At 36.8% G+C, this 72,089-nt stretch overlaps 1 protein-coding gene across 1 annotated transcript; it reads left to right on the plus strand.

The window, feature by feature from the left end:
• Window positions 1-30,170: 30,170 nt before the first annotated feature.
• On the plus strand, window positions 30,171-32,257 carry LOC143547391 (NAC domain-containing protein 43-like). The gene is made up of 3 exons (XM_077038830.1): window positions 30,171-30,618; window positions 30,710-30,987; window positions 31,306-32,257. Exons 1-3 carry the CDS (start codon window positions 30,372-30,374, stop codon window positions 31,972-31,974), a joined length of 1,194 nt encoding a protein of 397 aa, XP_076894945.1. The 5' UTR covers window positions 30,171-30,371; the 3' UTR covers window positions 31,975-32,257.
• Window positions 32,258-72,089: the final 39,832 nt, after the last annotated feature.

A 72,089-nucleotide genomic window follows, 5' to 3' on the forward strand; every position in this document is an offset into this window, starting at 1 on the left:
CGGAGTCCTCAATCTCCAAATTCACCAACTACACGTCGATTCGAAAACCTAACTGTTGCCGATTCATATTCAGGCGAACTTACAGGTTAGGCGAAATTATTCTTAAATTCGCCTGAGGTTTAACTTCGCCTGATAATTAATTATGTAACAGTATATGAGGCGATGTTGTGGTTAGGCGAAGTTGTCATTAACTTCGCCTAGCCCTTTTTACTTAACAGTTAACAGATGAAGTTCAAGTCATAGCGAAGTTGTTCTCAACTTCGCCCCACCTCTAACTTCGTCTATACAGAATAAATCACAACTTCGCTCATGGTAACAGGCGAACTTGTGATTTGCCTCGACGTTTATCTAACTTAGCCTGTTTGTTGCAGATATGGCTGCTGCAGGTGGTGCAGGTGGTGATGACGGTGGAGACAACCAACGACAGTTTTTCCCGGGGCACAACATGTACATCACACTGGACCCGGATGCAAGCGGTGTGGATGATTTCCGCGAGATTATCACATTTCTACTGCGCTCGCGTATATTCCACGCGATTACCACAACGCTGCCGAATCCTTGTCGAACATTGAGGATTTCTGGCAGACCGTGGAATATGACTGTCGAGTCGAGCCCCCGGTGATGCGTGCAACAGTTAATAATCAGATTGTTCCGTTCTCATCTGAACAGATCCGGGTGGCTTTGCAGTTCGGAGAAGAAACAAGAGACGATCCAACAGATTTTGTAGCTCCATTCCGAGATGGTGCGTTTTTGAGGATGGGATATTCTGGTCCCTTGGGGGATATGCAGAGACGCAAGGGGTTCTTGCTTGACTAGTGGTGCTTTCTCATGCATGTGATGATTGTGTGCATGTCAGAGAGAAAGGCTGGTACTGATGGGATGGGCGCGACCATGCAGTCGGCGATGACTGCTCTGACTTACAATAAGCGTTACAGCTTTAGTCAGATGGTTTTTTACGAGATAGATCGACAGAGAAGAGCGATGGCGCGTGAGAGATTTCTCATGTATCCAAGATTTCTCCAAATGATCTTGAATCATGTTGCTCCAACGCTACCTCAGCGCCGTCCAATCAGATACGTTGAAAGTGTAAGTAAAAGGATCTTCGCTCAATGCAGATCTTCCAGTGCGAGGAGCAAACCTGAGCTCCGTCCTTGACATACTCCACTTTTTGGGTACTTGATCAACCCAGAGTATGTTCCTGCTCGTGGGGACGAGTTTCGGGATCCTCAACCACAACAGGCTGGAGCTTCTCAAGCTATACCTGCTGCACCTGTTGTGTCACCGGAAGAACATGTAGACCTTGATGCAGAGTTTGGTGGTCAAGGCTTCTTTGATATGGAGCGGGTGGATCCTGTAGAAAATGTACAGGTCTCGGTTGCCCAGGTTACAAGTGTGAATGTTACTAGGACAGCTACAACGGTGGCTGATTCTGATTCTGATGATGAAGTGGCTGAAGCCAGACGAATTTTGATAACACAATAGAGGCTTCAAGGGAAAAGAAAGAGAACTGATGATGACAGCGAGTCAGATTTTGAAGAAGAAGTACATCAACTGGTTCATAGATCAAGAAGGGAACGGATAGGTGCATGTTCGGGAGCTGGTGAGAGCTCAAGGGTGGTACGTTTCACTCCACCCGCACTGTCCAGTATGAGTATAGTTCTTTCATCGTTGCCGGTTACAAGGCCAAGCGCTACGGATGTTCCCGTGGTGGCTACCTCATCTGCATTTGGCCTCCCACCCATTTCATTCCAACTATCGGCTCCGGAGATTGTATCTTTGCCACCTCCAACTCTTACTCCAACGGAGGTCGTGGCAAGATTTATTGAGTCGACGGTTGTAGCGGCTGCAGGGTTGTCAGTTACGTTGCCACCTGCGGTTACGTTTACGCCTACTTCAGAGGTCCTGGTTACATTGGAAATCCCTCCTCAGTACACTCAAGATATATCACATGTGAGGTTTGATTTCGATGCAACCTTATCAGACTCAGAACGAATAGCAGCACTTGAACGGGTCGTGGCAGAACAATCAAGGGTGAATCTTATCCAGACCCATGCTATTCAACGCCTAGTTGCAGAGAATCAGATACAGTCATCCCTGCTGATCGAACATGGCAAAATCATTGATGCTTTGAAGGAGTTCTTGGCATCTCAGGGGGAGACTAGCTGTAAAGGCGATGAGCTGAGGACTAAGAGACGAAATGATCGAGACGATGATCCCAATGCATCGAAAGGTGCAGGTGGAGAGTTGCCAAGAACTGAACAAGCTCTTGGGACTTCCACAACTCAAGGGGAGTCTACAAGTGTTGGCGGTGATGATGTGGTGGTAGTGGATGTTGAGGAGATGGATGATGAGTTTGTAGGTGATGATGATGTATTACCAGTTGAAGAGATAGAGAAGATTGGTGATGAGATCGTTATTGATAATGATATTGAAGAGGGAGAGATAGTAGAAGAGAATATTAAGCATGAAATTCCGGAAGTGGATAAGGCAGATATGAGTAGAGATATGGGAAGTGATGAGACGGAATGGGAAGAGCAGCCTAGATGGAAAGAAGGCTATGCTCAGTGGTTCGTCAAAACGAAGAAACCGGCGATCCCTACTATGTTTAAGAAGAGTTACAACATTAAAGGTTATGCTGAAGCGAAGAAAGGGATTATTTGCTGGATATATGATGAGCAGTTGAGGCTCTTCGTGATTAAAAGATATGATGGTGTTCAGTACTTCAAAAGGATGTTAAGATCGTTGAATACATTGCCAGAGTGTGAAGTGAAAGACTTAGCCAGATTGGGATTGATAAACCGAAGTGATGATAATATGGCTAGAGTTATTGGTAAGATTGTTTTGAAGGAAAGTATAAAAGAGAAGAAGTTTGAGCTGTTGAAACCACAAAAGGGAAAACTTATTGAAGACAAAGATAGAGGATTGAGAGCAGATGGCAAGCCTTGGATGATTATGAAGTATAAGCCGATCCGGTGTTTGAAAGAAGTGCCGATGAAACTAATGCCCAAGGATGTGCTTAAAGACCTGAAGTGGTGGTATGTAGATTGTGAAACAGCTGAGGCAGTAATGGAAGACGAAGATGAACAAGAGCTGCTTAGAGTGTATGATCCGATGCATCTAGTGAACTTATCTCAAGCTGATCTGCAGGTGCTGAATGAGAAGAAAATATTTTATATTCCTGCTTGGAAAGACGAAGCGAGGAAATATCAAAGAGTTGTTTCGGTTTGTGTTCGAGAAGGAGTGCATGCTTAAAGATGAAGATAAAAGATTGAAGATTACAAGACATGTGTTTGAAGATTAAGATATGAAGCTACTGCCAAGGGGGAGTCTGTTGGTGCATGATGTCAGTAGTTCAGTGTCACCTGTCTGTAATCGAGTTTAATAGTTTTGTATTTGATGTAAGCGAAGTTCTCACAGCAGTAATGGAAGACGAAGATGAACAAGAGCTGCTTAGAGTGTATGATCCGATGCATCTAGTGAACTTATCTCAAGCTGATCTGCAGGTGCTGAATGAGAAGAAAATATTTTATATTCCTGCTTGGAAAGACGAAGCGAGGAAATATCAAAGAGTTGTTTCGGTTTGTGTTCGAGAAGGAGTGCATGCTTAAAGATGAAGATAAAAGATTGAAGATTACAAGACATGTGTTTGAAGATTAAGATATGAAGCTACTGCCAAGGGGGAGTCTGTTGGTGCATGATGTCAGTAGTTCAGTGTCAAGTGTCTGTAATCGAGTTTAATAGTTTTGTATTTGATGTAAGCGAAGTTCTCACAAGTTCGCTTGTTATAGGCGAACTTGTGGAACAAGCGAAGTTAGGAACAACTTCGCCTGAACATAACAGGCGAAGTTGTCGCCTATATAATCAGCTAGGTTACGGCTGTGTTGATGATTCTGCAAGTTATTATTGTACGAGTTTGAGAGAGTTTGTGTATTCAGTGATCATCGTATCACGTGTTTTCGGTTGCAATATAACGTGTGTTTGTTTATTGTAACGTGTGATTAATCGTATCGTCTTCTACGCTCGTAACGTCTTACGTAGGGATTCCGCACCTACGTAGAACGAGATATTCCGTGTAGATCCGGCTGGGAACCTACAATTATAAAGACGTTTTAACAACGATAAACATCAATATTGGTGTCGGTTTTTTAATGAAATGATTTATTATCATTAATAAGGTGTGTGTATGTATATATATATATATATATATTCATGAAAAATTGTAACGAAACTAATTGACACGAAACTTTAACTTTATGACATCGGTTTAAATAAAATATTGTTTATTTAATATCTAATATTAATTATACTATATTATAATCATTAAAATAAGTTAAAAACAATAGAAATAAAAATAACCAAAAAGATTGGGCTGGTCGGGACTCGAACTCCCGACCACCAGCCACCCAAGTCTTAACGCATACGCCACTAGCCACTGGGCTAGTGGGTTTTGTTGATTATTAGCTTGAACAGATTCATTATAAACAAGAACTCGGATAATACACAAGAACCCTAGATCATCAATTGACCAACCCATTGATCATTTGATAAATTAATGTTAGGGTTATTGTGTATCACATCATGACGAATTCATACATTTAAATGATTACCTACTTTGATGATTAAATGTGGGCTTAATTATATCAACAACGCCGGCTAGCGGATGACTACGGACAAGGTATAAACAACCAATGATAATCCAATTAACTAAGAGGGTTCGTTTTGCGCTAGTCTTGAGGGTGTGGAGACGGAATTAATTGGATTTTAATCAACCCTAGAGTATAAATTTGGTTCTAGGTTAAGTCGGTTCATGATATATCAATTATACGTAATGCTTGATCTTGTTTCCTAATCTACTAAGACTGTTAGGCCGAAAATATTACAGGAAATCATATACGCGATTAAATTCCTAGTTTAGATTGCAAATTGTGGTTCAAGCAATTAAACGAGTCATGGATTTCGGGTTAACGGGTCTGGGTCATGGGTTAACGAGTTCAGGTTAATGGGTTATAAAAATATTATGCATAAATTGCAATTCAGTCCCTGAAGAGTTGAGGTGGAAACATTATAGGTTTAAAGTTTGTATTTTGGGTTAAAAGTGCATATTTTTCAAAGTTACATATATATTAAATAAATAACAAATAAATACAAATTGTATAGAATTTCCTATACTTTTTATTGTTAAAAATTTTCCGAATATAAAACGGGTCGAGTAATGGGTTTGAATCAGTATGTGGAATCGCAAGCTTCGGTGGCAACCTCCAGCCAGTCTCCCATTCAAATTCCTACTATCTCCAAAGAGTCTCAAGAAAGCATTGCTCTAATGGCAGGTTTTATGAACTGCTATAATTTGTTTCTTGCTGGAGACCTGGTACCACCTGTTGTGGCTGCTGAGCTAGATCAAATACATCCTAATGATGTGGAGGAGATGGACATTTCTTGGCAAATTGCCATGGCTGTTTCAGAGCCAAAAAGTTCACCAACAGGACAGGCAGGAACAACTGGAATGTGCCTGCTAATTAGAAAGTATGGTTCAACAAAAGTTCTCTAAGGTGCAACAACTGTCATGAGCCAGGTCATTTTGCTCGTGAATGTACCAATCCGGCCAAGGAAGGAAATCGAGAGAGAACCATGGTTCCAATACATAGTGGAAGAGAAGAGAATGCGTCTGGTTCAAGCACGTGTGAGAGAGGTTTGGTGGTTAAGAATTTCTCTTGGGAGGATCAAATGGCAGCACTAAATTTAAGCAATGAAGTTGCAAATTTTGCTGAGGTTGATGTTGATGAAGAGGAGAATGAGACTGAGGAGCAAGTCAGGGATCTTCAGCATGCTTTCATGGCCTTCACCTCCACCAAACAAGCTAAGGTAAATACTGTACTTTGTTCTCGATCATGCATCGATAAAGTAGGATTGTTTAAAATACATAACAGTAACTTGATGAGGGAAATGGAGGGTGTAAAATATGAGAACTCAACACTTAAAAAACTTGAACAAGCATTAAAAGATAAAATAGAGGCACAAAAACAATATTTTTCAAAACTGCAATCTGATTTTAGCATAAAATGCTGTCACCATATCTATGCTAGAAAGAAAATCGATGAACTAACTACCGAGTTAGAAGCATCGAGATTGGAGATAGTGAAACTAACAAATAAATTTGATAATGCTGAATTCAACTTTAAAAAATTTGATGTCTCTAGTGCTGTGGTTGGGTCAATGATAGAAAATCAATTGAAATGGAAAGAAAGCAAGGGTGTGGGTATTGGATATAATATGGTTCCCCCTCCATACAACAATAATTATACGGGTCTTCCTATTACCAAGGAAGAGGAAGAAAAGGAAAAATGTTTGAAGTATGGTAAGTCAACTGCAACTAGCAAAGGTATGGTTGATACAGACTCCGCAACTGAATTAACCTCAGGGGTGAACGATTCTAACATGTCTAGCTCGTGTGCAGATGAAGTAATAGTTAAGGACTAGACTGAGGAAGATGATGGACCACCTATTAACTCTTCTGTTTCTTTGAATTTGCCTGTTTTGTCTGTTTTAAACAATACTTCTGATGTGTGTGTGGGCTCTGTTTTTAAGAGCAAAGACAATCGTTTGGTTACTTTTTCTAGAACTTCTAAAGGCAGTGATCTGTCCTTTAATAAAACTGATGAACAAATTAAACTTTTGTCACCTAAGTTCGTGAAAGAAAGAAATTCTTGTAAAATTAAATGTGAAGTTTCAAATGAAAAGTTCAAAGATGGAAAAGCAAGCTCACACAACAGAGCAAGACCGGGAATCAGCCAAAACGATTTTTATGTTAAAAAGCAAATTTTTTTCAACTGTGACATTTCTGGTCACATTGCTAGAAATTGCTCTCGTCTCCCATACGTTCCGTATTATAGACGCTATCAGAGGACCATGTCTCATCATGCCTACAAAAATTTTCATTCAAATAATTCAAGGCATTATGAAACAAGGCACTCTGAAGGAAATTGGAGAGGAGTCAAGGCTGACAGGTCAAGCTTTCATCAGACCAAGCCCATTGTAGCTCTAAGGCGGAATGGAAACACGATTTCGGTTCCAAGACCGAAGTGGGTCTCTGAACCGAAAACGTCTAAAAGGACAAAGCCGACCGATTTTTCTGTCCGCAAACCAGAGACTAAGACAACCACTTGTGTAAATCACAAAGTTTTCAAACCGAAATACAAATGGTTGCCCAAGTCTCCGGTAACAAAGTCCTCTACGTCTTTAAATTTAAATTTTTACAATGATGAGGATATGTGATTGCAACCCGCAACACGGTTATCTAAGTCAGGCTTACCTAGAACTACTATGGACTAGGTACCCAAAACTATCTAATCTCGCATATTATGCAGGAACAGCTATGGAGGAATATTATCAGGCCATGGTTTGTTGATAGTGGCTGTTCTAGGCACATGACGGGGGACATATCTCAGCTGAGTGACATTCAAATATTTAACGGCGGATATGTTTCCTTTGCGGGAGGAGAAAAAGGGAAGATTTCTCAAAAGGGTACCGTGAGTAATGGAGTTTTAAAGTTTGAAAACATTAACTATGTTCCTAAACTAAAGCATTGTATGCTCAATGTATCACAAATTTGTGATAAGGGATTTTCTACATACTTCACCAACAAAGATTGTTTGATTCTGAAACCTGGTTTTGTCATACCAGAGGAGTGGGTCCTGGTCAGATCTCAGAGAATAGATAATGCCTACCTAATTGGCATGAACAAGAACGTTCCCGACGAAATTACTTGTTTGTTCTCTAAAGTATCGGAGCATACGCCATGCTGTGGCATCGTCGTCTTGGACATGCAAATGTCAAAACCCTAAATCGTCTTGCAAAGAACAATATTATACGCGGCTTGTCGGTTAAAGAGTTCATGACTATCGAGAAGTGTGTGGCTTGTGCGTTAGGAAAGCATCATCGAAAATCACACAAGCCAAATCTGATAAATACCATCTCTTGTGTCTTTCATTTGCTTCACATGGACTTGTTTGGTCCAGTTCATGTCTTGAGTCTATCTCGGAGTAATCACTGTCTGGTCATCACCGACGACTACTCCCATTTCACTTGGGTGTTTTTCTTATCATATAAAGGGTGAAACAGCTGACTTGATCAAGAGGTTCTTGGTGCTCATGGAAAATGAATTGAACTTGAAGCTCAAGGAAATTCGTTGTGACAATGGCACAGAGGTCAGGAACTAATCATTTTTGTGTCAAAAGGGAATTTCTCATCAGTACAGCTCAGCTCGTACCCCACAGCAGAACGGTGTTGCTGAAAGAAGAAACCGTACTTTGATTGAAGCTGCAAGAACGATGTTATGTGATTCAAAGTTAACATTATTCTTCTGGGCTGAAGCGATCAACACAGCTTGTTACATTCAAAATAGGGTGTTGATCAAAAAATTTCAGATGAAGACTCCGTACGAGATTGTTTATGGTCACAAGCCCACAGTCGCACACTTTCGAGCCTTCAGGTGCCCATGCACCTTGTTGAATCTTGAGTTGACTCCAAAATTTGAAGCTAAGGCATATGATTGTTACTTCGTAGGTTACGCTGGTAGAACTGCCTACAAAGTCTACAACAAGGCATCGAAACAAATTGTAGAGTTATATGGTGTGCGCTGGTTGGAAGAAAATGAGACTGATGCTCGTGTGGGGCCTAACTGGTTGTTTGACTACGACACTCTGTTCAAGCCATTCAATCTATCTACTGTGATTGATTCCAATATTTCAGGGGGAGGAACTACTGCTGTTGTCGATGATGAAGAAGATCTTTCGACTAATACTAAAGAATTTTCTATGCTTAGTGTGGACCCGTCTGAACCCTTAGACACAACTCAGCCGTTATCTTAAGATCTAGAAGAGACTGTCACTAACACTGTGTCAACACAAGAATCTACTCTAGCAGAGTTGTCACCAGTTGAGGGGGAGAGCGTTATTCGTCAGATATTCGGTAGTACTTTCCCTGATGCCATTCCAAACGAATATGTTTCCAGTACCTCGTACTCGCATAGTACTGCAGCATCGGGATGGAGGAACCCTCTTACTAAAGCTCTCGAAGATCCCATTAATTTACCAGCAAACTGTTCAGTTCCTGATCACTCCATTCCATCAAGAATTCAACGAGATCATCCCATTGACAGTATTATTGGTCCCCTTGAGGCTAGCGTCTCAACCAGAAGTCAGACTGGAACAATAAACAACTGCTTGTATTCATGCTTCATTTCACAAATTGAGCCTAAAACGGTTAACATGGCTCTGCAAGAACCGAGCTGGATGATGCCATGCATGAGGAACTCAATCAGTTTGAGAAACTCAAGGTCTAGAGGTTGGTCGAACTACCCGCAGGAAAGAAGTCACTAGATACGAGATGGGTTTTTCGTAATAAGCAAGATGACTCGGGTGTTATCGTTAGAAACAAGGCAAGGCTTGTGGTTTGTGGTTTTCTTCAAGTTGAAGTTTTGGACTATACTGAGGTGTATGCTCCAGTGGCTCGTCTTGAGGCCATTCGGATTTTCATGGCATATGCATCGTATATGGGTTTCATAGTCTATCAAATGGATGTCAAGACAACATATTTATATGGTGAGGTAAAGGAAGAAATTTATGTGGATCAGCCACCGGGTTTTATGGACTCCAAGCATCCATCATATGTCTATAAGTTGGATAAGGCTCTCTACGGCCTTCATCAAGCTCCTCGAGCATGGTATGCGACGTTGACTGCTCATCTATTGGAGCATGGATATAAGCGTGGAACCATTGATCAGACACTGTTTATAAAGACTGTCAGAAAGGATCTGATCCTGGTTCAGATTTATGTGGATGACATCATCTTCGGTTCTACTAGTGCTACACTCTGTTCTGAGTTTGAAGAAGTGATGAAGAAAAGGTTTGAGATGAGCTCGTTGGGCGAGATGACAATGTTTCTGGGTTTGCAAGTTCGTCAAAGCTCAACAGGCATTCTACTGCATCAAGGGAAATACGTCGAGGATATGTTGGCAAAGTTCAAGTTTCAAGACTCCAAAAGTGAGAGACCTCTTCTTTCTTCAGATCCCGATGGGAAACCCATAGATCAAACGTACTATCGATCGATGATCGGGTTTCTGATGTATCTTACTGCCAGTCGTCCTGACATCATGTTAGCAGTCTGTCAGTGTGCTCGTTTCCAGGCTAATCCTAAACTCTCTCATTTATTTGCTGTTAAACGAATTCTTAGATATCTGAAAGGGCAACCGAAGCTTGGTCTTTGGTAACCCAAGAACTCAGAATTTGATTTGTTTGCTTTTGCTGACAGCAATTATGAAGGTGATGATATTGACAGGAAATCGACGTCTGCTGGATGTCAATTTTCAGGGGATTGGCTCATTTCGTGGCAATGCATGAAACAACAAACAGTGTCCACAAGCACTGCTGAGGCTGAATATGTTGCTGCTTCTACTTGCTGTTCTCAGGTCATATGGATGCAACATCAATTGCTAGACTACGGTTTGGAATTTTTTGACACTCCTATTTTTTATGATAATGATGTTGCGATTGCCATTGTGAAAAACCCAGTACAACATTCTAAACCCAAGCACATTGATATCAAAATTAATTTAACCGTGACTGTTACGACCGGAAGCTAATCCATCTTGAACAGGTCCACACTGATAATAATGTGGCGGACCTATTTACGAAACCGGTCGGAACAGCGAGATTCAATGTTCTTGTAGGTTTTCTTAAGATGTTACGTTTTGAAGACTGAGTATTTTTGAAGTTTAAATTGTGTACATAAATTTTTTTCTTGTCATAATTTTTGTACAAATTTAGGGGAGAAAAATAAAAATTAAAAAAAAAAACGTTTTTTTCTGTTGCTTAAAATCATGCCAGTTACTCAAGTTCAACGGACATATTACATATGTTTGGTCCTGTTATCAATTTTTGACTCATGGGATAGCCATTAACCTTCGAACTGAAAGCGACTGGGGCGTCTGAACATACATAAAAATTATTATGATTTTTGTTTAACTATCAGTTTGAGTTCTCTCACTGAAAATTATGTCCGCCGCCTAAGTTTGAGGGACACATTTTATTACGTGATTGGTCCTAACGTCTACCTGTAGACACATAGGATAGCCATTCACTTGAAAACTGAAGGTAACCGGGTTGATTGAACTTAAGATTGTCTTTAGGGTTACCATTTGGGAAGTGATACTACTATTCAGCTAAAGCTTATTAGAAGCTTAAAATAATTTCAAACAAAAATTGATCCAGCCTTTGAGGGATGATAGATAAATTAATTTTGTGTGCCTAACGTGTGAAGTTATTAAGCTAAAGAGGCTTTTGATAAGTCATTGATGTGTATGGTAGCTTTCTATGATAAGTAAAAGTTTGAAATGATATAATCTAAATCTGCTAAACTTTTGTGGAGGGTCATTGTGAAGATATGTGCATGTCTCTATATACATCTCTCTAAATGATAGGCAGAAAAGTGATTACCCAGTCATAAATGAGCACGCTAGTGTCTTAATCGCCAAAAGCATTATATATATATATATATATATATATATATATATATATATATATATATAATTTTTAATACATATGTATCATTTATTTATTTATTTAAGAGGCTTAAATGGGATCCAGGGAACTATAGGGGTAGGGCATACAAAAACACCCTAAATGTAAGGCTTGTAAGTCCGGATAGCATGTAAGTCCAACGTTCAACCTTAAAGCTAAAAAGGAAAATTTATTTTGTATATACAAAATTCTTTGATCAAGTACTAAGGGGTTGGAGTCAAATTGGGGTGATCTGGGGAAAGCCAAATACGCTTTGAGAAGAGATAGGGGCATTATGGGTCCATGAGTGATGTCCATATTAGTTTTATGCCTAATTGAAACTAATCATATCACTGGCACAATAAAAATCATACTAAGTTTCTAAATACCTGCTATCAACCTTTTCACTATGTTAAAATAATGCAGAAAATGGATCATTGTGAAAGTATCTTAATCAATATGATCTCATGTTCAGATCTTTTCTCAAAAGTAGTGTTTGTTTTCAAACAGCTGAAATTTGATCCCAATATGTTAATTTTCTAAAGACTGGATAGGTAAATTGTTTTTGTTTTTGCTTAGTTTTTATTCTATTTTAGTTTTAATTTTATTTTATCTACATCACATTTACTCGTATCGAAACAGATGTCTTTAAGAAATCACTTTTTTATCAGGTTTATTTCTCAAAATTGAATGGGACGGCCTTTTAGCCCAACGGGTGTCCTGGTTCTCGGCCTGGTTAGACTAGCCCAGTGTGTTCTCTTATGGCCCATCAGGACACCCGGCCCAGACGATTATGTATCAGAAGATTAAAAGGCGGTTTTTGGTCATTATTAAGATAATTTTAAAACCTGCAACTCTCTTAACTCTCTCGCTTTCAAATATCGAAATTTAACTTGCTTAATCATCTTTCAAACATCGTTTCCGTCAAACATCAAAGGTAATTAACACTAACTGAGTCGATTTTCTTAATTAAAGTTGCGAAGACATTAAGAAATCTCGAATCGGTTGAAGTGGGTGTTAATGATCGTTTAGACGTTCGCATTGAACGATTAGGAATGATTAATGGTGCTGTGTGTTTTTTCTGAAGTTGCAGGCTGTTCTTCAACAGTGATTGATATGTCTATGAAGATGGTGAATTCAAGGGTTTTCGGTGATGGTTGACCGAATTCCATTGGTCAAACCAGAAATCTTTTGCTCAATTATGTTCTCGGTCAAACCCTAATAGAGAACCTGTTCAGTCGCCCGAGAAGTTATTGTTCTCGGTGGTTCTAGAAGTTGTGGATCGAAAACACAACACAACGCCGAAAACTCATTCTTTGGACTGAAAACGTCTACTAATGTGCTTTACCCACAAGCATCACTTATTTTACTCTATGATTCACACCTTCTTTTCGATGAGATAAGCCTTACTCAGATGTCAGCCGTCACTGCTCTGATCATGGATTGGGATTACAATTATTCCAAGTTTGTTTTCAATGAAATGATGAGCAATTTGCTAGGAAAGAAGAAAGAGATGTTCCTGATGTACCCGAGGTTTCTGCAAATGATATTTGACTCCTATTATCCTGATCTGATTAAATCAGTGTAAACAATTGATATGAAGGCGTTGGGACCAACAACCTTCAGGTTAATGAAACAGTCAAGGAAAGGAACAATGGTAGTTTATCAAGTAATTCATCCGTTGGTAAAATTTGGAAAATTTGCTGAGATTGAGGAGAATCTGAGAAACGTTGGTGTTGCTATTGCTGAGGAACATTTGGTTCCTGTTCAAAGGCATGTCACGGTCTTTGAGGTATTATCCGATGATGTTGATGATGTTGATATCTCTCTGTCACAACAGTCTGTGCCTACTACTGAACAAACTCGAAGAGTTTGAAGCATTCAAGAAACAGCTTCAGTCGGCTGCATGGAAACCTCCTCGGTCAGTCATGGTAACACAAGAAGAAGATGAGGGTGAAAAAGAACCGGCCACCGATCTCATTCCACGAAAAAGGAGAAAGAAAGATCCGAGACCTAGCGTGTTGGTTGCTGAAATAACATCAACTGTACCTCCAACCACCACTGAGCCTAAAAATGTTGAAGCTCACGTTGCTCAAGATCCAACTGCTTAAGAACCAATCATGGAAGACGTTACTGGTACGTTTGATTTTGAAACTGATGTCTATCCCCACACTAAACCATCGGGATCATCCAATCCGATTGGTGAAGGAAGCTCAAGTGCAGCCGATAAAGTGACACATATTTTGGCGATGCAAGACAAGTTTCTTTAAGATAGGGGCAAGGGTATTGCTCTAGAAGCTGATCCGGTTGACATTCATGCCCTACAACAAAGAGTTTTCGAACTTGAACAAGACTCGGCTGTAAAAGTTGTTCGCATTAAAGAACTTGAAGAGCGCCACATTGATAAAGATTCAAAGATTCTAGAACTTCAAGCTAACATGGGTGGTCTTACTGCGATGTATCTAGATCTCCAGCAAAAGCTCATTAAGAAATTTGGAGATGAATTTAGAAGCTCGGCAGATATTGAACATGATAAGCGCCCGACTTCAACATTAACTCTTCTGCTGGTATGGAGAAATACTTGTCTGATCCACCAAAGACAGATGAACAAAAGGAAAGACTAATGAAGAAGAAGATGCTTATTAGGAAGAATTCAAATCAGCATGTGGTGTCATCCGATCATCCTGAAAAGTTTGTTGTGAACCTGCAAAAGGACTTCTCAGACAAATACGGTGACCAATATGGAGTTCTCTCATGGGGTTATGATGTGGATAAAAGAATTTGGTGGGTTAAACGGAAGTCCGACAGCACCGAGTACTATGATAAAATGAAAAGGTTTGTATCTTGGACAAAGGTAGTTTTGATTGACTAATCTCATGCTGAGTTTCATAATCCAAACAATGATTCATAGACGAACAACTTTCATACCTTCTTTATTTCTCAAGTGAAACGTGGCTTTCCAGATATGACTACAGCCAGATCTTTCCTTAAGAAGGCTAAGGGTGTTCTTGACCCTCATACTAATAAGACCATGGTAAATGTTATGTGGCCACCGACAGACAAAGTAAAATCAATTCCGATTACCAAGAGGTTTCCTGAGGGAGCTCTTGATGACATGACGTTTTGGACATATGATGGTGTGACAGCTACAGTTATTATCAGATTGAACAAGAGTCAATATCATCTTGTTGATCCTAAAGATTTATTGAAGTTAGGAGATAAGGATCTCAAGACTCTTAGCAAGTTTCAGATAACTGCTGAGCCACTATACGAAGCAGCTGCTAAGGAATACACTGGCATGATAGGAGCGATTATTCGTGAAGGTTTGTGGGCAGGTGATCTTGACGCGGCAGATGCAGATATCCTTGAGCATGAATAAAGCAATAAACCAAGGGGGAGATTGTTGGATCATATTTTATGGTTATGCTTTGTTAGTTTGGGCTTTTGTATGTAAGCCGAGATATGTTGATCTCGGTGGGCTTTAGTTATGTTTAGGCCTAGTTGGTAGGATATATTTAGAACCTACGTTATCGATATTAGGTTCATTCACTGTCATTCAACCATGTAAGTTAAGGGCTTAAGCACCTGACGTATAATATACATGTGTTTTGAAGCTTCTTTGTGTGTTTTGTTTGTGTTCTTGGTTGCCTCATTGAATCGGCTAGGTGATTAGTTTCCGCCTAATCATCGAGCATGTTGATATCACATTGAAAGATCCGTCACAGGACTTACAACACCAACTCAAACATACAAACCACCCTCTCCTGAAACATCATCAAATCTACCAGAATCAGACATTGATTTCAATCCTGCTCAAGACACACCCTCATCCTCTCCATCATACATAAATGAAGATTTACTTGTAGAAAATGCTGAATTGGAATTTGAGAACATCATGTTGAAAGAAAGAAATATGTTCTTAGATGCAAAGAAGAAGGCATTAGCAGTAGCTCTGAATCAAGCTCTACTGAGAATTCAAGCCTTGGAGCAGGCTGAGGTTGAGAAGACCTCAGATGCACCAAAACAGGGGGAGAATGTTGATGATGAAGAAGATGGGTTAGAGCTGATTGGGAAAGTTTATGAAGATGAAAGTTTTGAAGAGAATGCATCAAATGCACTAAATCTGATTAATCTAGAGTATGATGAAGACAATGAGGAAGAGAAAACTAACAGGAGACAAGCATTTGGTGAGGGGGAGTTTGAGATGGAAGAGGAGACCCTAAAGCAAGTACAAAATAGAAAATTGAAGTGTAAGAGGATAGCTCATCTGAAAAAGACTTACACCCAAAAGCTGCTCCTAAAGTAGTGTCTGGTGATGAGATTCTCTACAAGAACGTGGTGGTTGATCCTGATGTGGCTGAGGTGGAGTCGGTTAAGAAGGTTATGGAGATCAGAAATCCTGAATTGGCAGTAGAAGAAGAAGATGAAATACCTCCGGAAGTGTTGGAAACATTGATTAATTTGAAGAAGAAAGAAGAAGAGGAATAGAAGATGAGAAAACCTACTGATGAAAGTATCGGAGCGGTCATGGAGGAAATCAAGAAGAATCAACCTGAACAGCCTGAAACCATATCTAGTCCAAGAACACAAAAAGAACAAGAGAAAAGTGAAAGACTAAGTTTCGGATTTCTTGCACATCTGGCAGTACTAAGAATCTACTACAACATTCTGCAAAACCCAGAAAGACATGCACCAGAAGTTGTAGCTGCTACTAAAAAGGCTCAAGCACTTCATAGAGAATAGGAAAGGAAGAGCAGTCAATTACGATTAAAATATGACTCGGAGCCAAGAATAGAAGAAGTATTTAATGAAGTGCATGATGAAAACATGACTGACCCTAGTGTCGTTGAACCAATTGATACTGAAGAGAAGAATGCAAAAGAATCAGCTGATAAGAGAAAACAAACATCAGATATAGAGAATCCTGAATCCAAGAAGAAAAGGACCGATAAACCATCTGTGAAGAAGGTGTTTACAAGGAAACAAAAGGAGAAAGTGATTTAAATGGATGAACCTGTTATTGATGCTCTACAAGAAATTGATGATGAGATAGAAGTAGAGGAGGATGAAGAAAGAATGAAAATTGATCCAAGAATCATCTTCCTGTTTTGCATTGATGCTCTACAAGGAATATCACCAGTTTTGCATGTTCATATAAATAAGCATAACGTAGTAAATGCGGTAAAAGTAATCAAACCATAAACAAACCAAGACGCGCTAGTGTGCCAATGAATCGTTGCAAAGCGAATCGGGCATTGATTACGATGACTAAAATTTGTCGGTTTACCTTCGCCAAGCGAATCGGGCTCCGGTTACTAAGAAGGTCGTATGATCATACTAATGAGCACCTTCTAAATGGGAATACGGTGGACCTCTCCGACAATGATATAATATACACATAAGCAAATAGCAATTAGCATATAACACGTATATTTGATTAAGTCGCTCACAATTACACTTATGCATTTGTTTAATATATGGTAAGAAATACGGATAGGTACGCATATGTCCCCAAATCGTTTAGAAAAGTTCGTAAAATAGGGGAATGATAAACTTATCTTAGATTAATGAATAATGAATATAAATATGAATAAGCGAGCTAATGAATAAGCGAATCGTGCACTACATGTTAAACGATATAAGCAATTCAGAATCTAGGACATTAAGATGTGATAATATAAATAAAAACGAACTCGTTGCCGCTGGAATCAATCCAAACAGACATTTAGAATTTAAGTTATGTTTGTTTTAATTGAATAATGTGTGTATGCTTTGAATAAAATAACTAATTAGATATTGTAAGTTTGTAACTTATATTCATGATAGTATCTTCGATCTATGAGCAATCGGATCACACCCCGGCATTTCCGCCTTAGGTTGGGGTGTGACATTCCTCATGCAATATGGCTTTGTTTTTGAAATGTTGAAGAAAATGACTGAGAATGAGATTGAACAGCTGGCTGAGCTTAAGGCCAAGGAGAAGAAAGAAAGAAGAGAGAAGAGTGAAAAGAAGGAAAAGGAAGATAAGGCATATCTCTTGAGTCTGGGGTACGAGCAAAGACATATCAATTATATAACTAGAGAAGGGAGATCTGAATCTGCAGATGGATGGAGGAGCAGAGAGTCTCAAAGAGCCTTCCTTCTCAAGGCAGGGCATTCAATCTCTTATCTCAACTGACAGCCGTTCATTGAATTTGACAGATTATACAGACAAGCTGTAGTTGATGATACAGCGAGGTATGTGTTGGAAGAAGAAGAAGAAGAAGAAAGAAGGAAGAGGAAGCCAAACAGGAATATCAAGAAATGAAGAGAAAGCACAAAGAGATCAAATTCCTGGTAGAAATGGATATGATTATGATATTATTGAAAACTTATCCAAAAAGGCTTTGCTTGAAAAGGTAAAAATGGTGAAAGAAGCACACGAGCTGAAAAGAATTAAATTGCAGATTGAGAGAGAGAAAAAGGAGAAGGAAAAGGAGAGACTAGAGGCTGAGAAAAAGAAAACTGAAGCCTTAGAGTGGTTTAATGACCTAGAAAGGGTAAAAACATTGAAATATATTTTATTGGAGAAAGGAATAAAGGAATCTGAGTTTGAAAGTTTGCCTCATGAAGAATTACTGGAAATATACAAGAGAGAACAGAAAATGTTTCTAGAAGAGGAAAGAAAATTTCTAGAGGTCCAAAGAATAAGAGAGAGGATGGATGTAGAACAGAGAACTAATCAGCCAGAAGAAACATTCATTGAACAACAAATAGCTGACATGATAAGTACATTATGCAAAAGAGGGGCTAGATATCTAGAACTGATGTTCAAGAAGGAAGAAGAAATTAAAAGACTATTTGATGAATCAGAAAGGAAGCATGGAAAGAAACCCTCTACATTAAGGTCTGGTGGACTTGTTGTTAGATCTGAAGTGGAAAGACAGCCAGCACAACAGAGAAATTTGAATTTGCTTACCCATTTGTATTTTGATGCCACATCTCGAACTTTAAGGGTGATAATTGAAGATGGATCAGAGACTCATATTGTATTCAGAAGTGATTTTAGGAGTTTCTCAAGGGAACAATTGGAAAAGATGGCACAGCTTGAACTATATGATAATCAGTAAAGAAGTAGACCAGCTGGCTAACAGAAAAATGACCTATCTAAGTATTTGAAAGAGAAAGCTGAGAAAGGATTCCCACTGCTAGAGCAAAAGAGAAGGAAACTTATACAAAAGCAGAAAGGGAAGGAAGGAAGGAAGAGAAGATTGAGTGATGTAAGATTGTCTAAACTATCACTCTAGGAATCAAGGAAAAGAAAAACACAAAGAACCAGTGGCTCAAGCTCAACCACAAGAACTTTGAGAGAGAGCCTGGCAATGAGAAGGGAATGCAGTTGCCTAATTCATAAGTACAACAGGATGGGAAAATTTCTCATCTTACATACAATAGGCAAAGTGATTCAATGTCCTTAAAAAACTCTAAAGGAAGGACAATCACAATTGTTGAGCATGATGGAGAATTAAAATATATACACATCCAGGATCTCCAAGACATAATTGACATAATTGTACCTTTGGATTTTGTGGATGCTGTGGAACTTGACATGTTTCAACAACGAGCTGCTGCAATAAGACATGAAAAGATAATCGAAGCTCAGAGGAGACATGGAACTGGAAATCCAGGATGGGAACTTAAAGAAGATCTAATGAATTTTCGTTTATCTTTTGTGTATTTTATTTTTGATATGTAATTTGATATAACATGTAATTTTGATGTGTAATGCCCAAGAGGCAGAATTTGATTATGTAATGTGATGACTATTTCTTGAATTGACTATGTTTAGATATTGATACATTTGTAACTTAATGCAGGTATGCTTTGGTGCATCAGAGCTTGTTCCAATCTAGGGGAGATTGTTGAGTCGGAATTTTGCAAGGAAGATTGGAATCTTCTCAACCTCCTCAAAGAAATGACTAAGTATGGACTTCGAGCAAGCTTGGACGTTCGAGCATGGTTTTACTACCTCGAGCATGATGTCTTATGCTTATTTGACTATCTTCTGGAATTTCTTCTCAGTGTTGAAGGCTTCGAGCAAGCTACACTTCGTCGGGCAAGGATGTTCTTCATCGAGTATGGATTGCCAATCGAGCAAAAAACTTGATCTACCCAGCTTAAACCAAGTGCTTAGAGCACATTGGTGGGTCGAGCATGGATACAATAAAGGAAGATCTCAAATGTTCTAACTATAACCTTCGAGCATGGCTCAATCCCGAGCAATCTTCACACCTGAGTATGATGAAGGTTGTTCACAATAAGTCACAAGGCAGGATTGAAGAGATTAATAAGAACATGCTTTCTCATGGGACTTATTCGAGCAAAGCAAGGATATGTTATGAAGATTGAAGTCTGATGGAGGAGAATGTTTTATACTGAAAACATTGTGAGTAAAGTATGCTCGAAGATTTGTTTCGAGCATGCTGTGCATTACAAGTCTACTCGGTAAAGGTATATCATACTCAAAGCCTTGTTTACACTTGTATTTATTTCTATCATTAATTATGTAATCATTAGTGTTTCTTGAAGGAATGTGTGGGCCTATAAATAGAGTCCTAGGTTTCCCATGTAAAACAACGAGCCTTTACTGAATACGAGAGCACAAACGCCAGAGAGAATATTCCTCTTGAGTAACCTCGTACCGCCGCCGTCACGAAACCCCAGACATTTCATGCATTAAATCACTGTTCCTTAAACGATTAATCAATATAGTGAATCTTCGTTTTCGCACCCCGCCACGGTGGAATCGCCGAGGGGCCACGAACATGGTTGTCAAAGCATATGATTATCGCAAACACAAACACACAAATTGGATACATGGTCAACGACATCCATGTTCATCGAAACGGAGAACACATGTTTCGAGCGGAGAACGACATCCTTGTGACAACAATATCCATACAAAATAATGAAGGTAAGACGCATGAAATATGCATCGAATCGGAGAACACATGTTTCGAGAGGAGAACGACATCCTTGTGACAACAATATCTATACAAAATAATGAAGGTAAGACGCATGCAAATATGCATAAGTATGAACAAGTAGATGTTAAAATGTTTCATAGTAATCTACATGCAGCACGTATCTCAAAACAAAGCACATGTAATAGAATACATTTTTGAAAGGACACTTGAGTTTTGAAAATGCTTTAACAAGCCACTCATTTACGAAATCATTTTATTAAGAGTCATTTAGTTATAGACCAGGTTCATTTAGACTCCTAGTTCGCTATAACCAATGGCTCTGATACCATTCTGTCGCACCCCGCCACGGTGGAATCACGAGGGGCAACGAACATGGTTGTCAAAGCATATGATTATTGCAAACACAAATACACAAATTGGATACATGGTTAAAATTCAAAGTTTACATCCCAAAATCAATGTTTAAGTCTCAAAACATTTATTTGAAAGACATTGTTTCTAAGATTTAGCCCCTATGACCCATGAGTTGGGTTATACAAGTAAAATCCTCCAAAATGTGTATCCGACACTTGTGTGCATGTTATCCTAGGACGCTTTCCTCTTGTGCGTTTGTGCTTTAAGTGTCTGAAAAACATACTTTAAAATGTCAACGTAATGTTGGTAAGTTCACAGGTTTTAGAATTTAAAAGTTTGTAACACCTTTTCGTTCGAAAGCGTTTCATGTATACGTTAAATATAAACAAGTAATCGTTTGACCCATCGTAAGCTAGCAAAGAATACGATAATTATGAACTACATGAGGCATAACCAAACCAAGACACAGGTGTTTCGCCCCTCACTCGTACCTCACAAGCAAGCGTGTAGACACTATGCAGTCATTCGACCATGTGGATCGGCAGTTAGCAAGACTAACCATGAATGGGGGTGTCAATCCCAATAGTACTATTCACAGAATCTTAGGTTAATACAAGCTAATGGTTACTAATAAGCGATAAAGGGGACTTTCGTATCCAAGAGATAACTCATGCAAACATAAAGGTCGGGTCTTGTTTCTCATTAACGTATAAAACCAGTATTTGTATGTTTCTCCCCCATTTTGAAAATTATTTGAAAGTAAAGGGGCCGTGAAACTCGCCTTTGAGTTTTCGCGCAAAATAGTTAGTGAATATCGAAACAAGCGTGAGACTTCTCCTAACTGCGACCAACAAGTAAGGAGAAGGAAGCTAGAACGAAGTTCCAAAGCTTGCTTTCTTGCTCCAACTCCTTAAATGGAACTTGAATGCCCTTGAATCTTATAAATTATGTTGAAATGAATGGAGTGTGTGGAGTGTGTGTTTATGTTTGGTTGAAAGAGTGCCGAGAGGGAGAGAGTTTGTGAGAGAGAAAATGGTTTGACTTCTTTTGTGATAAGTGTTTATTAAATAAACAATATAGGACCATTTGCAATTGAGTTAATGTTTTGATCCATCATATACCTAATATAAATGGAGTGAAGTAGATAAAAAGAAAGTAAGAAAGGTTTAGTTAGTAGTGGAGTTTCGGCCAAAAGGGTGCAAGTAACAACAAAAGAGTGTGTTGATGGATGGTGATTGTGCAAGGAGTATATGATGTCAAGCATGCTTATCAAACTCCCTGGAAATATAAGTTAGCAAAATGAAAAGGGGGTCCCCTTTGTTATTTACACATGGGAAAGGGAGGGGGTTTGGGACCTAGTTTGGTTTGGTAACTAGTTAGTATTCTAGTTAATTAGGTTTTGTTGGTTAAGTTGAAAAGAAAGGATAAGGCTTTTGGTTCACTGATTCTTTTTTTTATCTTGTTTAGGATAAAATACTAACTAGGTGTAGTAATATGTATTTAGTTAACTAGTAATGTGGTGAATGTATGTTATATTTGGTTCATACACATAAAGGAAGGGGTCCCTCCTTGTGGTTCAGTTGTGCGAGCTACAACAATTGTAAACAACAAATTTTGTTTTATCAAGTGTTAAAAACTGGGGTACTTTTGGCATACGTAGCCATATTGAGATACAAAAGAATTAGATGGTAAAAGATATGATAGTATCTTATTTTTGTAGGGCTGTTAAAGGTATTTTTGTTTTTTTTAATAATAGTATATGGCTAAATTTAAACTACATGTTAAACTTTGGAAGTATGGAGATATAGATTGATTTAAGTATCACATAATAAACTTTAAGGCAACTTGTATGATATAGACTTCAAGCGTTATTTGATCACTAAACGTTGTTCTTGGATATTTTAGTTTAATCATCATGTTCGGGTTTGTCGAGCTATTCGTCTATGTGTAACGGAAGTTCTTAAAACTACAAATGCATGATAACAATATGAATGACTTTGGTCGACTTTATATGACCTAATTAATGCAACTTAAGCCAAATAATAACTTATAAAATGGAAGTTTGTTTAATATATGTACGGATATTGACATGAAAATTGACGGTTGTCACATTTGTCTACTGTCTTTATTACTGTTTATTTATTGTCATTCAAACCTTTATTCCCAATCCTTGAATATACTGATTCCGTCGGAATATTCAACAGGCCTTTGGGTTGTTAGATCTAGTGTGCTCTTGTCAACCTATATAAGTTTTGCACTAGGTCCGGTCCTAACACAAGAGATTTTAGAGTCTCTATTGAAATTAAAGAAAGGAGAAGATACTGGAGCTGCAAAAGAAATATGGAAGAAATTCTTGGAAATATAGTCAAAGCTTTTGAGAATGTATATGATGCTAAAATGGCTGCAAATGAGACCATAAATGAAATACATGAAGAAGTGATTAGTAATGTATGTGATGAGAACAGAGATCCGAGAAGGATGATCAAAAAACTGAAGATGATGGTAATCAACTTGTCTCTGAACTGAATGCTGAAGAAATTACAAGACAATTCATAATTGGAGTAATTAAAAGGGCATAGCCTAATAAAGTTACGAAGTATGAAAGAAAAAGGAGAAGGTCTACCACTTCTTAGCCTATTCATACTGAAACTAAAGATAAAGATCCAATAGGTGAAGAATCAGTTGATGAACCATTGAACCCTACACCAATTAGGCACTTTAGGCCTGGTGATGAATTCATGTGTGTGCACATGTGCTTGATTATCTTGACGAAAAAGATTTACCATGCTAAGATAGAAAATTAAGATGTACAGAATGATGAACCACAGATTGGTGCACTTGATGATTTGTCTGATGATACAAATGATGTTGACCTTGAAAACGAACCAGGGTTGAAACTAAGCATGTTTCTCCTTAAATCCGTTTGGCTCATCAACATTTTGAAAATTTTATAGACAGAATTGAAGAGATCAAGAGAGATGATCCAAGGATGAAAGCCTTGATGAAATTTGGAATGACATTTGATGAAGTCAAGGATATTGCTGATAACGATCTTGACTATCTTGTTAACAAAATGAGTGAAGAAGAAAAGAAAAGAAAAGTTAAAAGGATCAAACTGCTTGAGCAGTAGATAGCTTTCTTGAAAAGTTATAATTATGATCCAAAATATGTTGAGAAGATGTCTCCAAAGCATAATGAAAAACTTTGTAAAGCCTTGAAAGTAATAGAAGGAAAAAAGAAAAGCTGTAATTGTGACTCAGATCACTTGAACAGAATGACCATTGAAGAATTTGATAGAGTTTTTGAATATGTGTCCAAAAATGAGGAAGAAGAAGTTAAATTGAAAAATATTAGAAAAGCACAACAAGAGGAGGAGGAGGGAAAGAAGAGAGAAAAGTTATTGAAGAGGTATGGAGGAAACACAAAGTTTCTTTTTGACCATGGATATCCATTTAATATTGTAGAGATTATGTAAAAAAAGGAGGTTGAAACCAAGTTTCAATTAGTCACAAAATGAACACTTGCTAAAGACAAAGGAGGTGGAAGAGCCTTTGTTTACAGATGAGAAAGATTATTTGATAAGAAGATTGTTGAGAACAAGAGGAGTGGAGGATACTGAATTTGATAAACTCTTAAGAACACAGATGAACAGCATATATGAGAGTGAATTGAAGAAATAAAAGGAAGCAATGAGAAAGATTGAAGTATCTCCTACTGAAAAAAAAAACAAAACCTGCATCCTCCAAACCAAGCTCTGACAAGAAAAGAAAAAGGGAGGATGTGAAGGAACATCATGCAGTCAAGCCCGAAGAACAGAATACTTTCCTAAAGATCATGTCTTTGATAATGAAACCTTGAAGATAATCACCTACCTAGTGAGTAAAGCAAGTCATTACAATGATCTAATTAAAATGTCAAAAGAAGAAATCAAGGTGAGATATAAGAGTACACTTGAAATAGAGAAAGAAAAAGAGAGGTTGAGGGGAGATGTATACATAACCCCTGAGGAAGTCAAAGATTATGTCAAAAGGGCTAACCAAAAATCCGGTTATGTTCCTGAATTAAGGTAAGACTCAACTTCATCAAAACCATCATCCTCAAGACCCTCTTCATCTAGACCTTCAAGTTCTAGAGCATCAATACCTACTACAAATCTACACTGAGTAGAGAACATCGTCCAGCAACTGATGTGGACTTGCAAAAGGATCTTTACTATGATCCTAAGACTGATACATTGAGGGTGTTTATGACATGTAGTGATACAAGAACCATAATCTTTCATGATGATTTCAAAGACTTTAATGTGGAGTAGCTGATTGAAATGGAAAATCTGAAGCTACTCGACTATCAACAGGGGGGAAATATGCAGCGGCTTAACAAAACAAGCTGTCCACATACCTCAAAGATCAATTCCGAACAAGGTTCCCTGTGTTCAATAAAAGGGGAAAGCTAGGGCTATCTGTAGCAGAAAGGAAAAGGAGACCACATAAGACTATCAAGATTTCATGTCAACAAACCTAGAAAACCCAAGATAACAATGGAAGAGCATCAATATGAGAAGGGTTATGCAAGTTCTAAATGCTGAAGTTCAAAGGAATGGTAGAATCTCTCATACTGTTTATGAGAAACAGACAAAGAGATTGCTTCTCATAAATTCTTAATGGATTGCTATTGGGTACTATTGAATATGACTCTGAGCTAGAATACTTGCACATTGAAGATTTAAGGGACATTTTCTTTGTTCTTGTATTTAAACACTATCTTTGTTCTTGTATTTTCATTTGCTTTGTATTTTCTTTGTTTTAATTTGATGTGTGATTACCGTGAGGCAGAATTTGAATTGTAATCATTTCCTTAATGCAATGTAATTTTCTGTTTTCTAAGGATTTGATGTGTATTTTGAAACAAGTGTAATTAATCCAGGTGTTTTGGTGCATCCGAATTTGTTCCAATCTAGGGGGTATTGTTGTGTCTAAAGGATAGATAAAGAAAGATTGGAATCTTCTCAACCTCCCTGGATAACGCTAAGTATGGAACTCGAGCAAACTCAAGCACTCTGAGGAAGGTATTTACTATTTCGAACAAGATATCTTATCCGAGTAAGGTTATCTTCAAGAATTCTTCTAAGTGTAAGCTTCGAGCAAGCTACATTTCTTCAGGCAAAGTTGTTCTTCTATCAAGCAAGGTTTCTACAGACAAACCCTAGATCAATCTAATCCTAAACCAAGTTTACTCGTGGGCCGAGCAAGGATAAAATAAAAGTGGATCTCAAGTATGCTGAAAAGGAGTTAATGAAAATTTATCAAAGTGTTACTCCAAGCATAGTTCAATCTCAAGCAAGCTACAGTACCCGAGTATACTTTGCATTATTCAAATAAGAATAAGTCAAAGATTGAAGAGATTTGAGCAAGAACTTGCTTGCTTGTGGGATATTTAAGAGAAAAGTTTGGATTTATCAAGAAGATTGAAGTTTGCTTTAGAAGAATACTTTCTATGAAAATATTCAAAGTAAAGCCTACTCGAAGTGATGTTATGAGCATAGTCTGGATTACAAGGTCTGCTCGACAAAGAACATGTTTACTTGAAGACCTAATTTACACTTATATTTATTTTGAAAATGATATATAACAATTAGGGTTTCTAGAAGAGATGTCAAGTGCCTATAAATGGAATAATTAGGTCATAATGAAAAAACTTTTGAATAGATCTCTGAATGCATTCTGATTATTATTGATTGACGCACCTGACAGCTTTTCACTTGAAACGCTAAGTTTTTCATTGTATCTTTATGATTATCTTTATAATGGAAATATTTTGAGTTATCTTGTGTGCTTTTTCTTAGAGACTTTCTATATTAAGCAACTTTCTGTTTGTGGTTGATTCCGCCGGCTACATTTAGAGGTCTTCACATATTTTAGTGTTTCATGGGTATTCTTTTTTGATTACTTGTAGTTGTGTCATCAAATCCGACCCTGACACGCTTGGTCAAGCTTATGCATCTCCAGTTGAAGATAAACGGAGGTACTTTACAAAGAAACAAGAATCAGCACAAAAATATATTGAAAGTGCGTTTAGAGTTCATAAGAAACAATTTCATTTGATATTGAGGCCACTACGGATTTGATCCAGGGAGAAAAAAAAGCAGGTCGTCTAAACTTGTATAATTCTTCATAACATGGTTCTTAAGGATCAATGTATGACTATTTGTCAAAAGTACCAAGGTGACGTCCCACGGCCCGAATCGACATTCACCATTGATGAAAAATTCAAAAATGTCATATATATCAAGAATCGCAAGGTCCACGGAAACTTTTGTCATGAGTCCATATGATCTTGTACTAGACTAATGTTATTTGTTACTTTTAATATTTTTATTTTAATGTAATATTGGTTTGTTTTCAAATTTGGAAGAAAAGGTTAAATAAGTAAATAAAATAGAAAAGTCGCTAAAGCCACCATTCTCATGAACCACAACAGGCTCAGACGGCTTTAGTAGTGACTTTAGAGAATGCCTAGTCAACATACAGCTAACACTACATGACACAATATTATTAGATGAATTCAGAAGATGAATTTAACAACACATAGTCTTACTATAAGCATGTAGCAGGTCAAGAGATTTTGAATTCGTGTCCGTGTAGTTAATGCATGATATAATAGAAAACTAGTCACATGACATATACGTGACATCTTATGTGAAAACTCTTAAATGATGCCGTGAGAAAATTATTGCATCTTTTAATAGTTTAGGTTAGATAGATGGAGTTGGTTTTGGGTGTTTTTATAGAATGATATTTTTTATATTAATACTACAGTTAACTAGACGTGTTTTTTTTTTACCTTCTTGTTGTGATGCTTTTAAAAACGTACTTCATTTCTAGTATTTTGTTACTTATTCTTTTGCAACCGCATGACATTCACATTTTTAGTTCTAAATTAACAAGTTCATTAGCAGACTATGAGAATGCCATTCAACTATTTTGTACTATTTTGTGCTATATGTAATGTAGATGTGCAAATGAATATGAAAGAGAGATGAACATATATGATGAAATAGATGTTAAAAACAAACAAATAAGAAAAAAAAATCAATTCCATACTGTTTTACAGTTTTATCATTTTATTTGTTCAAATTTAATAAGGAAATGGACTTTAAAGCACCAAAATTTATGAACGAATTTTTACACGGAAAAATAGAAAATGAATTTGTTTTCAATTGTACAAATAGTAGTAAAGTCATAAAAGAAAAATCAATTCAAAAATAAATAACCTAACACAAATACACTAATACCATTATAATATTCTATAGTCTGTTTTAGAAAATGGCACACGTCATCTTGATAGCTTATCCTAGCCGTTCTAGGGGTTTCGAGTCTTTTTAACCGAACTACACCTAGATTAATACAAGTTCTTGAGAGTTCCATATTTTCATGAAATGTGGGGATCTTTATGAGGGCTTTGATGATCAACTATACAATAAATACTATAGTTCGGAAATGGAAAAACATTTAAAACTAGACTGTACCACAAAAGTCTGGATTCATGTCAATGGATGAAGGCATAAATTGTGTATGATTGATTCGATCTATATGTAATACGATGAATTCCTGGTTTAAACACTGAAAGAAATGAAAGCAAATCTGAAACCATTCTATAACGGTGCATATATACTATATATAACTCATACGTGTGCTACGTGTATAGAAAACGACCATTCATGTAGCTCCAATGAGTAGTTCTACTCATACGCTAAAGAGGCTTTTTAAGTTGATCTGTCAATGTGTTACTGTAAAGCAATGGCTATAATCGACAATAGAATATAATATGCAACCTCTATATATCGCTTCTATTTAATAGAATATAATAGAAGTGGCAAATGGAAAATAATGCAAATCTCGTAAACCATCGATTTTATAGTTATCCAAGTATTATTTTATTATTAATAGTATACAGAATAAATTCTTTACTTTCGGCCGACTCGACAAATTATAATTCAAATCCTTTGTCAATGTGAATGATCATTGAATAATGTACACAGTATTATGATAATCAAATCATTCAGATTTTACATTTAATTTATTTTTACAAATCAGTTAATGGCCCTACGTTTTGAAAACCAAACACCATATCTTACTATGAATTATAAAAAATATTGTAAGATACACTTTAATTATAATTTTTCTCCTATTAAACCACGTACTTACTGGTTTGTGGCTCACTAGCCCAGTACATTTTAGTATGATAAATCGGATGAATGGTTTATAGTATAAACTGTGGAAGTTATAGGTAATACCAATTTGTATTGTTGTATCGCTTTAAGCTTAAGGTATAACTTTGGATTTAAACTTTAAACTTAAGACATCTTTAGTAGCCTATCTATGAACAATTTACCTCCTAATTTTAAGTTTTAACCTCGCGGCTTTTGTTGAAATTATCACCAACCTCCAATCAATTTGCCATCAAATGTAATTGCTCTCTATTGTCATCAAGCAACTCTTGGAATATTTATTATTATGAGTCAACTTGTATATTTATGGATTTATTGTGTTAATCGGTAAACCAGGTTGAACTGTACGGTATAAAACAATTGTACCATTCTAAGCCCAACCTAGTACGGTTAGAAAAAACCGGTTTTTAAACTACATATTCGTAAAAGTGTTACGAAAAGGTGTCTTGTCTACTTAATATTGACGTGATATTGGTGTAATTGCCGTCGTTAGTGTAAACCAATGGTTGTCATGGCATAGGTTTGACTAGGGTGGTTGCACGAGGAAAATGAGAGAGAAAGATATTTGAAGATAGCGGTGGTTTCAGATGTGGTTTTCAAAGAGATTTTAAGGTCAAGGGTCATAGTTAAGATGGAGGCATACCTCCCGCTGCATTAGCCCATGGACCCACCGTTTGGGACCCTCCTTTCAGGGGCGGATCCAGCATACAAACGGGTGGTTCCCCGGAACCACCCGAGTTTCGAAATAATAGTGTACGGATATATAGAAGACGCGTAGGAACCACCTTATAAATTAAGAGGGAACCACCTAAAAAAAATTCCTGGATCCGCCACTGCCTCCTTTATCTCTCTTTGGTCATTAGGTGGTTAGTTGTTTTCCAACTTCAAGACCCTACACTAAAAGTAGCAAACAGTATGCCCTCAAGTCCAATTCTGGTACCTCATTATATTCTGGTTAATATATTTCTGTTTGTTATATTTATGTTGTGGTTAATGTCTAAACTCTAAACGCTAACCAGAATGTGAAATATTAGAGATAATTATCAGTGAACCAACGTGGCTATATATCACTGGTATTTAATTGTCTATACATTGATATATATACACGTACATTTATTTATAGTTCTATACATTAATATATGCGTTTGTTAGAGGCCCCTTGGGTTGGTCACAACATCATATACACAAAAAGGCTAAATGAGTTGAGTTTGTTTGGACCCATCTCACTCAATTTCCCATATAAATAATCATGTCCTTGCAACTATTTTTATGCACACCTTGCCAATATTTTCCTTTAATCATTCTCTTCTTTTCACTTTCTTAATGTCTGAAGAGGAAATGAGTTTGTCTGTAAATGTTAATGGCCAGTCTAAAGTGCCACCGGGGTTTCGGTTTCACCCCACCGAGGAAGAGCTTCTTCACTATTACTTGAGGAAAAAAGTTGCGTACGAAAAGATCGATCTTGATGTTATTCGTGATGTTGATCTTAACAAGCTAGAACCTTGGGATATACAAGGTTTGTAGATGCACTTTTTATTCTAGTTTTGTGTGTTTTAATAAAAGATTTGCATAAGATTATTACATGATAAGCATATGGGTATTCGCAGAGAAGTGCAAGATAGGATCAACACCTCAAAATGATTGGTATTTCTATAGTCATAAAGATAAGAAGTACCCGACGGGTACTAGAACGAACCGTGCAACGGCTGTGGGTTTCTGGAAAGCCACCGGACGTGATAAGGTCATCTATAGTAGTGTAACACGAATCGGTATGAGGAAAACACTTGTGTTCTACAAAGGGAGAGCTCCTCATGGCCAGAAATCTGATTGGATAATGCATGAATATAGGCTTGATGATAATATGATTGCCAACCAAGAGGCATGTGTAATTAAGTCTCTTTAATTTTCAAACAGAACATAATTAAAAGGGGACCAAATGTGTCCCCTGATTAGAAACGGTGTTAGTGAGTTATTTTCCTCATTAAATTTGCTTTAACTTGAAGCTTTGTGTTTGATGGAAACATTTTTATTGATATCTTTGTGAAATATAACTCAATTACATCTAATCAAACACTAGTATATATGATATTGATTTCTTGGTAAAAAGTAACTCAATTACATTTAATCAAACAAAGTATTACACACTCATTTTTATGTGCGATTTACGTGTAAGGTTACTAATTACTGGTATTCGTTTCCTCAGGGTTCTAACCTTTGTGATTCAACTCAAGAAGACGGGTGGGTGGTATGTCGTGTTTTCAAGAAGAAAAACTACCATAAAGCGCTCGAGAGCCCTCACAGGTCGCTATCCACCTCGATAGATTCAAGAACACCGTTGCAATCCTTAAGTAAAGATGGTGTTCTTGACCAATTACTTGTCTACATGAGTAGCAGTCGGTCTTGCAAACAAGAATTGGAGTCTTTCAACTCAACCCACAACACCATTCAGCAATCCATAAACCCAAATACTAACAGCAGATTCTACCACCAACCAAGGCTCGAAAATCCCATGATCACCAACTTTGATCAAGGATTAACTTTCAAACCACATGTGAACGACTTCCAGACTGAATCAGATCAACCAAACGACACGGACCATGATTCACGCGAGCGACTTGATAATTGGGCGGATCTTGAACGTCTTGTGGCCACTCAACTCAACGGTCAAGTCGAGTCTTGCTATGGTGAGCCAAATGAAGACTTTTGTTTCCCACTTGACCATGAAGAAATAGAGCCATCTCAATATTGTGACGCAACCACAATTTCAAGACCGAACCAAGGAGTCTACACGAGTGAGATTGATCTGTGGAACTTTGCTCGATCATCTACATCTTCGGCATCGGTGGACCCGCTATGTCACTTGTCAGTGTAACGCTAAAATATAATCACATTACATAAACTAGAAGAATTAATACGTACTAAATAGGGGTTAAGTTTAGGGTGGTGCATGAATTGAATTGACAAAATGTTAAGGTGATTGATGGCTTGGTAGCATGTTGTCGGAAAAAGAAAAGGGAAAAGACATTCTATACACATATTATATAGAACAGGAATGAATAAGAATCAATGAATAAAGGTATATGTTTGTATGTACGTATTGGTGATGGATTTGTGGGGTGCCTCGTGTCATGCATGCATGCATGTCATATAATAACTTTGTCATCCATAGACCATATGATAACATTATATTATCATGGTGAACGTGCACATCACACATAAAAAAGCAGCCATTTTTAACGGAGAGTGGTGAATAATACATTTTACACAGTACGTACTCCATGCTTCAGAATGTGAAATATTAATCATGGCTTTAATTAGAAACGAATAATATATACGTTCGGAATCCAAAAAACCATATAACATGCTCGTACGATTGTTGTGAATGAATGTTATATACGAAATAGTTATGTGGCCACTTCGGTTTTACCCTGTTATTTCTGATTCTCTTATTCGTTAATCTATCTATTCTAATAAAAGACTACCAACTCTTGTCACTTGTCAATCTCATAGCTCTTCTTACTCATTTTTCAACTTATTTCAATATATGAACCCTTATCTTTTAAGTAATTTCAATATATGAATTTAAGTTTATTTTTATTAAATGTAAATCCTAATCAATTCATTTGACATTAATGATGAAATAAGAAAATATTAAAATAGAAGTTGCAGACCTATTAGAATAAAATTTTAAAGTCACATGTAATTGCAAATTAAAGAAAATAAAGGTGCATCATTGTCGAAGAATTTGGATTTGTATGTTCAACTACAAATTGTTTTTAAACTAGGATTCGAACAGCAGCGCATAATTTTTTTATATTAGATTGTTTTAAATTTGGATTTAAAATTTTCTCATATGCTTTTGAACTCTAGAAAATGTTTATTTTTTTAATTTTCTCAAAACATTTTGTATAAATATTGCAATCACGAAGAATAAATATTATATATATCTTAGTTTTTAGCATTAAATCATTAAAGTTGATTATTATAATTAGGGGTGTTCTTTGAGTTATTTTTTTAGGTTTCGGGTTTTTTCGGGTCGGGTTCATCAGGTTTCAAAGTTTTAAATCTTGACCCGAAACCCAACCCAAATCTCTCACGGGTTTTTCGGGTTCGGGTAATTCGGGTTCAGGATTTTCGGGTTGGGTTAATCGGGTTTTAAGTATCCTAGAAAAAACTATAAAAAAATAAAAACAAAAAAATCTAAAAAACTACAATGCTAAAATTAAAACAGCATATTCTTCGTTACTTATAACGCAAATAATTAAATAATAAACCAACATAACTTGATAAAACAATTCAAAAGAGGAGTAATACTAACTCGAATCATAATCATATTCAGTCGGGTGTGATTTGGTTGCTCAATTATGGTTGCTATTAGTAATAAACGAAAAATAAAAACTTATAATAAACAGTCAATCCATAATAGTTAGAATGACAACAGTCTATTAGAGCCAGATTCTGATAACTTTAGTAGCTAAAAGTTAGCCTATTATACCTAAAAATATATTTACTTTCAAAACTAAAAATTTATTGGGTTTTTGGGTTAAACCCGAAACTTATAAATCAAACCCGATAACAAACCCAAATTACTTCGGTTCGGGTTCGAGTAAGTGTATACTATTATTGAACAAGAATCAATGGGTTAGTGTTTAAAATTGTCTTTTTGCTTAATCCAACATGACCCAGTTACCCTTCTTCTTAAATTTGTTAAATTTGAATGCAAAGTATGAGGCTTTTTGGGATTTTAGCTTTTGGGTATGAATCTTCAAACAAAATATGAGATGGATTTTTGTTGGTGAGGAAGAAAGACTTCAAATTAATGCAAATAAGAATAAAACTATTGATCTCATCTCTTTGGAACAAATGCTTCTCAAATGTGTTTTGAGAGACAGAATTTAAAAGAAACATTTTTTAAAGACTTAAGAATTTAAACGGACCCGATAGAAAACATTAAAATACCATTTGGGAAGACTGTTTTTTATCAGAAGATTTAAAAAATAATATGGACAGCTCCCTCATCTTTTTAAAGTTTTTGACTGGATTTGACAGCATCTTTATACGTGTTAGATTTTAATTTGTTTAGAAATCTCGTCAGAACGTTACCCGGTGTTGCCCCAGTTCAAATTTTTGGGTCAATTTTGAAAATATTGATGATTAGTGAGCCATTTTCCACTTTCTATCTCTTAAAAAGTGCTATATTGGAAATTTTTCCTAATTATAATCAATATGTATAACGATTTACTGCATGAACTATATGTCATTTATTTATATGATTTTTTTTTGTAGTATAAAGGGTTTTAGCAATAATAAGATCAATATTTAGTCTTCAATATTTTATTTCATAACTCAGACCAAAATGCTTAATAAACATATATTTTGTGACTTGATTCATAATTTTTTATATCAAATATATATAATTTAATATGTTTTATAAAACAAATTACTTAATTAAAAGCATTCAAAATTTTAAACTAAAATTAAAAGCATTCAAAATTTTAAACTAAAAAATTTGTTTCAATCACATTCCACTATTTTCTCTTTCCAAAAATCATTTAAGATATTGAAACCTACAATATTATTTTCATCTGTTATTTACATAATTTTAATATTATATTAACTTATTAATTTTATTTTTATACAAATACAAAGAATTGTGGTTAAGTTAATGTTACATGTTGGTTAGTGCACTATTAAAATGTTTATTATGATTTATATTCAAAACAATAAAGCTATACACATTTAAAAAAAAAATTTAAAAACTTACAGTTATAATATTTATTATTAAAATATGTTATCAAAATTCATTAAGATTCCCATCTTAATTATAATTACTTAATAGAAATATTTATTATTTTTATTTTTGTTTTTACTTTTATTATTTGTAACTTAATCATGCTCCTTTTACATTTCAAGGATATTCCACTGTCATTTTAATTTTGAAAAAAATAGTTAATCCGGTTAAAAGTCATTTACCATGCTTCTTTAAAATCCGATATCTTTGATACTTTTTTTTCTTTTCTTTTCTATAAGTGGTTAATATATATATATATAAATATATATATATATATATATATATATATTATCGATTAATCAAATATTCCAACAACTTTCCATAATATTAACTAATAACACGAGATTGGTATTCAAAATTTGAAGCATTCATTATCCAATACTTTCAACTATTTATAAATAAGAATCACTACCTTAACTTTACGCAACTTTAAATTTTTTAATATTCTGCTAACTCAGAATAATTACTGTTATTTGATCATGGTTTTAAGGTTAGTATGTCTTTGCCATTTCCATTCATATGAAATGAAATGAAATTTTAATTTTTGGTTTTATTTGTTCTTGATTATACAATTGTTAATTGTAAAATATAAAATCAATTAAAAATTTGTCATACACAGAATATTAATGAAAATAAATTTATCATGATAAATGAATTTCATATTTTAAAGATTATAAGGATGACTATATCATCAAAGTTCAGATAATTTGGTTTTTGGGATAATCATGTTTTTTGGATAAACATTAGCAGATGATTTCAAATGATATCATATTAACTGATTAAAAGGTATACTATTATACATATATATATATATGATCAGGATCATGTGAGAACTTTTTGGGAATTGAGAACTGTGAGAACCATTTTGGACCACAAAAAAAACCCAAAAATTTTAAAAATCATAAAACAAAAAAAAACACAAAAATAAAAAAAGTAAAAAAACCAAAGTTCTTATTTATCATCCCGGTTTCTAAAAAAAAATTCTCGGTTTAGCTAAATTATACATATTCATATATGTATAATATGTACATATATGTATACACATGTTTTTTTTCTATACACATATGTATAATTTAAGGTAAATGATAATGTACATATGTGTACATTACATAACTAGAGATTAAATGAAAGTATACATATATGTATAGGTATAATACGAATTAAAAAGAAAAAAATCGGTTTTTTTATTATACATATATGTATAATATGTACACACATGTTTTTTCCTATATACATATGCATAATTTAAGGTAAATGATAATGTATATATGTGTATATCACGTAACTAGATATTAAATGAAATTATACATATGTATATAGGTATAATACAAATTAAAAAGAAAAAAAATTTTCTGTTTTTTTTAATGAAACCGAAATGAAATATAAAAATTTTGTTTTTTTTACTTTTTTAAAATTTTCGGTTTTTTTGTTTTATAATTTTTAATAATTTTTTAGAGGTTTTTTTTTAGTAGTCCAAAATAGTTCTCAAAGTTCTCAATTTGTCAATGGTTCTGTTAGGATCCTTACCATATATATATATATATATATATATATATATATATATATATATATATATATAGGGATGGGTTCTAGTGAAAACTCCTCTTAAAGAGAAAACTTAAAAACTCCTAAAAACTTCTAAAAAACTATTTTTAACTTTTAAATTTTTTTTTGACGTTTCTTTTTTTTCCATTATTCTGATATGTTGTTATTGGTTCAAAAAAAAAAAAAAACTTGTCGGTAACCTCGTCGGTATAGTACGCATGTGTAATAGTGTGCATTGCATATATACAAAAGCGTTTGTATTGCATAGAATACAACATTATTGCACATATTTGATACACACTATTGTATATATGCAATATAAGACTAATACACAAATCGAATACACATTAGTACATATGTGTAATACAACATTAACACACATGTGTCCTACATCGACTTTTATTTTATTATTATTTTTTTTCCATACAACACTACTACATATATACAATACACAAATATTGAATATATGCAATAAAACACTATTAAACTCAAAAATATATAGTAATACACATGTGTAATACAACGGTATCGCACAGTAATACGTATGTGCATTGCAGCGGTTTTTTATTTTTTTATTTATTTTTATTTTTCGAGTGAAATATAAGAAAATATAAGAATAATGGCTAAAACAGAATTTTGAAAATATTTTTTTATTTTTAATTAAAAATAATTATTTAAGAGTTTTTAAGTTTTCTCTCTAAATGTGAGTTTTCTCTTGATCCTCTCCCTATATATATATATATATATATATATATATATATATATATATAGTTTTATGGATATATTATCATTTATCTAAGGTTGGTATGCACTTGAATAACCTTATTTGTCACACGGACAACCATACGTGGCTATACAAGATTTATAGGCATACCTATATGTTACCTTATTAAGAGTTACAAGCAGACACGGACTAAAATATTTGATTTTTGATAAACAATGTATACCGACCAATACAATAAAAAATGTAGTGTACAAATTTTTTTTTTACTTATTTATAACATATTTGTGTAATCTTATTTATGTAATTTTGTAATTTTAATGTAAATGGTAATTGTATTAATAATATATGATCATTTTGTTAATTGTATTTTACTTAATGGTTAAGGTTTAAAATTTTCTTTAATTACCCGTGTAATATACAGGTCTCAAACTAGTGTATATATAGTTATATCATGTTGATCTCATAATTTTTTATTTTGCTGGAAAGTATATTTATGTGATTATTAATATAGAGTTGGTCCCATTATTAAGGTTTCACAATCAAAGGAAGTATAGAAAGTTGTATGAAAAGTTGAGTACCTTTTTTCCTGTTGAAATTAGATATACCACCATTAATTATGTGTGGAAAAAATCGATGTTCTCTGTTTAAGAATGATTAGATGTCTGTTAGACAACTAACGCACCGCAACCAACCTCCATTACCTACGTACTTGCTAATCATCACTTTTATTCACTCCCGTAATAAATACTATACACGCGTAATTATATAAACAAATGTATTACTACCCTAATGATATCAAGAAGTTTGATATAAGATGAAGACCGTTAAATGGTGAGAATTCAAGTTTTTTTTGATGAAAAAGAAATCAGGTGGTATTTAAAGTTAAAAAACCATAAAATTTAATACATACAAAATAGCTTTATAGAGAATTGTGTATGAAGAATTTACCCTTCCTAACTAATTTTGTGGTTAAGATTTATTACGTAACAGAAAATTGGATTTTAATAATTTATACTATTAACCATTAGTCACTGTTAGCCCTACTAATAATATGACTAGAGTCAATCTCAGCTTCCAATTTTGTTATAAATAATGATCCTAATCTAACATATTGTTAACTATGTTAGGTGTGTTCTTTAAGGTTGGTGTGAAAATACCTAAATATCTTTGGTTAAGAACGAAAGAAAGAAATACATAATAAATTAGTTGGAAGTGTTGGGTGTCATTTTATTTATTCTTATATTAGGCTTATGTATTAGATGGAATTTATCATGTATTTATTTGTTTGCTTTCATTTAGCTAAGTTGAAATAGGCCTGAGGCCATAAAAATTGTAATCGCCTAGTTGGGCCGGCCCATGAGGCCAAAATGAATAGACCTAGGGAGTAGGAGTATAAATAGCCCATTACATATACTTCATACTTCCACAACTTTTGCTCTTCTATTCTCTCTCTCTCTCTTTCTCTCTTTCTCTCTCTCCTACTTTCTTTCCCTACGTTTGGTTTACACTTTTGATCTGAGATCTGGTTAGATTTGGTGATTTCTGCTAACCAAAACTACGGATTGATCCGAACTTAGTTGCTTGATCCATTCGCGAGACCTAAAATTGGTATCAGCGCTACGACTCAACTTTTGAGGTTTTCGGGTCTTGCACTTCGGGTTTTGATCACGAGTGTTGGTGTTTTGAGCGTGTATTTGTGTTAGACGTTTGTTTGTTGCCGATTTGGACCTTGCTGTCATTAAAAATGAACATGATCCGATAAGCTTGAATGGAATAGTGACAAATTGTGAATTACTGTTCATTGTGGTTTTTGCATTTCGCAAAACTAAGCTTCTTGGAAAGTTCTCGCAATTTTTTGATCTCAAAAACTTAGTTCTCGCTAACAAGCTGGTTCTCGCAAGTTTTATTCTTGCAAGGTTTATTCTCGCATTCGCAATGACATTTAATCTCACAATTCTCAGTTTGTAATTTTTGAATTCCGAAATTACATACTTAGCAGATTTTTCAGTTTGAAATTTAATCTTGCAAATTAAAAAATGGCTTCTGAAGCAAAATCTCTCTTGAAACACTACCTTCTCATGGATATTGAATCGGCCTCAAACAACAAAACCACCTAAGTTGGTTAGTTTTGAAGAATTTAACAATTGGAAGTACCAGCTTATGAACCTTGTAAGAAGATAAAACATGAGAATGAATAAGTCTATTGACAGGGTCCTTATCGTCCTAAAGTAGAAAACCAAGATAGTGTCATGATTGAAAAACCTCTTAGTTCATTAACTCCAGAAGACTTTGATTTATTGGTTGTTGACCAAAAGGCCTTTGGTTACTTGACATTGTGCTTAGACAACAAGATTACACAATTTGAAAGGAACTTGGACATGAGAGAGTTAAGAAAAAAGATGCCGAACGAAGAATTCAAAGTGCTTAACCACATTCAGGGTGAAAGCATCGACTCCATTACTGATCGGTTTGAAGCATTGAATACAAAGAAGAGAAGTACCTATATTATTTGTGAGATAAATAAGAAACTTCTTAACATGCTTCCTTACACATGGAACAACAATGTGACCATGATCAAATATACAAGAGACATGTATAACACCACTCTCATAGATTTGATCTCAATCATATGGTCATTCGATATGGATGATAAAATTAGAATGTCAAATCATGTCGGTTCCTTGAATCAAGTGGGTGTGTCCACCAAGACGAAGGCAGGAACAACCTTTCTAAGTCAAGCCCCATCCAAGTGTCTATGTTGGTGACGGTCTTAAGGGTTTTCAGTCAAGTGTTCAGGAAGTGGGTAATCAAGTATTTGTGTCCTCTGATAGTCCAAGTGATCCGTCTGTTCAAACTTAATTCAGAACATGGTAAATTAAGCAGTGAATCAAGCCTTAAAGGCTCATGGCTTAGCAGATCCAGTAAATCCTCAAACCGCTCCCATTGATGACTGTAACATCGGTCTCTTTCCTGCTTCATGGCCTGCCATGAAGAGTTGCTTAAGGGTAACTTGATGCCACCAAACATTACCCATGCAGTTCACAAAGCCACAAACTTTATCAAGAAATATGAAAAGAACAGTTTTTAGAGAACGGGCTAAAACAAAACTATTGGAGTGAGAAGATGCGGTGCTACAACTGCAGTGAACAGGGGCATTTCACAAGGGAGTGCGCAAGTGCTAATGTTGTCAATCCTGTAAACGATTTGAAGATTCTGGACGTGACTAATGAGAAAGTTGTGTTGAATTAGGGAACGAAGAGGATCAGGCATGGCAATTCTAGCTTGGGTGGGAAAAAATTGCTGAGACAGACAAGGGAACCAGACTGGGAAACTCTGTTTAGAGAGCTGATGGTGCCAATAAACTTTCTAGGCATGTCATTTGTCCAAGGAGAAAGCTCAAGCCAAGAGGGAATGAAGATTACAGGAGAGGATGCTTTGAAGAATGTTGATGATGGTGAAGCAATGAAGACTGTTAATGGAGGTGTAGAGAAGAACAACATAGCTCATCAATTCACTTCTTAGATACACAAACACTCATGCTCAAAGCCTGCACTAATAAAATAGAAATGCTTATTAGGAATATCGATGATTTATTGCTTCACGTTGATCAATTGTCTTACTATAAAAGAAACTATACAAAATCTGAGAAACTGTTTAATGAAAGAACTAAGTCTTACAAGTATGACATGGTTGCCTTAAACCTTAAATTGTTTTATATGATACAAGCAGTGATCTCTATAAAAATAAAGTAGATGAACTCAATAAAGAAGTTAGAACTACTTGATTGAAAAATTCATGTTGATAAATTTGAGATTAGTTCTAAGACTCTAGGGAGAATTATTAATTCTCATTTGGGGGTTAAAAAGAAAGGGGGAATTGGATTCAGTCATGCCGCTATACCGCCTCCGTTTAACAACAATTATACTACTTATCCTAGATTTCAATGCAATAAATTTTATGATGATATGATGGTTTATGGCGTTGGCCATGTACTGAAGCAAAAACTATTAGATGCTTAGTCATCTTGTATTGTTGATTCAACAGCTGAGACCGTCAGTGCTAATAGTGTTTCATCTTGTGAATCGGGTGGAGTATGTACCGGTGAGGCTAAGGAGTGTGGCCCTAGTGTTCTGGAAACTTCGGATGTTTTAAACTTTAATTTTGATTTGTGTTGTATTAACTTAGATAATATTTCTGTTTGTGACTCTGTTAACTCTGCTCCCTTTCATTTAGTAATTGATGATCAAACTCCTTCTATTAAGATGGTATCTCTTTGCATCCTAGAGAGTCTTTATTAGATAAGAATGACAAAAAGATTTATGATGTGGTTGTTAATGGTGGACTTGTTGATAAAGAAACCAATTTTTTTCTAGAAACAAATCAAGATTTTCTAAAACAAAAACATGTTGATAAAGTGGTTGAGAATGTTTGTGATGATGTGAAAGATATTGATTGTGCTGGTATGGTTGAGAATATTTGTGTTGACTTGATTGATGATGGTTATTTATGTACCAAAATTTGCTTCTGTTAGTTGTAAGATTAAGGATGAAACTATTAAAACTAAAGTGTTTGAAGAAAATGTTAATCAATCAAGTACATCTAGTTAGCATTTTACACCATATAATAGGCAAACATTATCTCAAACAACTAATCAAGTTGATCATACTCAATGTTACAACTATCTAGTTAGAAATTATTTTGGTATTTTTGGTTGTGGTTATGGAAACGTTGGTACCTATTATGCTACTTGTTTGATGATAGACATTATCATTCAGATGTGAGACATGACAACTTCAATAATTTCTCATCCCTTTCTTTTCCATCATGTTGTCAGTCTCACAGTGTGGATGAGTATTATAGCCACTCCAAAATAAAGTGTTGTTATGTAGATGGTCATCCTTTTCACCTTGCAAGACATTGCAATCACGGTCCAAGAAGCAGCTTGATCTTAAGACACGACTTATTAGTCTCATAAAGGAGCTTTCAGTAGCTTAGACTCTAGGACTGATCAAGATTCGAGACCTCCGAAATGGATGTGAGAACCAAAGTTAATAAAATCAAGCGTAAAAGTAACCTTTTTGGAGAAGTAAGGATAAAATCAAAAGGGATTCTAAGATTGAAAAATCTGAAAATCCGTTAAAAACAGTTACAAAAACGAAGATTGAGAAACCTAAAACTTTGAATGGGAAACAAGTTTCTGTTTCGTCTTCCAAAGGTTATTCATCTTCAAGTGGCACCTCACAAAAAAATAAATGCTTTTTAGAAAATAAAATCATGTTTGGTCAATTTACGGTTGACCTTCCCGAGATAGCAGTGTCTCGTGAACCTTCCTAGCTAATTGCCTATTGCATGTAGGGGCAGTCAAGGAGGGTTATCAGCGGTATTCGGTACTTAGACAGTGGATGTACTTGATATATGAAGGGAGATGAATCTTTGCTGTATGACGTTTAACCGTTCGATGGCAGATTCATATCTTTCGAGGGTAGCATCGGTGGACAAATAACAAAAGGGGGAAAGTTTCTAACGGAACTTTTTGCTTCAATGACTTCAATGTATTTTAGGAGCTCAATCATAATCTGCTTAGTGTAACACAAATCTTTGATAAGAAATATTCTACTCATTTTATCGAACTTGAGTGCTTAATCTTAAAGCCTAGTTTTAAAATTCCCGATGAGTGGATTCTAAAGCATACTTCAAGCCATAATGACACTTATTTATAAGGTATGAACATTTCATACTCACGAAAAACTACTTCGTGGTTGATGACTAAGCCCTCGAGAACGATTCATTAGTTTGGCATCGTCGGTTAGGACATGTTAACCTTAAAAACATTAATAGGCTCGTAAAAGGTGAGCATGGGAGGGGTTTTCCTGGTAAATATTTTTAACTATCGAAAAATGTATTTCATGTTCTAAATGAAAACAACACAAACTCCCTCACAAGCCCAAAAAGTTCAATTCTATAGATTCCAATCTCCAGCTTCTACATATGGATTTGTTTGGTCTAGTTCATCCTTTAGCAATAGACCGAAAAGCCTATTGTCTTGTTGTTACTGATGATATTTCTTGTTTTACATTGAAATTTCTACGAGTGTCAAAGGATGAAACTCCTTAGTTCTTAATCAGGTTTAAGACATTGGTGGAGAATCATACCAACAAGCACGTTAAATGGATACGAAGCGATAGTGAAACAGAGTTTTGCAACGAAACATTGAATGAATTTTGTAACTCGAAAAGGATTGAGCGTCAATACAGTGTTCCTTACGCTCCTCAACAAAATGTTGTCGCTGAAGACGAAACCATACGCTAATTAAAGCTGAACGAACTATGTTGTCAGACTCCAAGCTGCTAATATTTTTCTTGAGGAAAGCTATAAATACAACATGCTTCTTGCAAAACTGTGTCTTGCTCAGTAAGCTATTGAAGAAGACTTCATATGAAGTTTATTATAAAACAAAGCCTCAAGTCAATTACTTCAAGACATTTAGATGCCAGTGCACTCTTTTTCACACTAACACGAGTTCAATATTTAAAGTTGCTGAAAAAGAAGATGAACATTGCTACGTTGGTTATGCTACCAACAAGATTGCATATCGTGTCTACAACAAGAAGGCTGGGGTTATTGTTGAATGATTCAACGTTGACTGGCAGGAAAAAAACCAAACAGACACTCACACAGGGGACCTGATTGGCTCTTCAACTATTATTACTTGTTCAACCAGTTTCATATGTTATCTACTATCTCAACTGCATCTTTTGCCAATCCATCCTCCACTTGTTCAACCATCCCTCCCACTTTCCTCACTAGTTCAATTTCTGGGGAGTTGGAGTGTGTCTCAATATCAGATGGCGCCCCTACTATCAGTATTCCACCTCCACCTTTACAAAATGCAGTAATTCCTCCACCTCCAACCATAGATACAACTGATGAAGTTTTAATTAAAGATGTTCTGATTCAGATTCATCATATATATTGGCTGATAATGTGGATCCTACCTCAAAGGAGCCTGTAGTTGATGTTCTATAGAATCCCACTGTGACTGAACTTGTTTTGTCACAGTCTCCCTCAAACGATGAAGTTCCTTCTGTTTCTTTTAACTCGACTGACTCATCTACTGTTTAGACAATTTAGTTGCTTTCTTGCAATATTGTTCGGATGGTCTGATTGCACCAGAACATTTGGTTGATCAAACAAATAATGATGCTCATCAAGCTGAATTTGTACAAGTAAGTGTTCCTTATATTTTTCATCCAATTGATAACTTAGCTTTTAGTTGCAGGTAGATCCTATTCCTTACATGAGAGTCCACAAGAAATATCCGAATGAACGCATTGCTGGCTCTTTGTATACTGGGATTTAGACTCGTAGCAAGTCTGGGGTAGTCAACAAGTGACTCTTCGCATGCTTCATTTCTCAAATTGAACCCAAAGACTATCTTCATGATTAAAAAGAAAATTAATGGGTAGAATCTATAACGCCTTTACCAGTCAATGATTTTAAAGACTATCTTTATGTTCCCTGTTTGTTATTATGCTAGATATCAATCCGACCTGAAATCGGTGTTAGCTCTAAATCCGTTGGGGAAGTTAGTCAATTAACGCCTTTACCAGTCAATGATTGGCTCTCTTATGTATCTCACGGCAGGCATGCCGGAAAGAATCCCACTTAACCGCTGTCAAGCTTCTCTTTCGTATCTTAAGGGTAAACCTTGTCTAGGACTCTGGTATCCCAAGAATTCACCCTTAGATCTGCATGCGTAGACCGGCAGTGATTACAAGGGTTTCAATCTGGACAGAATGTCAACTACAGACGAATGTCACTTCCTTGGTGACCGTATGATCTCTTGGCAATGGAGAAGGCAGACGACGGTGCCCAAATTAACCGCAGAGACCAAATATTTCACCACATCCAGTTGCTGTTTGATGACCGAGTCGTACCGATCATGCAAAAACCTAATTTTACCTATAGAAAGGGTAAGTCAGGTATCGAATCTAGAGGAGCATGTGGTCAATGTCATACGTTTGTTTGTTTATTTAACTATATTTACGAAACAATTATAAAGAAACAATTATGAAGATTTGTCAAAAGTGCTGATCACACTAGCATTTGGATTGGTTTAATAATAAACGACTAACTTAAGCAAATATTCAATCAAACAAAACAAATCACATTCGGGAATCCAAGTAAGTAATTAACAGTATTCTCATGCAACCTAATAAATTAATTATCCTAAGTCAACTAAAGATTGAAAATATAAGAATAATGGCAAAAACAGAAATTTAAAAATATTTTTTTATTTTTAATTAAAAATAATTCTTTAGGAGTTTTTAAGTTTTCTCTATAAAGATGAGTTTTCTCTTGATCCTCTCCACACACACATATATATATATATATATGTATATATATATATATATGTATATATGTGTGTGTGTGTGTGTGAAATGAAATGTGTTGGCTCGTCATAATCGATATGATTTTATGTCAAATAACTCACGAATTTGTAAGTTCGCTTATTTGCATAACTCTACGAAACAGAAATCTCAAATGTTGTGTAAACATTTTTATTTTGTTAAAAGAAATAAATATATATATATATATATATATATATATATTAATTTATAATTAAAATTTTATTTTATTCTATTTTGTCTATCTATTATCTAATTTGGCTTCGTGTTGAAAAGTTTGGTCGTGCGTTGATGTGTTGCAAAACACATATGTTTTAATACCTCTATTATTAATAACATCATGCTAATTATATCGTTTATTTATTAAAACTAGCATGTATTTATGGATTCTCGTGTTTATAGGTACCAGTGTGCTGAAGGAGCGAATAATGAGCATAAAGATGCGGAAATCATTTTACGGGTTACGGCACGAGTTTTGAGAAGTTAAAATAACAAAATAAAAGTGAAAAAAATAAAAGAAATAAATAATGATTTAACCCCCGCGCGACGCGGGGGTGAAGCAGCCAAGCCATGAGTGGTGTGGCACGATTTGGACACGGCAAACACAAGCCCCTGACTATTTTGTCATGGGAGATACACCGAGAAGAAGAAGTCCCCCGCACGGCGCAGGGGATTTATAGGTCAACTTAGGGTGTGTTATCACTTATTTAAACACTTTTCACAACCCTAGATGACATAACAATTCTACAAGCCATCAAAACTTCTGCATAGGACAATTTTGACGAAGGAGGAGCTTCTGGTTTGAGACATTGAAGACCAAAACTTGAGTTGTAAGAATTAAGCGAGTCCCAAGTTTGGTTTAGAGTTTTGAGTTCATTTACACTTTGTTTTCTTTCATGTTTGCTACTGTTTTGATTATGAAACTTCTGTTAGACATGATTGTTGGCTAAATCTTAGGTTAAGTAGGCTTGGATTGATATTTTGTGATTGATTAAGGGTTTAAACGGTTTTTGGGAATTGTTTATTGGATTTTGGTTAATTAAAAGTTTTTATCAGATTTGTTGGATGTGTTCATATGTAGTTACTTCTAATTTATGTTGAATGAATGTTCACATATTGCTTGATTGAATGTCTTTCGATTATAGGTTGCATATTAGGTTGTTACATGTGTGTAAAAAACTTGTTTATGGTTTATTGATCTCATTCACCATAGAAACTTTTGGCATATTATTAGAAGTTTCTAGTCTTACTTGCTTAAATATCTGACGGGCGATAAGCTGTCTGTTTATCCTTATTGTTAGGGTTTCAGGTTAAGTTGTCTGACAAGAGATTTTCCTAGTTTAACTTAATCTCATTGTTTGCTTGTGTCCTTTAGATCTCTTCTAGACCACCCCGTGTACTTAGGTGCATTGAGATAGTAAAACCGACAAGGTAGCTGTCTTCTAGAGTAATTAATCAGAGTTGGTGAACCAACAGGGAATAAGTCGGTGTTTTTAAATGACATATAGGATTTCCTCTTAGATGAAACCTTGAGAGTGATTAGGGATCCTTTAGATTTCCTATGGTTCATATCTTTAGATCTCGGTTCCCGTAACCTATAAAATTCCCAAGTCATCGCAATTTGGATTCCTTGCCTTGGTAACACTTGTTCCCATTTGAATTTGATAAAGTTTTTATATAGTAATTTAATTTACTAGTTTAATTAATTATTACTTTTAGAATAAATAAATAAAAATTAAAAAATAATCTTTTTTTAATTATTAATTTAATTAGCATTTAGATCTAGTTTCGTTAATTTAATAAGTGTCTTTAAAGTTCGATATTCTTGGAATTCTCATAGCTATTCTACACCGGATAGATTCACTTGCCTGTTGCTAGTTGTTTGGTTTAGTGTGTTCTAGGTTTTTATTACTCGTTGTGCTTGGTTGATTTATTGTTATATTTTTATACACCACTTTGTGCACATCAAGTTTTTTGACGCCGTTGCTGGGGACACTTTGCAGTAGAGAATTAGCTTTTATTTGTTCTTTTATATTTTTTATTCTTAGTTTGATTAATTAATTAGTTTATTTTATTTTATTATTTAATTTCTCTTATTTGCTATATATGCCTTGTGTGCCTTATGGATAGCCTTGGCTCCTCACTCTTATATTCGTTTTTCAGCGTTTGCAACACACTCATTCGCTAGGATCACCAGATTTCACAGCTTCATACGAACCTGAGAGAGATTTTCATGAGTGCCGAAGGAAGTTTTAGGAGATTGCATGTTCTCTACGCGAAAGCAAGGTACACATTTCTGATTCCACTTTTGAATTGGGTCACGCTAACCCCCTTGATGTACGGGTCACTTGTGAGCTAATGAGGGAGTTCTGAGGAGACGATCTACTATTACACGTCCAGCGATGCCTGATTCTAATAGCTAGAAGATTCTGACTAATGTCATGAATTTTAATACTAATTCTTCCCCATTTCGTGGACTTAAAAAAGACGACGTGCCAGGCCATCTTAATAAATTCACTCATTTCTGCGACACTTTCAATATCGTCAATGTAACTCGTGCTTCTATGTACCTTCATCTTTTTCTATTTTCTCTAGAGGGTCGAGCTTCATCATGGTTGGAAAACCTTCCCCCCTTGGTCCATCACTACCTGAGATGATCTTCAAGATAAATTCCTTAAGAAGTATAGGCCATCTAAAACCTCGAGACTTCATGATCAGATCTATTCCTTCCGCATGGACCCTGACGAGCTATACCCTTTCGCTTAGGAAAGGTTCCATAATCTGCTTAGTAGATGCTTCCATCTCGTATCTAATGATTTCTTTCCCTTGGGAAGCTCTACCAACTTTCATGCTTGTAACCTTTCAAACTGATTCAATTCCTCACTTGTAAGGCTATAACATCACTCTTTGGCTCAATTTGGGATATGAATAAAGAGTAGAGACAATCAATGATTTCTCCTGTTTGACTGCATGTGGAAACTCCTGCCTCGAGCGGACCAATAATGTTCTCAATTGGATGATCATGTCAAATGTTTGTAGGAAGCTAATGATTTGGTATCGGTGCTGTGATTTGAAGATTTGAAAATTTTTCATGTATTCCATATGTAGAAATATATTACCTAGACAAGAACTGTTCATATGAGAAGTACTTGCGACAAACTCAATCGAAATAGGATTCTGGAAAATATAACTTTCAAATGTTTGACGATCAGGTTTGCTAACATTTGTTGCTTTAGTATCAACTATAGGTTACACAAACTCTTCAGCAGTGTTTGCAGAAGATTTTGTTTCAGGAACCAGCTTCTAAGTGGGTATTGAAGAATCTGGTGCTTCATCATACGATCCTGTTAGATTAATATTCAGAAATGTTGGCTTATGTGTCAAGGTTGTGGTCACGACCTCATCCTCATCTTCCATTCCATGAAAAGGATCTGCAGTATCTGTAACAACAACTGGAAAACATTAAATGATCTAAATAGTTCATGATAGTCAAATAACCAATCTGGACCAACTCTTGCATCGGTCTCGTTTTCCTCAAGCCATCGCACATCATATGATTCCACAATCTGTTTTGTGGTCTTGTTGTAAACTCTATAAGCAGCACATCCACCATATCCGACGAAATAGCAATCATCGGCTTTTGAATCGAACTTTGGTGTAGCCTCCAAATGCAAAAGAGTGCAATGACATCTGAAAGTGCGAAAGTGAGTAACAATCGATTTGTGTCCATGAAGCAACTCATAGGGTGTCTTCATGTGTTGTGTGTTGATCAGCACCTTATTCCGCACATAGCATGCCGTGTTGATTGCCCCAACCCAAAAGAAAAGAAGAAATTTTGAGTCACACAACATCGTGCGAGTAACTTCAATCAAGGTACGATTTATTCCTTTAACCACTCCATTTTGTTGTGGTGTTCTTGCAGCACTATATTGACATTGTATCCTCTTTTCAACACAGAAGTGATTCAAAACAGCATTCTTGAACTCAGTACCATTGTCACACTGTATCCCCTTGACCTTCAAGTTGGTTTAATTTTCCATCAGCACTACAAATCTCTTAATTAGCTCTGTAGTCTCGCTCTTGTTAGCCAAAAAGAAAACCCAAGTATAACGTAAGTAATCATCAGTAATAACTAAGCAATAAGAATTACGAGAAATACTGAGCACACTGATAGGACCAAAAAGATCCATATGAAACAACTGAAGTAAAGAGTCAATAGAGTTGACAATCTTAGGCTTGTGAGATTTACGGTGGTGTTTTCCTTGAGCACACACCATGCATTTTTCAAAGGTTTTAAAATCTTTATTTGGTAAGCCACGAACAATGTTGTTTTTTGCAAGAAGATTCAAGTTTTTGACATTTGCATGGCCAGACGCCGCCGCCAAAGCATGGCATTTTGTTTCGATGAAGAACACCAGTCTTCTGGTATAACAATGCCCGGTTTCATGTTGATCATGTACGCATTATCTTTTATTTGTGATCAAACAAGAACCCAGTCTTCTGGGATGACAATGCCAAGTTTTAATATAAGGCATTCTTTATATGTAAAATGAGTTGAAAAGGCTCTTTCAAAAATCTAAGATATACTTAACAAACTAAGTTTCAACTCAGGAACATAGTTCACATTGTCGAACTTTAACACACCATTACTTACATTACCCTTTTGAGTAATATTTCCCTTCTCTCCTCCCACAAAGGACACATACCCTCCATTAATAGTTTGAATGTCATGTAGTTGGGTGACGTCTCCTATCATGTGCCTGGAACAACCACTATCAACATACCATGGTCTGATGATAATCCTCCATAGGTGTTCCTGCACAAAGTGCGGAATTAGTTAGATTTGGTACCCAGTCCATATTAACACTAGGTAAACCTAAAGTATCTATACATGGCACTTATTGCCATATCATGTCTTCCCTATTCTCAAATAATCTTTTAGAATTTGCACAAGGAATTTTGGGAGACTAGTCCGTTACAGTTCTAGGTAACCATCTATAGTCAGATTTGAGAATCTTGTGACAAGTGGTATCAGAGCTTGAGTAAGCTCGCTGAAGGCCACGGGACAGAAGGTTGTGAAAAAGCTTGAAGCTTTACTTTGCTTTCACTACTGCAAACTCCAGATCTACTGAAATGGAAAACCAAGAAGTATCCACAAACAGAATTCCAAGATTGCTTGGACAAGAAAACTTCATAAAATGGAAGGTGCTCTTTGAAGCAGCTGTGAACTACAATGACCCAGAGCTCTGGACTTCCATCACTGAAGGAAACTACGTTCCTTCAACAGCTCCAAACAACAACGCAACCGTTGAACTGAAGATGAAGAAGAGAGATAATAAAGCTCTGTCTATGTTAAAATTAGGGCTTTCTTGAAAAATCCTGACAACTGTAAATCATCATAAAACCGCAAAGGGTATGTATGATGCAGTTATTGAAATGTTTGAAGGGAATACTGAATTGAGAGACATCAAGAAAGATAGATTGAAACAACAGCTTGATAGATTCAAGTTTAAGCAAGGAGAAAGACTAAAGTCAGTTAAGGTTCATGATGATTGTGAATGAAATTAGAACAACATACCTTCAAATATCTGATTTTGATCTGAACAAGAAAATTTTATCATCTCTGTCTGGTGAGTGGTATATTGCCAGCAAGTTCATCAAAGAAAAGGCCAGTTTTCCAAACTTTAAATTGGATGACGTGATTGCCTTTCTCAAGGCTGTAGAACATAAGATGATTGAGAACCATATGATTCGAGAGGACAAGCCAAGTTTTCAAATAAACAATGCGCTTGTAGCACCAATGGGAAACCTCTCAGTCAAGAATCAACAGCATATTGTGGAGGAACCATCAGAAACAAGCTCATCTTGCATCAGCCAATCAAGATTCAATGTTCAGCTGATTGAAGATGACACACATCTCCAGCAAATGGGCATACTACATTTATGCAGCACAACCCAACTCAAGGAACAGACTACCAGGCCTTGTTGTCCATGTTCACTGAGTCATACCATGCCTTTGTGGCCAAGAATATGATAAATACAAGCATTGTGCAAGAAGATCTAGAACAAATAGATGCTGATGATTTAGAAGATATGGACATTAAATGGCAAGCAGCTATGCTAGCAGTGAGAAGCAAGAGATTGTATAACAGGACAGGTAGAACAAGCTTTAATGGTCCAACTGAAAGAATTGGATTTGACAAATCGAAGGCCATCTGTTATAACTGTCAACAACATGGACACTTTGCCAGAGAATGTAACATGCCAAGGCAAGCTGGAAATCAAATAAATCAAAATCAATTTTACCAGAACCAGAATCAAAATTTCCAGCAGCAAAGGAATCAAATTACCAACCAGAACCCCTACCAAAATCCAAACAGACCCCAACATCAAACATTTCAACCTCAAAGAAACAACCAAATGCAGGCTCACACAAACCAGAACATAACAAATCAGAACAATGTGAACTAGCATTGAAACCAAGGAAATGCTGCTATTACCAGGGTGCCACAGGATGGGGAATTTGATTGGAGCAATCATGCTGCTGAAATGGAGAGGGCAAATGTTGCTTTTATGGCAAAAGTGCATGACCAGGCTGAATATTCAAATACTCAGGTACAATCTGATGTCTCAATTTCTGATCTTCTTATTACTATTGATCAACTTAATCAGGAGATTGGAAAATGGAAAACTAAGTTTAGGAGGAAGGAAGCCTTCTTGAATGTTTATGAAGCAAGTGAAGCAACATATGAAAGTCAAATCAAAGGACTTGAAGATGACTGTATGATGGTATAGCAGACCCAATCAAGAATGACAATTGAAATTGAAGGTTTGAAGAAGATGTATGCAGCAGAGAAAATGAAGAATGCTGAATTGCTAATTCAAATGGATTTCTTTAAGAACCTTGTTTCTACTGGCAATAACGTGGGTTATGTTGTAAAATGACTGATGAAGAGAAGTATAAAAAGGTGTCACCACCTTTTTGTGACAACTACCCACTGAAAGTAGACAAGGAGAGTAGAAGTGAATACCTTAAGCAATTCAAGAATGTTTTTGATGACAAGAATGAGTTTGTGAAGCAGTATGCTGATGTGTGAATGGAGAATTTGCCGTGAAGAAGGGTGAGGAGCCAGAAAATGAGAAGAATGACAAATTGGTAGGTGAAAACAAGAAGTGGAGTGAGTACTCCAGTGAAGATAGTAATTGCAGCTGTGGAAGCTCTAAGTCATCCAAGGGCAAAAAGAAGAAAGGATAAAGCAAAAAGAAGTGAAAAGATTCCTCTTCTTCCAAAGATGACTCCAAAGATGAAAAGGCATTATGACAAAATAAGAAGAGAACATGTGGTATTTGACATATTTGCTAGACCACAAACTGAGATCAAGAAAAGAACAGAAGAAACTGTGAAATCTACTTATGATCAGTCACATCCACCAATTTACCCAGTTTTCTCTAATCATGAGTTATTTGTATTGGGGATGTTGATTATGTGCCAATAAGAAGATATTCGAGAGAAGAAGAAGGAAGCTCATTAAGAACTCCTTCCAAGCTGAAGAAAATAGTGTTTATCAAAGAAAAGTATCCACAGACAATTAACATCAGTGAACCAATCAAGATGGATTTCTCCAACACTTTGTGTCCAAAGACCTCTTTAGGCTTTGACTTTCCCAAACCCAGTGACAAAATCAAAGACAAACAATTGCTTGAAGATATAGGAAGCTATGCCAAGGTCTGGTGCAAGAAGTGTGATGCATATGGTCATCACACTGATTCTTGCTAGATTCTTGAGGACACCTTTGAAATTCCTGATGTGGTGAGTGGATTTGATATGAAAAGTCACAAAGAGATGTATTAGAATTACTTGAGTGGAAATAGAAAACCATCTGGTTGTGTGGAACAAAAGAAGATTCTTGAAAGAAAACTCAAGACCATTCTGAAAATTAAAGTAAATGAGAAAAAGCCACATAAAGCTTAGAAAAACAAAAGGTCAACTGATAAGGGAAAAGCAAAGATCAGACTTGGAGTTCTTAATGGTGATGAAAAGTTTCTGTTAAAACAGGGGTTTGAACCAAAAGGGTTCCAATGGAAGACGGAGAAGGAGGTGATTGAAAAGAAACCTATGTGATTGAGTAGACAGAAGAAATAATCAAATCACAAGCAGTGAAAAATGGGTCAGATTCTGGCACAGAAGAAGATTGTGAAATTGTGTATGAAGACCCACATCCTGTTCACTTCCAACTCCTGATGAATCTTCCACTAATAGTGAATTACAAACTGATGTAGTTTGTAAATCAGATTCAAACTAATTCTGTTTTATGTATGTGTAGGAACAGTCCTTGAACAAAAATGACTCATGATATATGGACAGTAGATGTTCCAGGCACATAACCTGTGACAAGAGTGTGTTAATCAATTATGAAAAGAAATATGAATGGCCATTTGCCTTTGGGAGTGATGAAAATGGAGGTAAAATTGTTGGTAGAGGAACACTCACAAATGGCAAAGTATCCTTTGAGAATGTACTGCATGTTGAAGGACTGCAATACAATTTGCTTAGCATTTCTCAAGTCTGTGACAAAGGATACAAGGTGGCTTTCAATGATGAACATTGCCTGATATTGAAGCCTGAATTTGTGATTCCAACTGATATGATTATGATGATGGCTCCAAGAAATGGCAACCTCTATGAAGAGAATGAACAATGCAACTTCAAGAGGTGGTTCATGCTTTGTGTCAAAAGCAACTGAAAATGAAACTAAGCTATGGCATAGGAAGATGTGTCATGTGAACTTAAAGAACATGAACAAACTTGTAAAAGGTGAACATGTTATTGGCCTTCCTACAAGAGAGTTCAAATTGGAAGAAAAATGCACATCTTGCTTGAAAGGAAAACAACACAAATCCTCACATAAAAGCAAAATGATAAACTCTATTGATGAGGTATTGGAACTGTTACATATGGATCTATTTGGTCCTGTAAGTGTTCCAAGTATTGGGAAGAAAAGATACTGCCTGGTGATTACTGATGACTATTCAAGGTTTACTTGGGTATACTTTATGGTAAGCAAAGATGAAACTGCAGAGTTGATCAGAACGTATGTGCTAAAAATGGAAAATCAGCTTGAGAGGAAGGTGAAGGTCTTTAGAAGTGACAATGGAATAGAGTTCAAGAATGGAACTATGGATGAATTCTGCACTTCTAAGGGTATCTTTCAACAATACAGTGCTCCCAAAACTCCTGAACAAAATGGTGTTGCAGAAAGAAGAAACAGAACATTAATTGAAGCTGCAAGGACCATGATTGCTGTTGCAAACCTGCCAGTCAGTTTCTGGGCAGAAGCAATCAACACTGTATGTTATGTGCAGAACAGGGTTCTCTTGTACAAGGCTCAAATTAAGACTCCATATGAGGTTATCTTTAAAAGAAAGCCTTATGTGAAGTTCTTAAAGCCTTTTGGATGCAGATGCTCACTCCTGAATACAAAGGACTATTTGAACAAGTTCCAGTCCAAATCACTGGAATTTTTGTTTGTGGGCTATTCATCTCATTCAAAAGCTTATAAAGTCTATGTGAAAGAGAACATGGTGGTTATTGAGTCTTCTGATATAATTTTCAATGAAAACCATTTTAATAATGTTGAAGGACCCAAGTGGCTATTTAACTTGGAAAAGATGATCAAGTCCTTCAAAATCTACAGTGAAGATATAGATGACAGCATGTATAGAACCAGCCTTGAAGATAAAGAAATACAAAGACAAGTTGATCTGGACAAGCTATGGTCAGCTGTTGCTCCTGATTCAAATGGATTTAACTTTGAAAGGAAAAACCATCAAGCTGCTGAAGTTGATACAAATGGACAAGATGATGCAGTGGAAGTCTCTAATGAAGGACCGCGTGAAGTAGAGAGTGAACAAATTCAAAGTCAGCAACCTGTTCAGACTGAAAGGATAAATCAATCTGAAGATAGGTTCCAGTCTTTGTTTGACTCTCTACAATTTGGGTCAAATGAAGCATTTTCATCAGAGATAAATCAAGTTCAAGCAAATGAAGAATCCCAAGTGAGAATTGAAAATGAATTTGCTGAGTTAAACATGACAAATCTAGAGACAGAAGTTTTTGCACAACAAGTTGTGCAGACGACCTCTGTTGAAAGAAACCATCCTGTAGAACACATAATAGGAGACTTGCATGAGAGAGTGATAAGAAGTTCTTCTGAAAAGGCAAACATCTGCCTGTATGCCTGCTTCTTATCCCAAGTTGAACCGAAAAACATTAATCAAGCTTTGAAAGACAACAGTTGGGTAGAAGCTATGCAGGAGGAATTAGCCCAATTCAGAGACTTACATGTATGGGACTTGGTTGACAAGCCCAGAGGCAAGTATGCTATAGACACAAAATGGGTCTTCAGAAACAAAAAGGATGAAAGAGGAATTGTTATTAAGAACAAAACAAGACTGGTAGCTCTAGGATGCTTACAAGAGGAAGGAGTGGACTTTGAAGAAGTTTTTGCTCCAGTTGCAAGACTAGAAGCAATCAGAATCTTTCTGGCATATGCAGCATCCATGAATATAAAGGTCTGTCAATTGGATGTAAAGTCTGCATTTTTGAATGGAAAAATTGATGAAGAAGTCTATGTCACTCAACCTCCTGGATTTGAAGATCCATTGCATCCTAACAAGGTTTACAAGCTTAGCAAGGCACTGTATGGATTACATCAAGCACCAAGAGCTTGGTATGATGAGCTGTCAAATCATTTGTTGGAAAATGGTTTTTGCAGAGAGGCAATTGGCAAGACTCTTTTCTATAAAAGAAGGAACAAAGATGTGCTGCTGCTGCAAGTGTATGTGGATGACATTATCTTTGGCTCTACAAATGAACAGATGTGCAAAGAGTTTAAGCAAGTAATGAAATCCAAGTACAAGATGAGCTCAATGGGAGAAATGAATTTCTTCCTTGGACTTCAAGTGCAACAGAAAGCTGATGGCATCTTCATAAATCAATCCAAATATGTATAAGAGATTCTTAACAAATTCAAGTGCCAAGACTTTAAGACAGTGTCCACACTAATGGATACACATGAGAAAATGGTACCTGATGAAAAGGGGGAGCCAGTGGACCAGCATGAATATAGGGCCAAGATAGGATATTTGATGTATCTCACAACATCTAGGCCAGATATTATGTTTGTTGTGTGTGTCTGTGCAAGATTTCAAGCTAACCCCAAGGTTTCACATATGCTAGCAGTTAAGAGGATTTTCAGATATTTAAAGGGAAAACCAGATTTGGGGATTTGGTATCCAAAGAACCTTTCCTTTGACTTGATGGCCTACACAGACAGTGATTATGATGGTTGCAACATGAGTAGAAAATCAACCTCTAGAGGATGCCAATTTCTAGGGAACAGGCTGGTGTCTTGGCAATGCAAGAAGTAAACTACAGTGTCAATCTCCACTGCTGAAGCTGAGGATATTGCTGCCTCTGCTTGCTGTGCATAGGTCTTGTGGATTCAAAATCAACAGCTGGACTATGGTCTGAATTTCTTACTTACTCCTATCTTAATTGATAATACTGCTGCTATGTTTATTGTTAAGAATCCAGTCCAACATTCTAAACTAAGCACATTGAAATTAGACATCATTTCATTAGGGATTGTCATGAAAAAGGGCTAATAAAAATGAAAAGGGTAGACACATCTGATAATTTGGCCGATTTGTTCACCGAACCTTTAGATAAGACCAGGTTTCATTTTCTGTTAAAATGCCTAGGAATGATAAATGCTGATGAGGTCTGATTTAGGATGTGTGCTTGAGTGAGGTGCTTACTGATTATCTATGTTACTCACATTGAATGTTTGCATGATAAACTGCTATGCTTGAATGATTACTCAAAATTTCATGAATCATGTTTGTGACTGTTCTTGTGTGGAATTTCTGTTAACTGTGTTGATTACACCTTTAGTACTTTGATCTGTGCCTGCGTGATGAATTTTTAAGATTATAAGTACTTCGAGCATGAATCTGTGCTTGAAAATATGCCTATTGCTCTTCGAGCACAGGCAAAGGATCTTGCAATACTATTCTAAGTCATTCGAGCACAGATGTCATAGCTCAGATGCTCGAGCATAGAAACTTGCTTTAAAGGACCAATTAAGTCCTTCGAGCAAGAGTTTGTGTTTAATGAAGTGTTTGTTGCTCTTCGAGCACAAACAGTCATACTTGAGAAAGTTAAAGTAGTTCGAGCATGATCTTGTGTTCAATGGTGTATTTAATGCTCTTCGAGCGCAAACAATCCATACTTGGAGTTTTTCTCAATTAACTCGAGCATGAGTGTTGTTACCAGTGGTCGAGCATGTACATGTGTTTAGAATACAGTGCTTATTCTATGCAAATTATTGCTTGAGCACAAAGTTAAAGTTTTTCGAGCACAATCATTGAAATGATATACTTCTAAGGTTGCTCGATAGACTTTCGGGCATGATCGATGAAGTTCTGAGCATGCTCGACAGACTTAAGTGATGATTTGTTGGTTCTATGCTATCCAAATGTTTGTGTTTTGATAATGTGAAAGTGTGTAATTATTACAAATGCTTAAATGACAACTCCATCTTTAAAAATCACTGTTCTTCAATTGAACTCTCAAAAGGAAATGGTTTTTTTAAAATTGGTAAAAATTTTTGACTAAGAACATTGTTTTCGTTGATATTAAATAAGAGAAATGATAATATTATCCAAGTTCCCAGCATCAAGGAAGCAAGAAACTGTTTTTCCAGGAAATTGAATGGAACCTAAACTTGGAAATGATAGAAAACTGTTTAAGATAACTAACCCATGGATTATAAGTTCAAAAGGCTTTGAGTACAGTGATTGGCAAAGTATAGTAGCTTTCCATAGTCTGTAGTTGCAATATGTGATATACACTTAAATTTGCTAAGTATGATGTGGTGAAACATTGGAAAATAAGGTATGTTCTCTAGCTTATCTCTCCGAATGATAGGCAGAAAGGTCATTATCCAATCATACACGAGCCCGTTGGTGTTTCTGGTCTATAAAAATATCTATTAAGTATTTGAGCAGAAATAAATTATTGATATTTGGGAAACCTCTCAAAAGAAAAGAGAAAGAAAGAGATTGAAAAGTATAAACAGATCAAAAGTATATTATATATATATATATATATATATATATATATATAAATAAGTTATCTGATTTCATGACTTAAGGGGCACTAAGGGAACTACAGGGGTGGGGCATACAAGGCATGTAAGTCCGGATGGCATGTAAGTCCAACGTTCAACCTTACAGTTTGTTATCAAAGACAAAATATAAATAAATACCTGCTCTAGTATACAAAAATCAATTTTGACCAGGGCATCAGAGGTCGGAGTCAATTCGGGGTGATTTGGAGAAAGCTAAATACGCTTTGAGAAGAGATTAGAGGCAATCTGAAGCTATAATGATAACCATTCCTATTTTATGCTCTAATTGAATCCTAAATGTATCACAGAAAGCAATGACTATTATGCTAAGTATACCTGCTGTCAACCTGACTTGAGTCATAATAACACTGACCATGAAGTGGTGTGATTGTTGTTTTAAATAGTCTGATCCAATAATTGAGATCTTTCCAATGACTTAAAATGAATTTTATTTTGAACTGGATTTTGATCTCTTAAGTCACCTTAAATAAATTGCTCAATTAAATTACTGTTCTGAAATGATTATTCCTTGAGAAAGATTGAAATTTTGAGCACCAGACATGATTAATCATGTCTTGGGTTATTGGCTTAGCAGTTGTGATTCTCAAACTGACATGTGTATTCAGTTAAGTGTTTCGAGCATAGAGACTGTGCTTGCTTAAGTATCACTGCTTCGAGCATACTATGTGACGTGTGAATTGACATCTGTTTTGAGCATGACATGAAAATTTTGTTGTTAAGTGTTTTGAGCAAGAATCTTATCTTCGAGCACCTGCTATGCTATGAAAATTGATGTTGTGTGTTTCGAGCATGATTGCATGGTAGGTAGTTAAGATCTAAGTTTTCGAGCACAAAGAACTGAATGATAGAAGACATTTATGTGTTTCGAGCATAATTGTGTGCTAGATACTTAGGTATAAGAATTCGAGCTAAGGAACTTGATGGAACATTTTTTGAAATAGTTCGAGCAAACTTGAGAGCTAGACACTTAGGCTGTGAGTTTGAGTACAGGAATAGGAAAGATTTAATCTGCTAAGGCCTTCGAGCATAGAAGTACGTCGAGCACATAGAGCTATAGTGTCGAGCAAAGTTTCTAACACTGGAATGAATCTCGATCATAGGACATTGTCATGATCAAATTTCTAAGTATCTTGAGCATAATGCATGGTCGAGCAAGGGTCTATAACTGGTGTGAAAGAAATGTATATTGTATGGATTTTGATTTAAGTACTGTCGAGCACACTACACCTCGAGTATGCCTAAATACTTGAGCAGAATATTCCCAAGTACATAGAGCAAGGGTCGTACTATGTACTCGAGTACAGGGGGAGCCAGCAGTTATTTTGGCTATATGCTCGAGCAAGGGACGTACATTAAATTTGAAATTAAATGACAACTTTCGTGTGCTAGAAGACAAACCAAGGTACTGTACCACCCAAATGTTAGGTATAAAAGGGGGACTTAGAAAACTTTTCACATATCTCTTCCTCTTTTAAACCTAATCGCAAAAACCCTCTTGTTCGTGTTATCTCCCTCTTGCTCGCTGCTTTAATACTTGTTTACTTTTACTTCGATTACAACTATTAGCTCTGTTTCGAATTCGGTAAGACATTTTTATTCGATAATCGTCACCGATTTCGAAATTAGGGTTTCTAATTGAACTTTTGACTAACTATTTCATTGTTCTGACAGGTACACATATTACTACGGAACTGGTTAATTGAAGACGCCATTAATCATCTATCTATCCTCATATATTAGTTTTGCGACTATGTGTACTGACATTCTTTTATTTTTGCAGAACTGATGGCATTTAAATTCGAAAAACGGCATAATATGTGCGCTCAGTTGGAGATAGATGGTGAAAATCGGGAATTGGAGCCGATGATAAATTTCTTAAGCAACTCTAATCTGTGGGTGGCATTGACTGAAAATCCCACAATCTACAGGAATCATATTTCGGATTTTTGGGGTTCTGCAACTTATGTCAACGATGTCAACGGAGAGAGAATTGAGGCGTCGGTTCTAAATCACGACATTGAGATAACAGAAGCCTCAATCAGAGCTGCACTAGACCTAAATGACAACTTTGGGGCTTGGCTGTCTTACTCTGTCCCAAGGCTATTGAGAGTTTTTCAAGAGACGATGGGCTACCTGGGAGGAGTGAAGGAGGGGCAGTTTCAAAAGGGAAGTTTTCCATTGATCTACCGGTTCTTAATTCACCATGTGATTCAGTCCCTATCTCCGTGGAGAGGGACTTGGACTTTGTTAGGTAGAGAGCTTGGGACTCTCACTGTAGCTATTCTTTACCAGCAACCCTTCAATATTTCCAGACTCATATTTTAAGGGTTGGTTTCAAATGCAGAAAAGCCAGTCAATCAAAGATTCATTATGTATCCATGTTTTCTACAGATCTTAATAAACAGAGCTCTACCAGAAATTCAAAGTACAGGCAGATTTTGAGGTTGCAAGATCCAAATATCTGCAAAAGAATGAAAGATGCTCAGAGTAAATTCATTGATAATAATGAATGGGATGTGCTTCCATGGTTGCTCGTACCAGCACTAGGGGCTATCAATGTACCAAGGACCCCAGGGAATAGTGATGATGAAGATAGTGATGGTGCAGATGACGATGACCAACATAATGATGGAGGAGATGGTCCGGAAGGGTGAAATGAAATGTTGATTGGTAATGATGATGTTGTACAAGAGGCGATTGGAGTGAATGTGCCTTTGATTGATCAAGTTGCTTATGAGGCAGAAACTGCGAATATGGAGGTCCATGAGAGGTTGAATGAACCCATTGTGAATCCAATCTCACAAGCTACAGAGTAAGTGGATGATGATACGTTTGTAGCAAATGTTGTATCTAATGTTGCTGCCACCTTCCATCAGATAACCCCTCCAGAATCACCACCACTTGAGACTTACAATGATGACACAGATTTTGTGGAGCTGGATCATGCTACTAACGATATCCCCTCTGAAGAGGAAGTGGCGGAAGTTGGACCATCAGATGCCCTAAACATGCTAAATCAAGCATATGATGATGAAGAATCAGAGGATGAGGGGAGAATAAAGAAGAAAAAGAAACCCAAGAAGAAATTTAGAAAAGAAATGCTAAGGGAAAGGGGGTTGCACTTACTGATGATGATCTACACCCCCTGCCCCAGCATACAGTTCAGTCTGATGATATTTTATACAAAGAGAATGTAGTTGATCCAGATGTAGCTGAAGCTGAATCTGTAAAGACAACTATAAACTTAATGAATGAAGAGTTAGAGAATTTGGAGATGGAAGAGGAGGAGGAAATTCCCTAGGAAGTCATTGAAGCCTTAATAAACATGAAAGAAAAAGAGGAGGAAGATGAAAGGATGATAAAAGAGGCAGATGATGCCTTTAAAGCTACAATTGAAGCTCTTAAAACAAACTTGAATGAAGTTGAACAAGAACCTACACAGACTGAAGAGCCAGTTATCACCGAGCCTGAAGAGCCAATAACCAATGAACCAGAACAATCAGTGACTGAATCTGAAAATCCTGAAAAGGAACAAGAACTTGGATTGAGACCAGTTGTCCATGAAAAAGATGAAACCATTGAAGTCTCAGTAAGTACTATGGTTAAATTGGTTATAATGAAGGATCTTACACTCATTCTGAATAATCCAGAGAGACATCATCCAGAGATAGTGATAGCAGCAAGAAAGGATCAACAAGACTTCATTAATTTGAGTAAAGAAGGAGAACCAAGAGTTGAAGAGCATGTTGAACCAAATGAGCCTATTATTCAAGAAATTACTGAAGAATCTAAAGAGACTCATATAGATGAACCTGTTATTGAAGAATCAGAGTTAGTGGATGAGGAGATCATACTGGAAGGGCTAGAAGATGAAGTAACTCAATCAAGTACTCCCACTCTATCTCAATCATCGTTGAAGCGAAAGGACACAGCTGAATTTGAGACACCTAAACCAAAAAGGCAAAAATCTATGAAGAAAATGATGTACAAAATCAGATTGGAAAAGCTGGAAGAGAGAAGAAGGGCTCAATCTGAAAGAAATGAAGAACCAATAATTGAGGCCCTCCATGATCTTGAAGAGACTGTTGATTTGAATGATGAGAATGAAGATGAGGAGGAGTTGAAGGAAGCTGAAAAAGAAAATAAAGATAAAGATTATTTGATTAGTTTGGGATATGATCCATTATATCTTCAATGACTATCTGAAGAAAAAATAACGAAGGAAGCTGAGGGTTGGAGAACAAGAAAGACCAAAAGAGAACTGTTAATGAAGGTTGGTCAAAAACCCGGGTTTCTTAACTTGCAACCTTTTGATAAGATTGACAGACTCTACAAAAGAGCTCTTGTAGAGGATGTCTCAGACTATGTGAAGAAGGTAGCAAAGAAGGCAGAGGGTGAAAAGGTTTTTAAAGAATCGGACAGTAGTAGAAAGAGAACTCAAAAGAAAGCCGGTGATGAAGCAAACTATGAATCATTAAAGGCTAAACATAAAGATACCAAATTTCTTCAACTGTACGGCTATAGTTATAACTATTTGATAAATCTTTCTCCTGAAGAATTGAAAATAAAAATTCAACAAATAAAGGACTCGCACAAGGATCAGGCAAGTAGAGAAAAATTTGAGAGAGAACAGGAGTTAAAGATGAGGTTACAAAAGGAAAAAGATGAAGCCGAAAAGAAAAATCAAGAAGTGAAGAGATGGTTTGAAGACCCTCAGAGGGTATATGTTAAAGAAGATTGTGATTGAGAAAGGAATGACGGAATGCCTCTTGAACAATTAATGAAAATATATAATAGAGAGCAGAAACTGTATATTGAAGCACAGAGAAAATTGCAGGAAGATAGGATGAGAGCTGAAGAAGAAGTACGAGCTGAAATGAAGAGTGCTCTCCACAGGAAGGGAGTAAGAATGTCAAGGTTGTTGGTGCAAACAGACGAAACAATTAAAAGATGGTATGAGGAAGAAGGGCTTGGTGCACAAAAGAAAAGTCAGCAAGGAAGCACAAGCCGGACTCCAAGCTCAGAGATTGTGAGGCCTGAACCATCATGTGATGAAAATTTGCCCACACATCTCTTCTTCGATAGATGATCAAAGACCTTGAGAGTCATTACTGAAGACAAAGAAGAACATCTCATCATCTTTAGGGATGATTTGAGAAATTTCACTGAAGAACAATTGACCAGGATGGCTGAATTAACCTTGTATGACAATCAAATCAGAAGTCAGCCATCTGGTCAGCAAAGAAATGATCTCTCAAAATTTATCAAAGAACAAGCAGAAAGGGGATTCTCATTTTTGCAGCAAAAGGAGAGAGAGATAAGAAGTTAGACAGAAAGGGATAAGAGGAACAAGAGGATAAACGAAGTACACACATCTGAGCTCTCCCTCTTTGACTTGAAGAAACAAATAACACAAGCAAGTAGCTCTCACCATAAAAGGAAACCTTGAAAGAGTGCTTGGCAATGAGAGAAGTAGTGCAGGAACCAAACTCAAGGGTGCAACAATTTGGAAGAATCACATACATAACATACAATCAACACGATGATTCAACTACCTTGAGAAATGAATCTGGGTTACCTATTGCGGTGATAAGACATGATGGAGATCTCAAATTCATGCATCCACAAGACTTACAAGATCTAATCAATGCCAGATTTCCAAGTGATGCCTCCGACTCCTCAGAACTAGATATGCTCAAACAAAGGGCTGCTTATGTCAAGAGACTAAAGGAAAGATCTGATACTAGGAGCAGAGGAAGAAGATAACAGAATAGAGCTAATGGATGATGGATTTTATTTCTGTTTATCTTTGTCTTTTTGTTTAATTTGTAAAAATTTTAATTTGTAATGCCCATGAGGCAGAATTCCTAATTATGTAATGAAATGACTAGTTCTTGAATGATATATATTCTATGTCTGATACATGTGTAACTCTATGCAGGTATGTTTTGGTGCATCTGAGCTTGTTACAATCTAGGGGGAGATTGTTGGGTCGGATTTATGATAAGGAAGATTGGAATCTTCTCAACCTCCTCAGAAAACGGCTAAGTATGGACTTCGAGCAAGACTAGACGATCGAGCATGGTTTTACTACTTCGAGCAAGGTCTTCAGAACCTTAAATGGTTAATTCTTCTAAGTGTTAAGGCTTCGAGCAAGCTACACTTCAACGAGCAAGAGTATTCTTCTATCGAGAATGGATTGCCAATCGAGCAAATAGCTTGATCATACAAGTTTTAACCAAGTGTTACGAGCACAGGATGATCAAGCACATGGGGACAAGCATGGATGCAATAAGAAGATGTCAAGTGATCAAAGAAAGGACTTCGAGCACAGTTCAGTTCCCGAGCAAGATTTACATCCGAGCATGATAAAGATTGCTGAATAAGAAAGGCTGAAGACATCAAGAAGAATGAGCTTGCTCTATGGATTTGTTCGAGCAAAGCATGGTCAAGAAGAATGAAGTCTACTGGTGTAAGGCCCCGAACACTGGGAACCCCACAGTTGGTAATCATTCAAAAGACTCGTAAAAATAATTAAACTTAAAAACAATTCTTTTCATTAAAATAAATATCACAGAGTATAATTCGGCGGAAAACGTAAATAAATGAATGAGTTCCCAAAACCCGAGAATTTTGCCCAAAACCAAAATTAAGTATAACTTTTATAAGTCTTTTGAAATAAAATGTTCATAAACAATTCTTCATTCCAGTATGCCCTTCACCGTCCAAGTAGCTCCGTGCACGTCCAAGCGATAAGGCATCCTCTTCCTAACCTAAAACTCACACTAACATGCACACAAAGTCAGCTTAAGCTGAGTGAGTTCAAGTTTTAAATAAGTAACAAAAGTCTTAATAATCATTCCAACGGTTTTAAAACGGTAAACGGGAAGTACATCGGTTAGGTCACTACATTCAAATAAATAATCATCCTTACGTATGAGCATCTCTATACGTGCATTCCTATATATATATATATATAACATTCAATAATAACATTCTGGGCCGAGAAAACGTACAACCCAAACACGTAACATTCAGCGTATGCAAACACAAAGTAGGCATACGCAACATTCAGTAGTCGGGACGACTACAACATTCGCCAAATATTGGCCATTCTAATATATATATATATATATATATTTATACATTCTTTAACATTCCAAGGCCTACCAATACTAGCAAGCCTATGTAAAATCGTTTAAAACATTTCATCAAGCGAAATCGCTTAGGTGTGCATGCTAGCCCAAAACTTAAAAAAAGATTTAAACGGGGCATCAAGAACTCACCTGAAATCAATCGAACACCTGCAACGAGCTAGGAAATCCCTAAGTGCACAATCACAAGCAAGGGCCTGTAAATTATACACAACGCGTTACTAAACTAGACCGTAAGAACACTCTTGCCTAATGGGCCGTTCAAGCCCAACACTTTGGCCCAAGGCCCAACACTTGGCCCAAGGCCCAATACTTTGGCCCAAGGCTCAACAACTTGGTCCAAGGCCCAATACTTTGGCCCAAGGCCCAACAAATTGGCCCAAGGCCCAACAACTTGGGCCGAGGCCCACCCAAACCCAATTACTTTACCTCAGCCCCTAAAACCTTTCAACTAACCAAATCCACCCTACGATTATGGCCGGGGCTAACCATGATGCACAACTCAACCGCCGGTAATCAAATCGAGTCGAATACGCGCGTAATAAATCTTAAAACCAATTGTCAAACGAATCAGCCCCAAATAGACCAAATTCCCATCTTAACCCTTTTCTTACATCATAATTATGTCACCCGAGTTGATAGGGTTGACGGTTCCTTTTTACAACTTTTAATTTAACATTTAAACGAAAATTCGTGCACCGCCGACTCGATTGACCAATCACCAACCAAAACAGCCCCGAGTATCAAAATTTAATTTTCCCACAGCCCTTAAACCCCCCTAGGGCTGTACAAACTGATTCGGTCGGTCATCCGATCGATTAACGCATCAAACTCAACAATTGCCAATCCTACACCCGGTAAACCCTAGTTTTCGAACTAAAATCGATTGACTGACCTAAACACCTCCATTGGCCATGAAATTATAATATGATGTACATGCCATACCTAGTGGGGTTTTTATGCAAAAACCTCACTCAAAACAGCCCCGAAAAAGCTCAATTGGACAGCCACCTGGTTAGCCTACAGCAAGATGTTTTTTGATCAATACGCGCAATATAAGGATCAATTAACATGTAAAAGACTTGGGGAATCGTAGTACATACCTTGAATTGAAGTTCTAAGGCTTAGAATTGGCTTCAAAAAGAAAAATTGTGGGTCTTGGGTCTCTCCTTACTGCCGATCGCAACAAGGGGGGGGGGGGGGCTAGGGTTAGTTTATGTTATAACATAATATATTACAATCTAGTCCCTCCAGATTGAAGTGTAAGGCAAAATGGAAGGAAAAGTTAGGTTCTTTAACGTACCGGGATGACGTAAAGGCTTCCTAGAAACGTCGGTTAAGTCCCGAGAGTTATACATACTTTACACGCGCTAAATCATTAACCCGGAAGTTTGACGGGTGTTACAACTGGAAGGGAATATCTTCACTGAAGATATTCTAAGTAAAATATGCTCGAGGACAGTCAACGAACATATCTAGCATAGTGAGTTTGCTCGAGCAAGATTGTTACCTTGCTCGAGGACTCAACACTTGTATTATTTTGTGTTTCATTATGTAATGATTAGGAACTTCTACAAGGAATGTCAGGGTCTATAAATGGGGTCCTTGGTTTCCATTTAGGACACGGATTTCCAGACGGAAAATAGGCTGGCACACACTGAATACGAAAAACATTCCAAAGAATATTCTGTTTGTTTTTCCTCGTACAGCCGCCGCCGTCACACAAAACCCTAGACATTCCTTTCACTGTTTCATTCATGAATCATTTAATACAGTGAATCTTTGTCTTTGAATGAGCATTTATTGATTATCTATTGTTGTTTTGTGTTTATTTATCTACAATCCTTCGTTCCCACTCATTGGATATCCTGATTCCGCCGGGATATTCAACAGGTCTTTTAGGTATTCGAGTCGGTGTGTTCTTGTCAACCTTTGCTAAGGTTTCACCCGATTCACGGTCCTAACAAGGCCTTGGATGAGAAAGCATTTGTGTTTATAGATGTCTTTGAGGGTGTTGGGGTAAGCTGGCTTGAGGTGGATCTTGACTCGCTTGTTCCATCTTGAGCAGATAAAGCAGTATTGGTGGATGGAATATAACCAGCAGTGTTATCCAAACTTGCGTGGTTTATTGCACGATGTTTATCATTCATATCATATGAAGTAATCACTGCATTCATCTTATTCATTGTAAGTCTTGCCAAGTCCTTTGTTTTCTTGGTCAACACCACATTTAGATCCAATCTTTGAGGAAGGGAATTCAACAACTTCTGGTTGAGCTCAAGAAGGGTCAATTCAATTTTAGCAAATCTCATCTTCGTCACAAGCTTAGTGAATATTTGTAGTTAATCAAAAAAAGATTCACCTAAAACGTGATTAAACATGTTGAACTACTGTTTTAGCAGATCTTTAGCCGACTTTGCATCTCGAAGACCAATAGAAATATAGGGGGGGTGGGGTAGTGCTAATGTGAGAGTAGAGAAAGCTCTATTATTGTCCTCCACCAGAGCAAAGTCTTCATCTGTGAACAAGTTCTCTGGTTTAGGAGCCACAGTTCTCTCCACATCGTCAACGTATAGGTGATTATAGTTGGAACCCTCAGAATGCTTATCTAACCCTTGGAGTCTTTCATCTTCATATACCTCTCAAAACAATACTTCCACTCATCGTGTCCATCAGTAGACAGTAGACGGGAAACAAAAGTGGTGGTTCCCATCACGTAGTCAAGTTCCTAATAGATACTTGTTGAGGTCGACACGTCTTCGTGTGAATCCATTTTAGCCGAACACTAGTCTGACTGAAAACAATAGCTACAACCAAGACTACCAAGTGTACACCAAAATCCCAAACCAATCATGAGAACAGTGTACATCAAAATCCCAAACCAATCCCTAGAACACTGACGAACTGAGAACTCCTGACTACAGAAAACTGTAGGTTCCCTGGACGGATCACACGAGATATCGCGGTCTACTCAGGTGCGAAATCCCTGCGTAGATCGTTACGAGTGTAGAAAGCAAATCAAACAAACACGATACGATAAACGAACACGTTATATTGATAACCGAACACGTGATATGATATCACTATTACAGACTCTCGTCGACTCGATCGACTCAAATGACTTACTGATTTTTTGAACTTACGAACTACTAACTGATTGCTTAAACCAAGCCGTAACATCTAATATAAATACACGACAACTTCGCCTGATATGTTCAGGCGAAGTTGTCCATAACTTCGCTTGTTCAACAAGTTCGCCTAGGCGAACTTGTTAACAACTTCGCTTTACACAAAAACATAAATAACATTACAGACTCGATTACAGACACTGGACTATGAACTACTGACATTCATGCACCAACAGACTCCCCCTTGGCAGTAGCTTCATATCTTGATCTTTAAGCTCTTGTCTTGTAATCCTGTATCTTCACGCATGCACTCCTTCTCTAACACAAACTGACACGACTCTTTGATACTTCCTCGCTTCATCCTTCCAAGCAGGAATATAAAAGATTTTCTTCTCATTAAGCACCTTCAGATCAGCTTGCGATAAGTTTACCAAATGCATCGGATCGTAAACTCTAAGGAGCTCTTGTTCATCCTCGTCTTCCATCACCGCCTCTGCTGTCTCACAATCCACGTACCACCACTTTAGGTCTTTAAGCACATCCTTGGGCATTAGCTTCATCGGTACTTCTTTCAGGCACGGATCGGTTTATACTTCATTACCATCCAAGGTTTTCCATCAGTTCTTAGACCTCTATCCTTGTCCTCAACAAGTTTTCCCTTTTGTGGCTTCAACAGCTCAAACTTCTTCTCTTTTATACTCTCTCTCCAAACAATTTTCTCAATGACTCTAGCCATATTATCGTCACTTCTATTGATTAACCCCAATCTGGCTAAGTCTTTCACTTCACATTCCGGTAGTGTATTCAACGACCTTAACATTCTTTTAAAATACTGAACGCCGTCATACCGTTTGAGCACAAAGAGCTTCAACTGCTCATCATAGATCCAGCAAATAATCCCTTTCTTCGCTTCAGCATAGCCTTTGATATTATAATTCTTCTTGAACATGGTTGGAACAGCAGGCTTTTTAGTCTTAATAAACCAATGAGCATATCCTTCTTTCCACCTAGGCTGCTCCTCCCACTCTGTCTCATCATTCTCCATCTCAGTACCAATATCGGCTTTCTCAACATCTGGGATCTCGTGTTCAACATTTTCTTCAATTATTTCACCCTCTTCAATCTCATCTTCAATCACAATTTGTGCGCCAATCTTCTCAATCTCCTCAATCGGCAGCACATCATCATCAAACATATCATCATCTTCTAGCATATCATCATTCAATTCTTTCAACGCATCTATCACATCATCATCATCAACCATCACCACCTCATCACCACCAACTGCACCCGCAGACTCCCCCTGAGCTGTGGAAGTCCCAAGAGCTTGAGTATTTCTTGGCAACTCACCACCTGCACCTTTCGGTGCATTGGGATCATCGTCTCTATCATTTCTCTTCTTCGTCCGTAACTCATCGCCTCTACAGCCTGTCTCCCCCTGAGACGCCAAGAACTCCTTCATAGCATCTATAATTCACCCATGTTCAACCAGGAGGGACGACTGTAGTTGATTCTCTACTACAAGGCGCTGAATAGCCTGGGTCTGGATAAAGTTTATCCTCGATTGCTCTGCCACGACCCGCTCAAGTGCAGCTATTCTTTCTGAGTCTGAGAGGGTTGCATCGAAATCAAACCTCATGTTAGATGTGTCTTGAGTATACTGAGGAGGGATCTCGAATGTAACCGGGACTTCAGAAGCAGTTGTGGACGTAACCGCAGGTGGTATCGTGACCGACAACCCTGCAGTTGCGACGACCGTCGACTCTACAAACCGTGCCACCACCTCTGAAGGAGTAAGCGTTGGAGGTGGTAACGACACAATCTCTGGTGTCGTCGTCTGTAGTGTGATGGATGGGATGCCGACAGCTGATGTAGCCACCACAGGAACATCTGCGGCGCTTGTAACCTGTACAGAAGTAGGAACAATCGACATACCTGACAGTGCGGATGGAGCAAAACGTATAACTCGTGAAGTCTCTCCAGCTCCCATACCAGCACCTGACCTTTCACGTCTTGATCGTCTGATCAACTTGTGTATATCCTCCTCTTCTTCTTCGGACTCACTATCATCCACTGTCCTCTTCCTCTTCCCCAACGTCCTCTCTCTAGTCACCAACATCCTCCTCGCCTCATCCATATTATCGTCAAGATCTGAGTCAGCCACCGTCGTAGCTGCTCTAGTAACAATCACTTCCCGAACCTGTGCAGCAGAAACCTGCACTTCTTCTTGTGGATCAAAACGATCCATGTCGAAGAATCCTTGGCCGCCAAATGCAGCATCAAGGTCAACATCCTCCTCAGCCGATACAACAGGCACAGTAGGTACATCTCGAGTTGCTCCTGCCTGTTGTGGTTGAGGGTCTCTGAACTCGTCCCCCCGAGCTGGCACATACCCCGGGCTTATCAAGTACCCGAAGAGTGGAGTATGCCTTGGACGACGTTCAGGCTTGCTCCTCGCACTGGATGTACGGCATTGAGCAAAGATACGTTTGCTCACATTCTCCACGTATCTTATCGGGCGTCGTTGTGGCAAATTTGGAGCCACATGGTTCAAGATCATCTGGATGAATCTTGGATACATTATGAACCGCTTACGAGCCATCGCCCTCCTCTGTCTGTCGATCTCGTAAAAGACCATCTGACTAAAACTATAACGTTTGTTATAAGTCAGAGCAGTCATTGCAGACTGCATGGTCGCACCCATACCGTCAGTGCCCGCCTTCCTCCCATACATACACACAATCATGACGTGCATGAGGAAGCGCCACTGATCGAGCAGGAACCCCTTCCGTCTCTGGGTATCGCCCAATGGACCAGAATAGCCCATTCTTAGAAATGCTCCATCACGAAACGGAGCCACAAACTCCGTAGGGTCGTTCCGAGTCTCATCTCCAAAACGTAACGCCACCCGAATTTGTTCAGATGAGAACTGAACTTCTTGGTTGTTGACGGTTGCACGCATAACCGGGGGCTCAACACGACAATCGTACTCCACCGTCTGCCAGAAGTCCTCGATATTGGGT

The sequence above is a fragment of the Bidens hawaiensis genome, unplaced genomic scaffold (assembly GCF_021521415.1).
Source record: "Bidens hawaiensis isolate Kalapana, Puna unplaced genomic scaffold, B.hawaiensis_p1.1 tig00000905_1, whole genome shotgun sequence".
NCBI classification, from domain to species: domain Eukaryota; kingdom Viridiplantae; phylum Streptophyta; class Magnoliopsida; order Asterales; family Asteraceae; genus Bidens; species Bidens hawaiensis.

Excerpts from the sequence above, each read along its gene's own strand:
- LOC143547391 (XM_077038830.1), top strand. The coding sequence starts at position 30,372 with ATGCACACCTTGCCAATATTTTCCTTTAATCATTCTCTTCTTTTCACT. Across the intron at positions 30,619-30,709 it reads AGAACCTTGGGATATACAAG|AGAAGTGCAAGATAGGATCA; the intron begins GTTTGTAGATGC and ends GGGTATTCGCAG. Across the intron at positions 30,988-31,305 it reads TTGCCAACCAAGAGGCATGT|GGTTCTAACCTTTGTGATTC; the intron begins GTAATTAAGTCT and ends TCGTTTCCTCAG.